Below are 72,089 nucleotides of genomic sequence, written 5' to 3' on the forward strand. Positions count from 1 at the left end.
ATATTGAAATGCAAGGCGTAGAAGGGACAAGGACGAGAACAGATGAGGATATAAAGGAGACCAGTGTGTTAGGAGACACAGATGGAACGGATGACAAAATGGAATACGAAGAAGTCGATCTTGAGAAAGGGCAAGCGGAGAATGAAACGGACAGCGATGACGAGGTGGAGGCCGAGGCTGAATCTGCCAGAGAGCGCTGTTTCTCTCTCCTGGGCCTGTCCCTCTTCACAGACGTCGGCTTCCTCATCCTCATGGTCGCCCAGTTCTGCGGCCGGTTCACCTACATGGGCTGGCTCATCTACCTCGTGCCCCACGCGCACGACAAAGGCGTTGAGCCCATGCAAGCAACTTTCATCGCGTCGGTCGCCGGTGTGTCGAACATTATCGCCCGCGCTGGCCACGGGCTTCTTGTTGACTACAAGCTACTTACCGCTGGGCAGTTGCTCACAATTGCTTCCTTTTTCTCGGCAGCGCCCATGATTCTGGACCCTTTTTTAAATACGTACGGGACGCTAATAGCCGGTTCTCTGGTCTACGGGCTGGCTAGCGGCGTCTTCTTTCCCATCGCAGTGGTGGTGGTCAAACAGACGATTGGAATGGAGCGCTTTCCCAACGCACTTGGTTGGTCCTACGGGTTTGCAGGAATAGGGAGAATGTCCGCCGGCTTTTTAACAGGTGAATGTCGCTTGACTTCATCAACACGGTTTTCATGAATATTCTTCATTACATTGAAGGAACAGAAGTCCTTGGTTTTAAGAAAACTCAAGGAAAAGTTGTCAAAAATTAACTGAATCAGAGAAAGGGTAGACGCTTCTTCTAAAAGAACCATGCAAGTAAAAAAAAAAAAAAAAACCTTAAAAAGGCACACCTCTGTTTTATCTTATCGTTTTGTTAGTGATCAACAGAAGCGGGTGCCTAAACAAGTGCAAACCTTAGGGAAACGTTGCAGATACTCTCCTTTTGTATGAAATTTTTGAGCACTTTTTACACTAAAAGTTAATCAGATTTTGGTGCCCGTCTGTTTCAGGTGTTGCCACGTGTCACATATCGATATGTCTCGAAGGAAACTCAGATGTTATTTGGGATAATTTTTACCAAGCGTTGTCGAGCAACCTGAAAATCTGGATTATCTATTCAAAAAGTCTACGAAAGGTCAATTCAAAAGGTAAAACCACAAAAATAGATAGTTGCTTAGAAATAAAAGAAGTAAACCAGAAGTCTGTAAACTTTGTGAAATATGGCATTAATGATAGGAAAAAACCAAGCATTCATGAATGTGTCTTCTGTTCCTTTTCTGCAGGGTGGCTCTACGATCAATTCGGGAGCTACAACGCGTCCTTCCTCATGCTAGGCGGGATACAACTTTTTGCTTCCGCCTTGCTCATTGTATTGCTTTGCATGTCCGCCAAGAAAACATGTACGTCTTCATGACAACTCCCCCGGGCTATCTTTCTTTCCCCACATCACTCCACTGATCTCTCTCTGACTCTTTCTCTCTTTCTGCGGCGGGTATTGGCGTGTCACCGATGCACGGATTGAGTCTACTCCAAACTCTGCTACAAAGTTCGAAGTTCTGCAAGAAGTGGCGAACGAGACAACGTGCGCAAGCATGGAACGAATGGACGCTCGAAAATCATCAGCTAGAACTGCCTGTTACACCGCAGATCGAATCAAACAGAAACAGATTTGCTCAATTCTGAACTGTGTACACTCTTCCTTGCTCTGTTTTTGTTTTTATTTTTTTATCTTACCAATTACAATGTGACATGCAATCGGTGTGAGCTGCATCAATTCAATAGCATTGGAGAATATGAAAGGACATTCAGTGATGATGTGTACCGAAGATTGTCTGCGTAGTACAAAGATGTGTATGTACTACATTGTTTTGAATGTAAAATGTTATCTGCATTTTATTGCCAGCAACAATCTCACTAGCCTAAAATTGGGCCAAGAGCTGCATACACGTCTGCAATGCTCTACTTGTCTGATCTATTCTTATAGAAAACATCATCTAAGTGCTTAACAAGCCAGTCCGTTTTCTGTCTTGAACACATAACCGCACACACATTGACACATAAAGAATATGACCACCAGTAGTCGTGAGAAATTGGTAGAAGGTCTGTTTTCGTCCAAATTCGTCCATTAACCTATCTCATTTTCCTCCCATGTCTGTTTTTTTTTTCCAGCATAATCGAATGTATTCGGACACCAGGCTGTCGTTGTAGGTGCGCTGTCTTTAATAATTTATAGGCTACGTCTCAGGAACATATATCTGATATTGCTCTTCAGTAGCCCTAACCATACCCACCCACAAACTTTCGTGAAAGAAATGCGTTTTTTTTTTGAAACTTCAACTACAACTTGGCAAGATTCGACGTGTGAAATAATCTACACGACACAGTTTTGAGGTATTTTTGATCTTCGAATATTGACATCTATTCGTCTCAAGGGGGTATTCTTTTCTTTACCTCTCCTAAAAATGTGCATGATATAAGATGCATTCTTCAAGAACATGGAAGGATTCTCTATCTCAGAAATTTGATAACTCTTTTACACATGTTATAAGTATGATTATGATAATTATCATCAATCAAAATAATGCTGTTATTATTATTATTGTGATCGATATTACTTTCGGTATTATCATCATTATCTCTTGCGCCATTAACTTATCTTTTTTGTGCTGGTCTCTCCATCTGGTACGCAAGACTACAATCACACAACTTTCATATTGAAGGCAAAGTATCAAAAAAGCAAAACAAATATAAAAACAAAACTAACCAACCCCACCCCAAACTCTAATTGAATTTCAATTGGTCCGCTCAGACCAATGATATCGTTCACTGTGCTTGCTGCTTCAACCTAATCACACAGATTCAGAACGTGATATATAGGTAGATCGACTCTTTTGCAAACATCAGGAATGGAAAGCCTATGATATACTTTTGTATCTTACGATAAATTTATGGTGATGGGTCTTTGTGATTATTCTGGAACAAACTATGTACCCCCTTCCTTGACCCCGTTTGACTCTCTTTGAATCCAGACTTCTCAAACGTACGAAAAGAGATTTTGGAGCTATCGACTTTACCATAATCGGGAAGTTCAGTGTATTCAGTCTGCAGTTTCTTCAGCCCCGTGTTAATTTGCTTTGTTTACTGATCCACGAGGGAATCTTTTTTTTTTTTTTTTTTTTGCTTAATATAAAAGATATCGTTTCTTCCACGACAGCTTCTACCATAGACCATTTTGCAATGTATTGCAATTTAAGGCTGTTTCTTTTTCATACAGCCTAGTAATTAAGAATCATCATTAATGTGGCTCCCTCCAATTAAGTTCCCAAGGCAGGAGTTCATTTATATGTTGCTGTAAGGGGCAAGCCTCCGGCAAGCGTTTTGGTTTGGAAGGGCATGTTTTGTGAATAAAATACATTTAACATAGAACTTGATACATTATCGAGCCGGTCTATTACTAGTAGACGAAATCTCGTGCAATCTGCAATGAATAGCAATATATCGTTGTTGTTATTGTTGTTGTAGTTTCGTTCTGTCGGTTTTTGATATGCTCGTTTCGGAGTTTCATATTGCACATGGGTATAGAGAAAGATCATTGTACCAACAGCCATTTTTTTTTTTTTAGTTCACCGAGATAAGCATCTATGTTATGATCATATTCATGTAATCTTTAGAGGCTCTTGTCAGCACATGCACGTAACAGCTAGCCTGTTATTTGGCAATATAGATATAATTAAACAAATGAAGGGGTCGGTGCAATAATAGTGCTAACCCACACAATGGTCATTTTGAGATAATCGCTGTTGAATGTTTTGAAAGTCCATACATTGTACATTAATAAAACATGAATGCGTGCATTTTTTGCAGTCTGATTGGTTGAATTCAAATATGATATTTTCACGGAGGTTAGAGTGAAGGATAAGGATCATGAAAATGCATGTAACTCAATTTTGACAAAAGTGTGGGTTAGCACTATATTGCACCGACCCCTTCAAATGTTAATGCATTTAAAAGATAATGATTAAATGCTGTTTCCCAACGTGTTAATTGGCGGACCATTCTGGTCACATGCCTATCACGCTTTGTTTGTAGCATTAGTGATGAATTCCATATTGTTACGTCAGACAAGCGTATTGCATTGTCTTGTTGAAAATCAATGAAGTGCCAAACCAACTCAGAAAAAAAAAATAAAGCAAAAAACAGAAATGTAATTTGTGCCAGACATAATGTACACACGAGCTGACTACAAACTGGCAAACTTCAGCGTATCTTAAATCGTCTAAAAACAACTACGTTTTAAATTATCGTCCGCTCGATGTGCGATCAGCGTATTACAACTGTTCCATGCCTAAGATAGAGTGGTAGGGGTTTTACTTTTCATTTAGACAGAAATTATGCAAAGTAATAGGATATAGAAATAAGCTGAGGGCGGGTCAATCTTAGCTGGCAAAGGAATGATCAACTTTCGAAGTATTTAAATGTAGCCGGGATGATTTATTAGTCTCATCACTTCAAGGTGGTGCCCCAAACCTATGGTGTAACTATGAAGGGTTTCACCAATCTCACATGTGCAAATACAGAGATCCTTCTTCGTCACTCACTCAACAACAACAGCAACATCGTCAACACTACCAACACCACCAACAACACCACCATCATCACCACCACCACCACCATCACCACCCACCATCACCATCACCACCAACACCAACACCAACACCAACACCACCACCACCACCACCAACAACAACAACAGCATCAACATCAACGAAAACAACAACAAACAACAACGATAATTTAATGGTATTGTTTGTAGAGGTAGACAAATTGAAGAAAATTCACACCTCAACCTTCACTCCTCTACTTTCAGGAATGATCTCTTGCTTTCAGTAATGTCTTGTCCGCCATGGACTACTTAACATAACAATGTCGGAATTTGGAGCTTAGGTATTTGTTCCAAGTTCATCGTGTCACTGCCAGCAACCAGGCCGGATAGCCTGGTGGTAGTGTCGATGCCCGGAAAGCAATAGATGGCAAGTGCGAGTCCCGTAGTTCCCCCCTTTCCCCCTGATATATCAGCAGTTGTTTATAGAGGGAGACAAATTGAAGAAAACTCACATCTCAAGTTAATGGTATGTTGTTGTTGTTGTTGTTGGTTTTTTTTTTAATAAGGTGCACACAACAAATGGAAGTGAGAAATATTGAAGGAACGTAGTTAGCACAATTGCTTTAAATGCAGTGATATTAGTAGGATTAGGTGTGACCACAAGAATGCATCGAATCGTTTAAATAGAAAATAGATCGTAACATTTACAGTCACGATGTAGGGTATTTATTCTGGAGTATAGAGAAGGTGACGTTTTAGCATGCTTTATGACGTCTTCGTATACAATGTAGGTAGGCTGCCAGTATAATGTGCAGGCAAGAGTTTTGATAAGAGCTCCAAAACATTCCCATAGTTTCATCCTGCGAAGAGTGCCATGATAATACTGTATGTCTAAAAGATATCGTGTTCACTTGGAAAGTGTGTTTCTTTATTTGTGTGTTTGGTGATTTTCTTTTTAATGTCTCTTCGCCGAACAGCTCTGAGTGCAATATATATACACCTTCTTGTTTCTGCTGTTGAAAATTTAAAGTGCCTCTCCGTCATATACCTTTCCATCGTTCTTAAAGTCACATTCTCGCCTTTGTCTCAGTAATTTGCTGTTATATATTTATAGTAGTTGTGCAAAACATGTCTCGCAGTGGGTGTATGACTTCTGTTACTGTTCTGCTCAGCGTGTTCCCAGCGTATTTGTGAAAAAGAAAAAGAAGAACAAGAACAAAAAAAAAAAAGAAGACGATGGATATACTCAGCACCATGTGCGGTGTGTATGTGTGTTGTGAGATCATTCAGGGTATAAAAAGAGTGAAAATAATGAATGCACAAATTGATTATTAAATTGGATGAAAGTAGCAGATGATGTTTTTGGTTTATATATATATATATATATATATATATATATATATATATATATATATATATATATTATACATACATGAAGAGTCTTATCGCAAAACGAGCTAACTTCATTCTTGGTAAGTTGAGATATTTGTTATTAAAGTTGCTAAAACACGCAGAAGATAATAAAAAAATGCAAGATATTTTCAGTCATAACTTCTAGAATAATCCTTGTTAGCTCATTTTGCAATAAAACTCTTCATGTTATATATATATATATACGTTTGTTTCTTTGTTTCTTTGATGCAACAGCGGGATCGAAAAAAAAAAACAACTGCTGTGCGCTGCGCTGTCACTTCCTTTAACAATGGTGGTTATTTCTATATGTTTCTAACTCTTCCGAAGTGTATTGTAACTTTTTTATCATTCGGAAGATTTTTGCATGGTTGTGTATGTAAGCTTTACTTTGTTTGTACAGGTCCTTTCAAGTGGGAATGTATTGTAGTGAAAACAAAATATTCTATCTAAGATATAATGTATTGATACATGATATAATATACTGGTATAATGTATAAATAGATGCAGTGATTGTTGATTGGGAATCTTGAAAAGAGAACGCATCAGTGATAATGATTACAGATACTTCTATGCAATGAAATAGAACTGTCGACTATATTAACTGCAATGCAGTTATGCGATCTAAAACTGCATTTTCCTTGTGGTAATGACTCGTCTAATCCCACCGTCGATTGTGGTTGTTTTCCTCTCTGTTTTGTCCTGATTTTGTAAGGTTTCTGTTTTAAGAGCTGTTTTATATATGATATGTCATCGTATGCGAAGAATCGAAAAAAGTCAGCCAGAGTAATGCTCGGGACGCGTCTTAAACAATTAAACAGATTATGTTCAAGGTGGCAGTCGATGCACGTCAAAACTGCATTCTAAGAATTCTGCATATTTCACCTCTTTGGAAATCGCCAGAATATTGCAAGCATTTGGATCAAATTTTGTGTTATCATATAGGAATTCAAGAGAGCTAGATTGCCCTGAGTATTTTTCAAGGCGCATACTGGATATTCTTGCCACAAAATGCTAGAGCTGTTATAATGGTGAAGACTGCTCTTTTTGTCTGCAGATTACGACCGCCACGAGACTTGCTCATATTGACGCAACCAAATTTTGAATAATCCATATACTAGATGAAACTGCCTTTGTGAGTTCACGAGGAAGAATCAACTGAAACATCGTTAGCCTTTATCTATTTTTGTTTTTGTTGCTGTTTTGCAAGACTCTAAGCAATGAGATACCTACGACCTCTATTTCGTTTGGGAAACACTGAGTACGCAGGGAAAACTCTCCGACTTGCATACGTTTTGTGATGTGACGTCCTGTTGCAACTTGTTTTGGCACTTTGATTCGCCGTCTGTATGTTATTGTGTTTAGAAATCATTCCATTTAAAATGTCTGTTAATATAATATGGAGAGAAGGTTTGTTGTTTCTGCATTAATATGTGTTCACCCCCCCCCCCCCCATGCTGTCATTCAGGGCATTAAATGCTGCTCAAATTTGATAAAATGGCTATGTAACTTGTTTGCTGCTGTGCTGATTGAACCGCAAGCACCTAAATAAGTTCACTATCTATGTTATGATGCAGGGTTGAAATTCTGAGTCGTATTGCCGATTTCGGAAAGCCTGAAAGAAAAGTTATATACAGTATACTGTTTCATGTTCATATTTATGTTTTAATTCTTTGCACGTTTCTTTTTTCTTTTTTTTTGTCTGAAAAGTCTCCTTACGATATTTTCTTTCAAGTATTCATGGAAGTATTTCATTCTATTTTTGTTCCATATTGTTTTCATATCACCGCCAAAAGAGCTATTTTTGTAGAAGTGTAAGTATTTTGCATGTTAATTAAGATGCATGAATGGAACGAAGAGGAGATGCTCTATCAAAAAAAAAAAGAGAATAAAAGGATAACATCACTATGTTGTCTACATTTCATGTTAGATAAAGACAAAACAAAAACAAAAACATCATTGCGCTATGATCAGATGACACTGTGCATGGAGTTCTGCAAAGACTATTTAAAATGATTCGATAATGAATCCTGAGTCCGAAACAGATGCTCGTCGACGGTATTTTTCACGTTGAGTTACGTGAAGATCATGTCAGACTCACAAAGATGTCGTCTGCGTTTACTTTTGCCAGTGACAAATCTTACAGTGTTCTTTCTTTTCCGTGCAATGTATATGTAGTATACACTTGGCGTTGCAATCTACTACACTGAACTTTGCACTATATTGTGCAATATTCGTAAAAGGTCAGAAAATGTGAAAATAACATCCACAAACGGTAAAACTGAATTTGCCTGTTATGCTCAAGATACAATCACATACGCTCACGGATGACAATACCAACTTTGTTTCTATATTCTCCACGTTTCGTGTGATTGGGGTGTTTCGTTTTATTTTGCTTTTTTTTAACACTGTTCTACTGGCTTGGGTGTAAAGATCACATTTGCCATAATATTATGCTTTTAATAGGCCTGCATCAAATGTTGTGGATTTAAAAAGGGAATGGCGATATGCACTAAGAAAAGTTAATGAGTGTCAATAATGTCGTTTCAAAATTAGCTGTGGGCATTTTTATACTACTGATGTTTAATGTAAAGTGTGGCGTGTTATCCTCTGGGGACTGAGTATTTCATTATTTAATGTTTACGACGTTGGGTTTGAAAGAAAGTGTTATCTAAGAGGTAACAACCGGTCATCAGCGATTTAAAATAAGCGAGCTGAAAAAGAAGAAGAAAAAGAAACTTCCTTGCACCATGGAACCTTTGAGAGATCATTTTATGTCTTCCTGACTCTTCGAACCTGGCTTCTAAATAATAATGTCAAAAAGAAAAGCAAACACGGAAGGTACATTGTGATGCATGGCGTTGTCAGTCCGCCTATAACATGTGTGGATTGTGGGCGTGGCGTATAACATGGGTGGATTGTGGGCGTATCCACACCCATCGATCTCTGAGTTAGGGTAATAATTTTTGTTGTGAAATGACGTAAGATTGATGACAATACGTAATCACGAGTTTCATGATCGCACGATTACTGCTTTTTGTTTTGGAACAGAATGATATTGGTGCTTGAAAGGTTCTTATTATCTTCAAGGGTTGTTCTGTGAGGTGTGTAAAGTCATAATGACAATGAACCCAATAATGTCTTTTAATACCTGTGTTTAAACAAATTCAGCTTTCAGTGTCAAAACAGTGTACCGGTCAGTACTTATCAACATCTAGTAACAAACTGTCCTGCATGAACTCGTTTTCCTATCAAATTTCTATCGCAAGCTTCAAAATTTCAGTCGGTTGACCTCTGTGATTGTGATTTATAACCCATGTGTGAGCGGCGTGGAGCATGCATACATGAGATTGTTGTACATCCTGGGGGAAAATAATAATAAAGTGTGTCTTTGACTCAACTACAAACTCGTAGTGTTTTCCTTCGTGATTCACATCCCGTTTGTCGGAACCGCTCATTGAAATAAGTGTGTGTGTGTGTGTGTGTGTGTGTGTGTGTGTGTGTGTGTGCGTGTATGATATTGTGTTCGATTAGGCAATCTTACGTTTCTTTTGAGTGCAATCAAGTTAGCGAAATACAGTGAATGATAAACTATAAAGTATTATCGTCATCCCCCCCCCCGCAAAGATCGGTGTCAAGTCCCAAGATTTTTCATATTCTGAATACATTGTCAAACTGCGATTCTTCCTATACCTGTATACCACTATAGGCTACCATAAAGGGAACGAAGGATGGGAGCTCAATTGTTTTTATTTCTGGTCATGTTTTTTTTTTTTCTTCTTCTGCTTTTTCTTCTACCCGGGCCTCGGCCCCTCCCTTTCATACTTGCAAGAGATGTAGAATGAACCAATACCATTTAATCTCCCAGTCCACGATTTTTCCATACACACGTTATTATTATAATTGTAATGATAATCATAAACTGTCTGAATGATATTCGAGGGTGTAAACATATATAACATTTTTTCCTATATTTTGCGGAAAACCCCATCCAATTTGGTTAAGTAGTCACAGAGAATGTGGATCGTTGTTTCATACCCTGAAATTGTATTTGGATCGATTCACTATTCCTAAAGTTATTATATATACAGAGCGTATATAAAAAAAGGTAATCCATCTTTGGAGGGCTGCCATTTCTTAATTGTCAGTTATGAAGAGCACAATGTTGGTTATAAGAAAAGAGAAACTCTTCTTCTTTCCATTGATACCTAATTATGTTGACAATTGTCATACATGACTGAGCACATTAACTTTAAAGACAACAATGACAAACTGCACTTTTTCCAAGTTTGCGTGTTATTGTTAAGGAACAATGCATGTTTGACTGCATGGATGAGAGCTGTCAATGAAAGTGGTCAAATCATCAGGCCAGCCTGCACAACTGTAGATTCGTGTTTTAGGGTTTCTTCTAACGTTTTATGGTTCATAACCATCAACATGGCCACGCTGTCGATATTTCGTCCTTCCCATTAAGGCGAAACCATTATGCATTTTAATCTCTTCATATTCAAGACATGGTTTGCCACTGGGTTGAATATGAACAGAGAAAATGAATTGTGTGCATGGGTTGGACTCTGTGGGAGCGACCAAGTTATCGGACAAAAGGCCATGTTAAAGGTTATGGACCATAAAATGTTAGGAGAAAACCTAAACACAAACCCTAAACACAAAACCTAAACACAAACCTGCATTCGTACAGGCTGGCCTATTTGGCAACTTTCATTGGCAGATCTCATCCAAGCAGTGAGACATGCATTGTTCCTTCACAATAATACGCAAACTTGGAAAAAGTGCAATTTGTCATTGTTGTCTTTAAAGTCCATGTGCTCGGTCATGCATGACAATTGTCAACATCATTAGGTATCAGTGGAAAGAGGAAGAGTTCCCACTTCCTTTCAACCAACATTGTGCTCTTCATAACTGACAATTAAGAAATGGCAGCCATCCAAAGTTGGATTACCCTTTTTTTTGATACGCTCTGTACATGTATATATATATATATATGTATATATGTATATATATATATGAGATTAAAACCTTAATGCCATTTTAGGTTTTAATCTCATATATATATACATATATACATATATATATATATATATATATATATATATATATATATATATATATGTATGTATATAACTATGTGCGTGTGTGCGTGCGTGTGTATGAGACCAAGAGAGAGAGAGAGAGAGAGAGAGAGAGAGGGATGTGGTATGCTCATAATCCCGCTAAAAGATATAGAAAATAATGATATTCACAGTGGGAACATTGAAAGTCTAATTTGAAATATTGCGAGGGCGAAATCAGTTTTTTTTTTTTCTCTCCCCAGTTGTCATTAATATAATTGAAATCAAAGTTAGTTCATTGGTTAAATAGGAAAAACCCTGGCATGGGTATAATGGAGCTACATATTTTCTTTGAAAGCATGTGATTTCTGCAATGGGATGATTAATGAGATTGAACTAACTATGGTAGAGTCTACCAAATTTCTTGGAATAATCATTGATGAGAATTTGTCTTGGAAGACATGCCTTGGCAAAGCTTTTGTCCAGGAACGCTGATAGGCCTATTATCCATATTCATGAATTTGAAAAACTAAAGTCTTTCATCCCATCCAGGTATTATGCTTTAATGGATTGCTAATGTCACACATTAAATTTGATCTGATTGCCTGGGGGTCAGCTCCAAGATTGCGTATTGATATGATTTTAAAAATACAAAAGAGGGCTCTTTGAACTGTAGTAATCTGAACTTCCGGTCACACACTTCAAATATTTTTGAAAATATAATCATTGAAAATTGTGACCTGCACCTTCTTCATCTTTGGATCATTTATGTTTCAAACCTACGTGAACTAGTATCCCTGTGCATTTTCAGTTTTAGTAGTAAGAAAAATGGTCATGTTCATAAATAGGTCTACTCCACTCGTCAGCAAAACTTGTTCCGTTTGATAGGACCATATACCTCATACACGCACCACATTTGCACAGAACAATGTTATTCTTCTGGCTCTGATATACCTCATATGAACACACACCACTTGTTATCTATTCTGGCCCTAACTTGCCCCTAAGCTTTGGAATAATTCGTCAATTTATGTTAAATCTTCCCCCAGTTTATCTGTGTATTCAAGTAAAGACTTGAAAAACACCTCCTTACATCTCATGTTGATTGATGATAATTATGTTACCTTTAATTAATGGTTAATATTAAATATAGGCCTATGCATTTTAGTACCCACAAACGTAAGTTCTATTTCCGCTGTTCAAAGTCAAATGTCTAGCATCTCAATAACGACAAACTTGCATGGTCCTCATATAATAGCCAATGTCACATCTCCCTTCAATTTTTCTTTCTCCCCACCTCCCTCTAATTTGGTTTGTTATCTCAGCCCTTCGTTCTGCAAATTTGATCATTTTCACTCATCTCTGCATTATAGTACTCTGTATTTTGGGGGACAAGAGTTACCTGGGGCCGTATTCTGAGAGCTAATTAAGTTTACGATTGCCGCTGCGTACCACATGTCATAGAGCTCTATACACTATCAGCTAGGGTGCGCGCGTACGTGCCAGTGCAGTACGTGCGAATCGTGTAACGGCAAACGGTTCAGTGCAGCTGCAGCAGAGAGAGAGAACGCGCACGCAAACGGCTCTCTGTTGTGATCTGTAGGGAAATTACAGAAAATTTATTGAAATCATGGATAAAAACATTGATATCAACTAATCAGTTATACCCATGTGATTGATCAGCGGCTGCAGTTTCAGAGACCCTTTACTTCGAGCGTCATGCGTCAAAGTGGACTATGCAAACTGTAACTTGCTGTGTGCTTTACGAAGCGGCGTCCTCGACGATCGTTGGTGAGTAACAGTTAGTCCCATAGATGTTATTTCATGTAGTAGATTGTAGTAAACAGCTATGTACGTACAATTGTACATTACTACACGTACAACGTAGGGTTGTACTAGCCCCGGAGACCGCGCCGCTATGCGGCTGGGTCCTGGCGGCTACCTCGCAGTTTCGCTAAAGTGAGAACCACGAACAACTCCCTATTGCCACATACGGCGACTTCACGAGTAAATCATGGGTAAATTTCTATCATAAACACAGTGACAATAAAAAATGAAATACACATTACCCCATTGCCTTGGTTCTTTTCACGAATTTATCTGGAAACTGCAAAATTTTCCACATTTTTTAGGAGTAAGCGGCCTGCCCTAGTGGGAGGGCCGTGCTACCATTTTGAACGTGTATATCCATTAGTAAGCATCTGCGCATGTAGCGAGTAATACGTAGCCTTTTGTCAAGGCCCTCTCGCTGCGTGGTGTAGAAGGCCCAGCCGAGTAACAACATTAAGGTAGCGCGACTCGCTTCGCTCGTCCGTTCGCTCGTCCGTTACAGCGAGAGGGCCTTGCCAAAGGCTAGCATGCAACGTTAGTGAGCATCGGCGAGCTGAAGACAATTCGCCTTATACATGTAAGACAACATTTTCTGCATCATAAGCAACGAAATGCATCAAAAAGTCGCCGATTTGAATCATTTAGGTTTAATCGACCCATGTAAGTATTCCTAGTAGTTTTTGTTGAAAAATTAAGGAAATATAGCGCCGCAACGGCACCCGTTTTATACAACATTAAGATCTGAATGCGAAAACGGCTGGTCGCAGTTAGGGTTGGACCTACTACTCATCGACCGCGTAATGTTTATTTGCTTGATAAGAATATCTAACACTGAAATCCACGTAAAAAACTTGACCTACGTGATTGAGAAAATCCAGCTCTATCAAATGCCGTTGTTCCCTTTTCGATTCGAAGTTTCAGTGCAAAAATGTCGCCGACGAACTTGCGTGGCCTTGTTTCAGCTCCCCGCGGTAAATCGCGTTATTAGGATCGACCGCTGTTTTTGCATTGACAATGCACGCAAACCGAGTTGTATTGAACACCGTGTTGTACGAAGCTTTTTAGAAGCCTTTTAGAAACTTCCATAGACATTACATTGTGCTGTCATTACGATTCGGTGAAAATATTCATTCAAAATTTTGTCCTTGAATTGATTGAAACCATTATGGAACAGTGAATTATCGCGTTTTCCCACATGCCACACCATCCTCATCTACATTCAAAGCCAATCCATTTTTATGTGCTTTGCGCGCAGAGAAGTGCGTACTAAGTGTTCAGTGCGCGAATTATACGCGGTCGGTTTAAAAGAAGGTGGTCGATATGTAGTAGGGCTACCATAAAATTTGAGGTATTTAAAACCAACCCATGCCCAAGCCCCAATCCTATCCTTTCTTTTAAACGTTATCTTGTACACGACAGTGGGGTAGTGGGCAGTGGAGTCAGCGTTGCAGAGTACACATGTACAAATAGAGCTACCCTTTATCATTTTATACACCTGGCTGATATTTGATATTTGTACTGACTGACCAAAGTTCTGCGGTCCAAAGTACTGATTCTCCATGGCCTGTTATGAACTTATGGATAGATTAAATCCTGAACATTTTTTTTTTTTTTTTTTCAAGAGAGCAGAGTACAATGTATCAACATACCCGTGGTCACTCTATGAAACTCTTAAGCACTCATTGCAGACTTCATCTTAGAAGCAGTGTTTTTTTTCAGCAAACTACATCAATACATGTACTAACATTAGATCCTATTATCAATGCTTGGAATAGTTTGCCAGAACAGTTGGTTACTGCTTCAAGTTTGAATATTTTCAAAAATGGTCTCGATAAATTTTGGGTAGATACAATGTAAGCAATTCAATTAGACCTCTATCAACTCTACAATTGTATGTCTGACATCCACGCACGCTGCTCACAAAGTTGAAGTTTTTTTTTTTTTTGAGATGACATCTGCATCGAAGGCATTCGACATACTTTGACCGGAAGAACTACTATGTACAGGACACCCTCAACTCCCGTACAGATGATGATGATGATGATGATGACTGGAGTCCACGATCCACTGCACTGGCCACAGTCATGAAAGTTTAATTTCCATTTGATTTAGACTAGATCTATATCTAGACTATTCAACGTTAGACTCTACTGCTGAATCTTGTGTGTAAATTTATAGACGTAGATACCGTCCACGTACTCTAAATTAATTTACAAAATCACCAACACAACTTACCAACATTTTCATTTGAGAAAGCGGCAGAATCCAGGATGCCTATGCGAGCAGCGCTACAGGTGTAGCTTGAATGCTAATGAAATCTTTCAAAAGCGGTAGTCTACCGCCAAATGCGGTAGAGTTGGCAAGTATGCCAACAGCATATTTCAAGCACTGTGTGTGTGTGTCTGTGCCGTGGTTTGTGGCTTGACTGGGTACACTGTACTGTACTGTATTTCCCTAGAGTAGGGCTTCTAAGGTTGTAGCCCTTGGCCTTTGCCTTGGAACAATGAATTGGATCATAAACAGGAGTAGTCGAGTCGTAGGTGGTACACACAATGAATGTACTGTAAATACCAAAATATCAGCGATCACCACAATGTCTGACTGTGTACTTAGACCTTCACACGATGCGTGATGTACTGTATATTTATGCGTGTTGCTGTGTCTTGTACATGTACTGTATTATCTAGGGCCTAAATTGTAGTTCATACACTGTAAGTTAAATTGTACATTATACAGTCTATCATATTTTTCTACAATTGTTGAACAGGAGAAGAAATATGTATCTTATTGATCTACATACACTGTATAATAAAGTACAGGTACATGTGGAAAACATTAACTGCGACCAGCCCGAATGCGAAGCAGTGTAGGGCCTATAACTGTGTGAAGGAGCGCCCAGGCTAAAAATATGAGCTTTTGTTTGTGTGTGTCTGTGTGTACCGAGGATGATACGTGATTTTCTTTTTCTGTCTTGATTTTGCGGTATCTGCGAGTTATTGTCACATTGTTGTGTGTTTTTTTCCCTCTCTATTGCTTCTACCAATTCCACATTATTTCCACATTATGATTAGGATGTACAATGTATTTTATTGTATGAGAAACAAAATGGCAATTTACACGGCAGAGTTATTCAAGTGTGAATAAAACCTGAAACCTGAGGGCTGAAGGCACGGGGTGGGGGGGGGGGGGGTGGGGAGTGCGTGTTGGCGTTGTGTGGGTGTGTGTGTGTGCATGTGTGTATGTTTTCTTGCAAATGGCCTCATTTTTTTCTCTTTTTTTTTCTTTCGAGAAGCAATGATATACATGTATGCCCCGTTTTGTGTTTTAAGCACATCACAAAATGTACGGTATGTACAATGTATGTTCCCGTTTTGCGAGAATATGTGTTTAAAAAAACAACACAAAGCGGATTTCGTTTCCTTGGTTAAAAGAGTTACAATGTAAGTTTGACATTATATTGCACAATGTTGGTGTTAAGTAGTGCATTTTGTCCCTATACAGGTGTATAGTGTAAGATTGACGTTATTTTGTACAATGTGTATAATGCAGTTTGTCTTTGTATGATGTTTTGTTTTTGTTTCTGTGAACGTTTCTGTTTCTGTGACATGAAATTGAACGAAATTCGAATAAAGAATAATCCCCAAAAAAAGTGTGTACACATACAATGTATATACAATTTGTACCTCTAGAACTTTGAGTGTGAATGAGACTTTTTATACATGAGTGCAATAGTATCCAATATTAAAGAAGGACCAAAACTTTTTTGTTCATTCCAGGTGAGAAAAATTGAGAGACTGCTCCAGGATGGTTGAGCCAAAAGAGAAGACTGCTAGAAAGCAGTCTGGTAGTGATGGACGCAACTCAGTGGACTTGACCTTTGAACCCTGCATATTTGGGAAAGCAAAAGTCTGGTTGCCAGTGGATCTCATTGAAGATGTGAGTGCCAAGCTCTTTGCCTTATTCAAAGGCATAATTTACCATTTGCAGATGAAACAAAAACCCAGCATTAGTGCTTTAAAATAATTCTAAAATATGAGTTGGGGATAGAAACAGCCACTGTAAAAATTTGAATCCGTTTAATCGATGTTAAGTATAGTAAAATACACAAAAAGTGAACAATAGTTATAATAAGAATGCTTCTTGACGAAACCGTCTACAGTTATGGTTTATTGAGAAAAATACTGATATTTCCCTATATTTTAGGCTTTATTGCGAAAAATGTATCTATGGTAGGATGTTTTGTGATACAACAGACCTACACATACAACTGTATGCATCAAATGTGATATCTTGAACATTTTTAAAATCACTGCTCCCAAAGGTAAACTGGGCCTTTAACGTGCTCTACTATTCCCCTGTGCTTAAGAGAAATGATAAAGATACATACAACTATACATGTACACATTACATTGTACTTATAGGTCAGGGCCCCATTTCATAAAAGATGATCTCTGTAAAGGATACAAAGTAGCAACTCTTGCTGGAATGGCAACTTAGCATCAGCCAATGAGGAAGTTGGATTCTTTTTCCATTACCATGACAATTGCCATCCCAGCAACAGTTACTATCATTTTAACAGCTTTTTTTTTTTTTTTTATGAAATGGGGCCCTGGACTATTGATAACCCTGATGGTGATGATGATTATGATGTCTGTGATGCTGAGACATGTATCTTTTTTGCAAGTGTATATGATGGTTGGCTATGACTTAAATCATGAATTTTAAAGAAGGTAAAAATTACCAGAAATCCCTTGATAAAGTAAAGCTACTGAATATTGATAACTGTTTGTATGCATGGTATTTACAATGTACATCGCAGAACTGGTGCTGCAAGAGACTGCCTGAAAGCTTTGACTGATCATTCTAGTATGGCCTCAAGAATTATCAATATTCTACAATTTAGTGTAGTACACAGACTCTATCCACCGAATATTTTGGGAGGTTTTTATTTTTGCAGTAATATTGACTGTGATCTGGACATGAATGTGAAGTTCAAGCATACATTTCGCCGTTCAGTAGTACTGTACTAAATGATCAAGAATCTAACCGCTCGTGAAATCGCTGGGAAGTCCCGACTAGTGAAACATTAGACTTGCTGAAATAAATGTTGTACAATGTATGCATGTTATATACAACCTATGTAGAGTAACCCATTTCCTTCAAGATTCGGTTCATTTGTATTTTCTTTCAACAGCCACTGATTTTCAAGGATGTCCTAAGCCAGAGAGTGTGGGACGCATCGCTGAGTGATGAAGAGAGGAAAAAGTTGCTTGAACTCATGCCGTCCTTCCCTGACAATGATGAAGAAGAAAAGAAAGAGACACTAAGGTAAATTATGAAATACTGTGCAAATCAGATGCCATCAGCATCGTATTTATTATGTCAGTGCTTGTTTTTATCTCTCTAATTTGACTGCCTGTCATACATATGTCATCTTGTGAATAACCAAGGACCATTTCATCGCTTTGTAATATGATTTTTTCTTTAAATGAAAGAAAGATATTACTTCAGAGGGAGACAAACTGAAGAAACTCACACCCAAATTTTTCTTTAGTTTCAATTTCAGACTTCATGCTACAGGCTGTACAGTGACTGTGTAGGTGCATGTGATGCATCTTTGTTACCTTACACTTGTAACTGCATGTGCTCTCTAATGAAGACCATATCATTTGTTTAACACACATCACAAGGCGATAGAAAACAAGTAATGACCCTCATTCGAGAGTTCTAGTCCTTCAATTGGCACATATTTATGTAGTGCCAACCAGATGTGACAGCCCTAAGCTTCAAAATGATATAATGTACAGTTGTACATGTACATGTATAACTCATCAAACTGGACCATCCAAACCCATTCCAAAAGTGACTGAAATGAGAGAGAGTTAGGAGATGCAGTGTCATAGAAAAGAGAGAGAAGAGGATGTAAAGATTAGGGTCACTCAGGCATTCTGTGCAAAGTACAGCGTATCAATAAAAATCCTAGCGTTTTAAGCCACCAAGACAAACTTATAAAAATTGAGTTGCTCAACCAAATGACATACTGTACATGTACTGTATGTTGGTCCCGCCTGGCAGTCACTTATGCCATGCTTTGTTCTTTTTGTTTTGACAAACCTCCACCTAATGGACGTAGGATGCTCTTTGATGGGGATAACTTCAAGTTCGGCAACCCCTTGGCGACATTCCAGGAGCGACTGAGGGCAGGCTTCATGAATCCAGAAATTGCCGAGCTGGAGCAGGCCCACCGGAGGGCCACGTACCAGGACTATCGGTTCACCCAGCAGAGGCGGCTGCACCGCCTGCTGAAGGAGGTCCTGATATCCAGACAGGTAATGGAATAGATAAACAATGCACCCTCTATTGCCCCTAAAAAAAAGATCCCAACAACCAACAAACAAATAGACAAAAACACTTAGAAACAAAAATGAATACAGACCATGCAATATGTAACTTAGGCAAAGCTCTAGATGAGTGAAGGCATGAATTGGCTCAGTTTTAAGAGACAGAACACTTCAGTTTTTGTAATGCATGCATGTACATGAGAGATGAAAAGAAGACTCCAAACTTAAGTTGCCATGAGCACAGCCAATTTTACTTGAAAAACAACAACAAACTTCATATTGTACTGGAGTACTCAAAGATATCAACATTTTTTTTTTTTTATTTCCCATCAAAAACATGCATTTCTGTTATTAGAAAAAAAAACAAGAAAACAAAAAACAAATAAACTAAAAACAATTTCAAAGGTGTTAAACATTTCAGTATGATTAATGTAACAGAAGAATGTTTTTACAGTGTGAATTGTTCTATTCGTGTAACTACTATATGTCATGACTATCTGAAAAGAATATCCTAGCAGAATTCTATTTATAGCACATACATGTATGATTCATTCAGATTACCATACATAAATTTCAATCATTCTTTGATGTTTTAACAGAAGCAAGAATTTTGTATGCATTGATTGTAAAGAACCATCACCATCTGATCATATTTTCCAGGAACTGTTGGAAGCAGTAATGTTCACATCACCATCAGCTCCAATCCCAGTCAAGCGGCGACTGTACCGAAACGACAAGGCAGTTGATGGGGTCGTGAATAAAAAGTACAAAAAGTAAGATGGCTACTCATAACCATGCACCACAAATTAATTGATCAAGATGCTATATAAAAGTGACAGTTGATTTTTTTAAAATTAAAAATTAGAAAACAAAAAATTATGGAAAGCAAGCTATGATTTTCAAAAGTTGTCTGTTGTTGTTTTTTTAAGTTTTGGCGCGTGGTTCCGAAGTTGCGCATAAATATGTATGTTCATGTCAGACCAAAAATTGCTAAAAAATGTGAAATCGTGTACAATCAATGCAAACTGTGCTTACAGGCAAATTTCATAAAAGCAGGATTATTTGGGGGTTTTATTGATTAAAATCAATCAATAACATATATTCTTGTTCGCAACAATGTGGCGGAGAAATTTCATTGAAAAACAATGAAAAACTTAAAGTTGAAAAAACAATGAAATTAATAAGAAATTAAAAAACAATAAAATACTTAAGAAATTTTTTTCAGATGGCACAATTTTTTTCTCTTATATTTGCTCAGGACACTGAAAAGAATATTTACACAAAATATGTGCCCATTTTGAGCTTTATTTAGTGATTTATACCAAATTGTCTGATTTTATACATTATTGTGCATAAATTAGAATAAATTAGCATAAATGATAATTTTTCAAAAATTTAACTTCATGGTACTTTGGATTACATCATAGGCAATGTGTGTGCCAATTTTCATCGCGATTGCGCGGTCGACGGCCGAGATCTGGAGGGGGGGAGCCTGGGATCTAGATTATTAGATGAAAGTGGTTGTGCTGAAGGGAATTTCTACTTCCATGTTGTTTATATTTTGATGAGATTTTTTTGTTGTTGCATTTTTTTTTTCTTACACCTTTTATCATTCACCTACAGTATTCATGAAAGCCTGTCTAAAGTGACCACCCAAAGGAAACAAAAAAAAGTGGTCGTTTCAGACAGGTGGCCGCTATAGACAGGTTTGACTGTATTTACATGGTGATATCCAAGGATTTCATGTTAATGTTCTCTTTTTATCTTGGTACAGGATGCTGGCTTCCTCCAAAGAGGATGAGACGGTAAGAATTGACAGATTTTCTTTTCTCGTTGTAGCATTTATTTCACTAAATTAACTGTTATTTTTCTCAATTTTTTTTTTTTGGCACAGACGTAATTTATCCCCTGAGGAGGAAATACACAAATGAGGTATTACTCTTATTATATACTACACCAAAAACAGTAATGAAGAAAATATCACTCAGGAGAAAACGGAAAAGTAGTGAAATTATGTGTACAAACTGAATGGAAAGCTACAGATGTAGATCAATCACACAAAGTTGCCAATTTGTCTTACTCTTTAAATTTCTACAGTTCATATTACTTGTGTGTGTGATTTTTTTTTTTCTCAAATTTACGCTGATCTACTTCAACTTTTCTGTTTACATACAAAGCAATATGATATCAAAATGGAATCCCAATTCAATCTCAGATGTCGTTTCCCTTATTATTCCACAATCTACAGCTGTCAGAATCGTCCGATGAAGATGAATTTGCTCCAGGTAGGTATTGCTGTAGCATATGATTTGTTTGTAAGATAGATAATGTCGGCAGGTGTAAGGGATGGAGGGACTTAAATGGCACTCATGTGAGGGAGATATTTATATAGATATTCTATCTCTCTCTCTCTCTGTTTTTGTAATGACAGTGACAAAATACATGCGCAGATCAATTGAATTTTATAGAGATTTGTAGACAAATATTTAGAACTGTGCAGCGGGTTGATTGTCAAATATTCATCCTGTATTTGTCTTGGTTTGCATATTTTGTATATTTCCATACTAGTTGATGTTTTCACAAAACGTTTAGTTTTATGGTACGTACATTTCAATATCTGCTTGTTCTTCAGAGGAATTTTTTTATTTTTTTTTTTTGCGAGGTAAATTAGTATTGCTCACCTTAGTCATTAGGGTAATGACATAATCCGGATAACACACACAAAAAGTCATACATATGATAAATACATTTAGTTTGTAGAGTTTTCAGAACCAACTTTGGAAGATAATATTTTTGGTGAATGCTATTAATAATGCACATTATGTAGAGAGTCCTATGTTATGTCTATGAGTTATCTCACATTTACCTGTTGAACATCATCGGTCCAAGTGGTAGCTGGTTCTTGGCTTGATTTCCTGCTATGTCCCTCTTAACTCGATTATGCTAATCCATGCTAACTGGTAACGGAATCATTGGTTGGGATTATTCTCACAGGAAACTCTAGAAGAACAGCAGATAGACTTCTCAGGTTATTGTGTACCATAGTATGGATACTATTCATGAATTGTATGCGATATTTTCTTCTGTGCATTGGTGAATGATGTGAAAAATATAGGCGATTTTCAGTGCAATGATGCAATACTCTGAAAAATGTGTGTTTCATTAAATATATTTCACAGAAATGAATGGTCATCAAAAGGGCCACATGGACATTCAGCAGATTGATGCCATGCTTGAGCCAAAGTGGACCGACTACTGGCCGGTGGAGCTGGACGGCCAGGAGGAAACCCACACACACTCGACCTTTGACCCCAAGCCGGCTTCCATCGGAGAAGGGGCGATAGCTGAGACAGGTACAAATTTTAAACTTGTACAAAACAACAACAAAGCAGTGCAAATTGTTTTCCTCATCTTCACATTGAACAGGAAATACCTGCCAAGTACCAATACCTATTCATTTTACTCGCCCAACGCATATGTGTAAGCAGGTTTATTGCATTCTGCTTGAGCTCCATTTTGCTGTGGAGAAGCTTGCGTTTGCTGAGCGTCATAGAAAAGTTTTAGATTTACACATTACCTTCGATGCATGAGGTATTCATATTTGAATGTGTCCAGTACTAATAAATGCTTATCACAAGTTATATATAGAGTTCCATCATGAAAACTAATTCAATTCTTGTCAATTATAGATACATACTGTATATCGTCGCTGGGGTGATAAGACCTTGTATCTGCAATTTTGGTGAAAATGAGTTTTTTAGATTAATGGTCAAATAATGGGTTAAGTGATGTCCTGTCCAAATCCCAACTGTCTTACTCCAAAAATGAAGCCACCACGGCATGTCAAAGGAAAGGCTATCCCATTCGCCACAGTGCTTTGGCCGCCATGTTTTTTGGCTCTCCTGAACATTTGACATTTTGTAGATACGAGGTCTTATCGCCCCAGCGACGATATGTGATTAAGCCTGCCAAAAACCAAAGAAAATATTATCAGAATAAGGAATATTCTTAATCGTAACTTCAAGAATATTCCTCGTTTTGCAACAAGTGAGGTATCGTTTGAAAGGTTTTGTTTTGTTCCATCTGATGATAGACTTACTGTAAAATCTTAAAAAAATGGCACTTAACCCATTTTTTGATCAAACTCTTCACATGTATACCAGGAGCGCCTGCATATAAATGTGTACTATGTTTCCATTTATTATTAGGATGCTGAGTTTATGGGTTAATACTGAGATGACAGTCAATATCAATGGCACAATTCTTCACTCTGCATGACAAAACCGTCTAGAGGGAGTGCTGTTTATTCTATTTTTGAAGTACAAATCTTCTGTACATAAAAGTTTCTGGCCAACTCGGTTTTGTGCCTATGAGTTTTGAAGCCTGCGATTGGTCAATATCTGACATTGTGGCATACCGGGAGCCATGCTGTTACTGTACCAAAGAGAGGGCATACACAATGCCTATTGTTAACTACGCTCTACTTAGCTGGCTTTGATTGTGACGTCGTAATGTACACGCTAACCCTCTAACGCATAAAGATTAATACAATGAGTATTAAACGAACGACATAGCACGCAATTTAGCAGTTGGCCAGACTCTCTTCATATACGGCACTTTGGCTTTGGTTGTCGATGTCTTATTCAGACAAGATTTTTTAGTCACATCTACTGCCACATCAAGTTGTATCTTGCGTGTGTGGGAAACTTAATACATACTGTTAAAGCAAACAATGAAGTTATTTCTGAGCGTCCTCTCTCCCCCCTCTCTCTCTTCCCCCTTCCACCCATGCACCTAGTCAAAGGAGCGGGGTCACCAGCCACCCCTGCCCAGCCAATCAGAATCAACCAGCAGCAGTACATCAAGATGCTAGAGGACTACCAGGACAGAATGGAGGATGAGCATCTCCAGGTGGATGATTTATTTCTCCTGTTTCCGTGGCAACCTTGCAACCTTCTTAAATTAGATTTTAAAGTGCAATTCCACTTCTCATTGTAGTAAATTCAGTGAAATTAGATACACAACATGGTAAGGGTTTCAGTGAAATGGAAGTATAAATTGGAAAGTTGTGGAATGCTGAAGCTTAACTTGTGTAAAGAAAATCCTAGAAACTCCTAGACATGGTACTCAACCTTTTCTTGTAAGAATGGAAGTTACCTTTGAAAATGGAACGTGGAAAGTATGATAGATTTTCATGAGGGGCATGTTTGATCATGCCCCTCATGACTGGGACTGATTTATAAAGCTAAATCTGGATACCTCTTATAATTTTATGATTCTGAATGCTGTGATTGAGTTACACATTGGATTAGAAATTTCCTTTGTACTATTTTGCATGTAAAGAAGTGATATTTCAATGAGAATATGTATTTCGTAGGAAGAGGTTGTGAGTTTTGCATGCATTGCCTCCTACTTTTGTGCAGAAACACCCGGATCTCAACACCAAGAACATCACTTTAATGGACATCGTCACACGGGCATTTCCAAAGCCACTGCAGAAACTGTGTCCACCAGGTAGGCCATGTACATCATTCACCCTATGTGTATTTAGGCACTCAGCTTAACTTACATGTACCAAGCTTTTCCAGAAGCATCCAGTAATATAATGTACCTGTCCAAATCTGAACTTGCTCAGAAAGTAGAAAGCTCACTTAGGTGTAGCACTTTGCCTTGGTACAACAGGAGAGCCAGGATGACACAGTAGGGATCTGTGTGATTAAAGTCATTTATATATATTGACAGGTAGTTCCCAGCATCTACACCAGTAGGTTGGCGAAAAGAGCACCTCTCCAGCATGTGTCAACAAAGCGCACTATGAAGGGTCGAACTAAGCAAGTCAGTCCTTCTTGACAGAAGTCAGCATTAAAGGGCAATCAGTCAGGATCGCAAAACACATCATTCCTGCCTGCTAAGCATGAGAAGGAAAAGGCTATTTGGGCCCTTTCTCCTGGTCAATCCTGCTGAATGTATCTCCTTACTCTCTAGCCTATCAAACTGAAATGAAAAATTCTTGCCATGAGCTTTATGTAAGTGGGATTAGTTGCATAATGCCCACTGCACATGGTATTGTTTTATGTCAATGCTGAAATAAAGTGGATGGGTGATGTACTGTTTGAACCGTATAATGCATTGCCATACCTCGGAGTTGATACATGATAACACAGTGCAAGGCAATAGATTTCGAAATACAGCCTGCTCATGCACTCAGCCAGTGAATGCCTATCAACAGCAAGAATTTTGTTAGGTGGAAGGAAGCAGGAAGCTGTAAGGACTAAGGGAATTTCTTGCTTTGCGACAGGTGTACCCCCTGCATCGGAGGAGACTCCCCCGAAGCAGGCCAAGAAGCGAAAGGACAAGGAGCGCGACAAGAAGAAGCGGAAGAAGAAGAAAATGCTGGCTGCGGCTGCTGCAACAGCAGCAGCTGCTACAGCAGTGGCGGTGGCCCCGCCCAAACCGACCACGCCCATCTCCACCGGTTCCCTGGAGGGAGTCTCGCCTGTGGACGTCCTGAGCACCCCGGAGTCTCGCCTGTCCACCAGGGATGACCTCTCCATCTCGCCTGCTACCTGCTCACCAGCCTCTGCCGGGTCAATGTAAGTCCAGCTGCTAGATCTCAAATAACCTGTGGCTTGGACATCATTGCTAGCATTCTGTAAAACCTGTTATGTTTTTTGTGAGCTTTTGATTTTCATGAATCACTATTTGACCATGAGTTTAACAGACAGTCTTTCCTCCATTCATAGTTTATTGACTCTCTCAACCACACCAAGACTTCATATGAAATCGTACATTCTCCTGTATTAAATTTAGAATATCAACAAGGACCTCTACACTGTAAGGCTGCCTTGATTGGTCTGTCTATCCTGCTCTTTTATGACGAATGGTGTATTCATGTCGTGGTTACTATGTGACGGTGAGGCATAGGTCTAGCATTTTGTAGCCACCTTTGATAGTTTTCTGTAGCATAACAGGTGGACATCTTTCACAGGAAGAATTCAACTTGGCATTAATGTTCTTGTGTTCATCAGGATAAAAAAAATGCACCACACACATCGGCTCCAGCCAACCCATTATTTTACGCCATATGCATGTGCTTGTTGCATATCATTTTCATGTATATAGTGAGAAATAATAATCACATTATATATTTTTGTTTATTTGTGATGTGCTCTATGACATTAAAAAAGTCATGCTATTTTCATAATCTCATGCATGTGATGATTATTTGGTTATCGTCTTTCTTTTTATGATTCTTTTTTTTTTTGCTGCCAAGATACACCCATGGGCACATACACTTGTAACTGCACCCCACCATGTGCATATCACCTTCTTGTTGTTTTTCTGGTATTAATCTTTGTTTTCACTCATACACAGACAGCCCTCTGCCTTGAAAAAAAAAATGATAATAATAATAATTAAAAAAAAATTATCGGCAGCATCCTACATTTTTTTTTTTTTTTGATTTGTGATTGTCCTGTTTTGTTCCCTCCCTGATGTATGCCTAGGGGCTTTTGTGGGACCCTCAGTGACGCCCCTAGCTCTCCAGACTCCAGGTATAATGCAGCCCATGATTACCTCCTCCCCTCATCCGCCCCACCCTCACCCGCTTCCTCAGTTTCCTCCACATGGTCTCTGTAAGCCTTCTGCAATTTCCCTCTCAATTTTTTATGTTCACTTTATGCGTTACATCAGCAACCCATCAAGTCCCTTTAGGGAATTTTTGCCGCACATCATTATCATATGTGTGACCATGCATCACAAAAGCAACAAAAAGTTACCGCACATGGATTTTTAGTTAGGGGAAGATTCTGAAAGAGTAGACTTTAAGCTTTAAATGATGTATAACTTAATTCAAATCGATGCTCCTAACCTATCTTAATATCAAAAAGAAAGCGCACATTCTGGAAAAGTGTGAACTGAGAAAAAAAGTTCCAAAGTGTAGGGTCTGTTCAATCGCTTAATCTTCATCAAGCCGTGCTAGCTGTGCAATGTCTGGGACAAAAAAAAAGAAAAAAAAAAGATGTAAACCACCCTAGCAACAACAATGAAGGGATTATCAGATTAAAGGGTGTGTACAGTTCTGGTTTAGGTGAGGATTTAGCTTTTAACATTTTGCAAGATATTCAGAAACCACTCTATGAGATGTCAAAGAGCATGCAATTCTAAGGGGTATCAAAAGTTTATTTGATGGAAATCGGTTTTGAAATGGCTGAGATATCCAAAAACAAGGGGAAACAAAGAGATCCTAATAAAGTTGTGGCATGTCGCCTTTTATTATTTATCATTTGAAAACCAATTTTCATCAAATAAACGTTGAATCCTTCTTAAAATTACATGCTCTTTCATATTTCATAAGAAGTTTCTCATTATCTCACTTAAGAATGTTCAAAACATGAATTCCCACCTCAACCAGTACTGTACAGTCCCTTTAAGCTGAAATTGAGCAGGTTCTATTAGCACACTCTACTCATGATTAATACCATCTTTCAACTTTCAAAAGTTAATAGAGTTGAGAGTGAAGAGTGCATTGAAAGGACTTTTAGGAATGAAAAGGGGCCTGTTAGACATACCTAATCACACCATTCTACCCAAAAAGAGAAAAGTGTTCTTGAAAAACGGCTAAAACACACTTTTCCATTTCCATTTCTATCCCAAACTTAAAGACAATGTAGAAGAAGAACAGTTCTTTCAGAATATATGTAAATCTCAAGATTGACTATGTTGACCCATTTCACCCTTTTAGAGTCCTTATGGAAAATCAACTGGTGTGATTTTTTGTTGGTTTTGTGATGCACGGTCACATATTATTAAATTGACAACCCCAATTTGTAGAAAATTTTGCCACAGATCATCATCTTGCCCATCAGTAAATTGGCTACTCTGAATTTCACAACACACCTCATATCTTAGAAAGAAAGAACATGAAATTTGTTTAATTCATTTGTTCCTCACAAAATCAGAAAGTATTAACCAGAGATTACAGAGAAACACAAACTCTAGTATTCATAAAATACGTTGCCAAATTGAATCTGTGTTGACTCTAGCAAGCAAAAGACACAAGAAAATCTTGCAACTAAAAACAATTATATAAACAATATAGGACTGAGCAAGAGGTAAGTGTTAACGCAGTCTATTTTATGCAACTCATAAACACGAATAAAAGATGTTTGTGGGACTTGATAGGTTGCTTTCTCTCTTTTCACTTTCCTTGTTTTTCCCCCTCTTATTCTGATTCCATTTGATTTGGCATGTTTTTAGTTTAGTTTAGCATTTGGTTCACTAATCATTTGCTGTAATATTTGGTTTATCTTTATGTTTTCTTTACTTTTTCTTGCTCTCAATATTTTGCTGCCATTTGGCATATCGTTTAAGAATCAGGTCAGCTTTATTCAAATTCATGAAATTCTTCCGTAGAGATGTTTTCATTGCAACTGTTGCAATGAAAACATCTCGACGGAAGAATTTCATGAATTTGAATAACAAAGCAGTACCCGCTGCATGCTATAAGGATTAGAACCAACACTTGCTGTCGGGCGAAAGCTCGGTGGTCTAGTGGAGATGACGCCTGTCCGGTGATCAGGAGGTCGTAGGTTCGAATCCTGCTCGAGTATGTACGCCCATGATTTTTTATCATGGCTACTACTAAAACACTGATCAATTCAGTGCTTATTTACGTCGATGTAGGGCAATTTGTCAATCAAAAAGTTGCAAGGTCAGCTTTAGTTGTGACATTTGCTGCAGTATTTGAGTTTGCGTCTCAGGAACATGTCACATAACGTTTTCCCTTGCCTGTATTCACCAGTGTAGTGTTTGGTTGAAGAAATTTGCGGAGTATACCGTAAAACCAAAAATGTTTGCTTGCATTTTAATTTTGCGAATATCCCAATAGTGAAGATTCGTGAAATTTAAATGCACATGTATGAAAGTTCTTGTCTATGCTTTATGCAATTCACAAAAATTTCATGCCGTGAAAGAGGCCGTCAACTTCAAATGGAAAAAAGTTCATGCCACAAAAATTTCTTGCTTTACAGTATGGTTTAGTAGAATAGCACTTGGTTTAGCAAGTGTTATGTCATAACATAACATAACATAACATAACATAACATAACATAACATAACATAACATAACATAATATAACATAACATAACATTTGATTAACATTTTGTGTAACATTTTCCGTAGTCTTTGAGACATTATTTGGTTAATATTATCACTTTAGCAGTCCGTCTAGCATTAGATTGCAATGACTTTCCCCAATAGCAGTCATCTAACCTTTATGGATGGAATGGATGGATGTCTTCAACATCCACTGTGGAATGGTAGTTTGTAACTATTGCTATATTTAACATTTGCCCTAAAGCTTGCCTTCCAGTTGTTTGTCTTTTTATCCCCAATTCTATTTATTCACTTCCATTCAAACAATATAAAGAAACACTTATCAATTTGGTATTGCTGTACATCGTAACAAACAAACAAAAAACCTTTATATTATGTAGTATTTCCGCACTTCAAATTCAAAAATTAACATCTTAATGACTGAAAACACACATTTCATTTTTTCATTGAAACAAATGAAATGAAAATAGTACAGCAAAATTACCATCATAAAAAAGGAAAAATGGTAGTATGTCATATATAAACTGTCAATCTATATCCCTATTTAAGTTCCTTTTCTATACCTTTACTACTATCCTACAGCAAAAACCATCCATACTTGTACATATCCCTTCCGTCCTTTAATCTGCCCTTTGCCACAGTCTTTTGCTTCAAGAATTGACAATGAAACTTTTTTTTTCTTGTCGTAGCATTACTTCCTTATGCTCTGCTGTGCTCTGTTTTTTTTTATTAACTGCTGCTTTGCTATTTGTTACAAAATAAGCATGCTGATATTGAAGTGAAGCAGCTTTCCTCTTTAATACTATAATCAAATTTTGTTTTTATTACTTTGCTATTTGCTTTTAATTTAGGTTAATTTTCAGACTTGCATGTACTGTAAAACCAGGAATGTTCGCGTGCATTTTAATTTTGCGTATTTCGCATGAGTTAAGATTCACGAAATTAAAATGCACGCTAAAGATCTTGTCTACACTATATGCATTGAATGCCAGAGGTACTTCACGAAAATTTCATGTCATGAAAAAGGCCATCAGCTGCAATTCATGAAAATTTTGTGCCACTAAAATTTGATGTTTTACAGTACATATTTTTCCCCCTTTTTTTTTTCTTTTGCCTCTGTAATTCTATTCTGAACCAAAGTCCAAATTTCCAAAGTTGGGCATATTGTGTTGGTTAGAAATCTTTTCCCTTGTATCATGTAGGGATCAATTTCTATTAATAATTACATGAAAGGTTTACCATTATTGTCATTGTTAATCATTGTCTGTGATGATGGTAATAATAATGATGAAAACAGTGTTGTTGTGACTAACATGTTTATGTGTGTGTGTGTGTGTGTGTGTGTGTGTGTGTCTGTGTCTGTGTCTGTGTGTGTTTGTTTTAGTATGTGTATGTGGAATCTTAAACAGTGCTCCTTCTCAGACAACTACATTGTAGCATGTTGGTCTGGAAGCATTTTCCACAAAGTCATTTTAACTACTTTATGAGGCAGTTTTTTTGAATATCATGAAGATGACATGGCCATCCCTCTCTGCTTTGCCGTTTACTCCATACTATCAAAAACACATATCATCGCTTTCCTTCGTCAAGCTTGCTGGCTAGTATGTTAAGCAGGGTTTTTTCTTTGTGGCGGGCTGGTGAGGTTTTTAACTTAAATTGAAAGTATCCCCCTGCACTAATCCTTTTCTACCTCCCCTGCCTCCTCTCCAGCAAGCCTAAGCAAAGTGGGGGCTCACCCAGAATGCTGGCATACAATGTACCTCCTCTAGTAGATGGTTTTAATATAGTACAATGTAGATGCAGCAGTGTACCCACAGTTGACTGCCGTCATTCCATGGGAAGTTGATGGCCTCTAGTTGCTTTTCAGGAGCTGAAAAATGATAGGACATCCTGTTGGCAGATACTCTATATTGTATCATTGTTACTTATTGTTATGCAGTTGTGTTTATAAGCTCTGTATCGAACAAAATTGGGAAAAAAAGTTGGAATAAATCAAATCAACTGTGAATGCAAGATTTATATTTACTTATCTTATAAATGACCTTGGGATTTGTTTGTTTTGTTTTAATTGTAAAACTCTTGACAGTCAAGATGATGGTCGTGAAGTGATACTGTTTGATGTGATTCATAGCAGACATGAAAGATACCTGGCAGAAAAATCCTGTCATTGGAGGACTAGGGGAGTTGTGATACACTGAACATGAAATATAATGAAATTGTATTTCTTGTGTCTGTTTGTTATTATCTTTGTGTGTGTGTGTGTGTGTGGGGGGGGGGGGGTGATAATTTTGAATTCTCTGTATACAAATTGTACTAGTAGCTCTAACGTCACTTGTCACCTCATTGTGAGTTGTTGTTGTTGTTTTGAAAGGGAGGGTTGAGGTTTTGAACATATAGTGCAATTTTTGTGGACAGATGCCCTAAAACTCACACTTGTGTGTATAATGTTTGTTGGGTCTGCTCCAGGTTGGTTTTTAGTGATAGGACAAGTAAAAGAATTCAGTGTATTATCTTCGCGTCATGGAAAAAACATTTGCAAGAGAAAGGAGGCAGCTGCTGGGAAAAATCTCTGTGTATGACAGAAATTGTCTTTGCCTTTACCAAGAAAATAGAGAAAATGTTTAGGGTAGTGTGTAGCTGGGGCAGAGGTTTCAACTGGAAAACAGCTTCATTCTGTGTTATATATGACAGTCATCTAAAACAATTGATTATCTGAAAAATTGAAGTGCTTTCTGAAAAGCTGAAATGTCTGTCAAGTTGGTAGCTTTGTAAGCCTTCTCAGATACTAATGGATTTCATGGTCTGCCACGACAGCTTTCCACCAGAATCTTACTGTTTATGACATTATAAAGGATCATTTATCTTTCGTGTGTTTGTTCAAGGTCCAGTGACATCAAACCCCCACTCAGGGTCCATCCGTCATTCTTCAGTCTCGTGCGGGACATCTTCAGCGCCGCGCCCAACCACCGGCTGACGCTCAGCAAGCTGCGCGAGAGCCTGGCGAACTGGCAGCGCTCTCCTGTCAGCATGCTCAGCAACTGGGCTGTCCTGCAGCCGAGCTGGGCCAAGGTCGTCGACGGCGCCATGAAGTTCCTCAACGGCGAGATCAGCGTCGTGCCTGAGGTCATCCCCCGGGTTCGCTACGACGAGGAGAGGCACATGTGGCAGTGGCGAAGTGAGAAGTGATCTCCTTTACTTCCGTGATCTTAGCTGTGATGTTACCACTTGCGACGTGTTTGTGTATACATTGTAATGTCAATGCTGTTTTTGAGAGTGTGGTCCTAAATGGGTAAAATGCTTTGTGCTTCACTAATGATCCAATATATTGCACTTTGATACTTCCATTGCTGTACATAAAGAGTTTCATCACAAAATGGGCTACTTGTCATTTTTAAACATTTCAAAGTACATGTAGTCCATCATCAAATAGAGCCTATTATGGTAATAAAACCTCAGTGATGTAACAAAAAATATATGTAAAGTTAAGATTGAAAATATCCTGTATTAGCTGTGACTACAATGATATGGCAGAAACAGTAGCATATCATTTCTCGATGTAATCAAGTGTAAGTTGCCTTTAGTGTGATGACAAGCAAAGTGAATCACTTAGGAATTGTACCATATGCAGTGATCCCTTTTTCGCAAAAACAGTGAACTACGTATCCTATTGCGCAAAAGGGTCTGTGAAGTATGACATGGACATTTTCACCGTCACTTTGTAAGCAATTTAACGGATGTATTACATTTTAGAAGCATTTCTTTCTTGAAGCTAATCCTTGAATATCTTCCGGTTGGGTGTAGGTTTAGATGAAGCTACAAGTAGTGACATTTGTTACTCATGTTTCAGTTGTGAAAGATGGACCTGAAAGAAGAAGAAATGAATGATATATCACAGGGCATCTGGGAATTAAAACTATTTATAATGATATGTGTGTTGCCCAGTGAGATGAACCACATTCTAAGGCAAATCTTCAAGATGAAGTGCTCCTCCCATCAAAGCACATGCAGTTTTATAGCCATCATGTCATCTTTATTATTCTCTCTCAAGGCGAGCTACCTCCGGACTCTGAAGAAGAGCTGGTGACCCTCTTTAAGCAGTGGCTCGACACCTTGCCCGGCATGAGGGCCGTACCACCGCAGCCCAAAGAAAGTAGCACCAGCACCACTACCGCATCTTTAGAGTAAGAGAGTCCACTTGCTCTTCGAAAAAGATAATGTCGTATGTACTTGACTGGAACTCAGACCTTGATTTACCATTATTACAAGATGATTGGATGTAAATGGTGATGTCTTTTATGTTATACATGTACAGTATGTCCTGCCCAGTAATGACAACAACAAAAACTTTTTGCTCTGTTAAAGGTCATGAAAGGAGTCTGAAATATTGTGTAGAGTATTGTTTGCCCACTTACAAATATGTGCACTTGCCAATCCAAATGTCCAATGATCCAAATTTTTTGTATCAGAATTTTATCAAACTTGGTATAAAAAGTTCTGACAATATGTACTTCTGTAATGTGTACATATTCCATCATAATTGTGACAGACAACATCAAAAACAACAACAACTAAACCAGATCTTGTAAAGCATATGTGACCCGCTACAACAAAAGGATCCTAAAGTCGCTGACGGCTGAGTCGAGAAAATCGAGTTTGTGGTCAGATCATCAAAATTGGACAAAACTATCCGTTTTCTTTTTTTTTGCATAATTTTGTAGTCTAATGCATCATCTATCATCTGCCGAAATTTCGAAGCTAAATGGTCAAAGGAAAGGCAAGAAAATAGCGTTTTACTGGGCCATGATTTTCTGACTTAATCAACATGTTCAACGGAACCCAAACGTGTCCAAAGATTTGGATTTAGCGCCACAGCAAGACTCCGCCCCTAGCAACGAGGGTGTGATCTTATTGGTCAGTGCGTGGCATCTTGGTTACTGATTGGTCATGCGTAGACCGTTGGCACTAGGCTTGAATGAACATTGTGGAGGTTGCTAGGAGCATACCTTCTATTTTCAAGCGGTGAAGACCGTCTTGCCTCTGATCATGATAGCGTCGGAAGGAAAACTTCAAAGGCGGTTTTCTCGAAACGCTGATTTCCTAAACCACTCGATATGCGCAAATAAAATCATCAATATCTCCGCAACAGAGTACTTTCATGAGTCATGTTATATATGAAATTAAAGTGGAAGAGCAAGGGAATAATGTCATGTCGTTTTCAGAAAATTGTCTTCTCCCGACTTTCGGATCCTTTTGTTGTAGCGGGTCACATATAATGGAGCATGTCCTTTGACGATGTGGTAAGATGCTGTATGGCCTGGCATAATGCATAATGTGATATTTACCAGGCTTTGTCATTATTCATCTTTTATTATCAGCTCAAGTAAGTCTGCTGCAGTGAATATCAAGACAAGCTTCGCTGAACAGGTGAGAAGCAATGGGCCGAATGCATAAACGCTAGCAATTGCTTGTGCTAGCCTTTTACTCGTATCCGTATGCATAAAAACAAGCAATTGCTTGCAAGCAGAAGCTTTTGCTAGCAAGCACAAGCTATTGCTTGCTGCCCGCAAGCAATTGCTTAGTGACCAAGCATTCGCTGAAAAACATATGTATAAATCATACCATTTGCTAGTTCTTGCTAGCAATTGCTTACGATTTTCCAAGCTCTGTAAAATGAGCTTGAGCTTTTGCTTAACCGGAACGTTCGCTTTTCAGTATCATTTTCATATTTATGAAAGAAAGACCACACTTGTGAAAGAGTGGTATAAATCTACAAGAAATTACTCATAAGTAGTGTAAGAAACTTTTTCATTTCAACAACGGGAATGTCCAGTGGTTAGCACGCAAAATGTGGTGTAAAACAGGTAGGATATCTGACTTCGGTGGAGAGCGAGGAGACCTCTCTCCACGTGCGATCTGGCAGATCCAGGCTGCTGTAAGCTGCAGTGATGGGAATCAGCCAGTAATACGTGTGTGTGTATAGATGTGTGTGTATGTGTCTGTGTGTGCATTTCATAGCTCTTCTGCTATGTCAGGAAATGTTTCCACACACACTTGCCCTTTCAAATACATGCTGCCACACTCGCCTTTGTTCTTGTGTTCGCACAGGCGTGACATCCCTTTTGTTGAAAACGCAAGCAATTGCTTGTGCGGGACAAGCAAAAGGTATTGGCATATGCAAAAGGTTATACATATGGATTTAAGTAATTACTTGAGCTAGACCTTTTGCTAGACGAGCTTGTGCTTTTGCTTGAAGCAATTGCTTGTTTTATGCATTCAGCCCAATGATTGCACATGTACGCCGCTTATGTAGTTCTGTTTCTCCAAACAACATGTGTGTCGCTACCAGTTTAGTTATGCACATGTGGTTATCTCCTTCTAAGCCGTGGTTATTGATTGTCATATCCTGATAGATATAGAGCAATGTTGCTGACAGCACACCAATGCACATTTTTTTGGCCCTTTTTGAAGACTGTTTTTGTCATGCCCATTCTTATCTTCTATCTTTCCTTCTTTTTTCTTTTTTTTTTTAATGTAAGGATTGATTTCCAGTCCTAAAAAGTTGATTGAAACAATTATTACTTAAATAACACACTGATAACTCACACCTCAATCATTTGCCATTTCTACACACATAATAACTCACACCTGAATTATTACTTTGTGATTTTTTTTTCTTTCAATGTATAATTTTCTGTCCTTTTTCTGTATATTTGTATATTGTTTGTTTATTTGTAGCAAAGTCAGCAGCCCTGCAAAGAGTAATGTAGTCTCTCTTCACAAAGGAGTTTGAAATTTTCATGGTCATGTACATCTACTTTTACTTTTTTTTTTTCCCCCTAAAAATGTGTTTCTCTGCTACTTCTTAAAGGAGAGGGAGAGGTACAGCCAGCCTCATAAGGCATTCGTCTATCGGATGCCGGGTTACAGCGCCATCGTTGGGCCGGTCAAGGGCGTGTTCGGCAAGGAGACCACCCAGAACAAGGCGCGAGAGCATGCCCTCCTCGTTTCGGACAGACCGCCCTACGTCACCATCCTGTCTCTTGGTAGGTATATTACGTATGATGTCACTCTATGCCGTGTAGGGAGGCATTTGCTAAGTGTTTGAAACATCATGAGGGCAGCAGCCATTATGATTATCCCTGCTTGTAAGAGAGCACTTTGACATAAGGGTCTTGGTTAATGAAGTCTCCTGTTGTTAAGCAATACCTCTTTATTACACAAAGAGTGAACCAGGTCTTGGTTAATGAAGCCTCCTGTTGTTAAAGGGGATGGCTAGTAACTGATCAGTGGGAATCAGTGGGAATAATGGGGGATGATTGTTCCAATCCTTGTGGGATTCATTTAAGAGTACATTATGTATCTATTCTTGTGTTGAAATTATTTGCTTCAGAATGGTCTCATATTCAAGTACACTGTAATGTGCAATTTATGCGCGTACGATCACCCCGTCACTGTAAAGGCGTACTAACCTGGAAACATGAAACTTCACATTACTACATACTACAGCGTGTGGACATGTTTAGCTATCTCCATACAAATGTGTCTGTTAGAATTGAGTTCAGTGTTATTTGCTGAGGTATCACTGGGTTTGTTAAATATTTGTACACCAGTACGAGATGCAGTTGCCCGATTACCGAACGGAGAAGGAACCCGGGCAGCGGTTTGCGAACTCCTGAAAGATTCGCAGTACCTCGCCGAGTCCAGTGATGTACAAATCAACAACGTCGTGAGCGGCGCCCTCGATCGGCTTCACTACGAGAAGGACCCGTGCATCAAGTACGACGTCAACAGAAAGCTCTGGATCTACCTCCATCGTGACCGAACGAAGGAAGAGTTTGGTGAGACAGGATGCGTTTTTGATAGCAAATTAGGCATGCAGTGGTAAACGTCACAGCAGTGCCTATATTTTTGAGTCTGCAAATGGAAGAGGTTTTTTTTTTTTTATGTCCTAGTGTCCATATTTCAGTGGAGCACATGCCAAGGATACCTTACCTTTGGATGTGCACTTCCACTTGTATATCTTTTAAATGAAACACAAATCATAATCTTGCTGCTATAAAAAATCTTGCTTTTGTGAAATAAAAATAGTAGTAGTAGTATTAGTTGTAACATTAAAAATACAAACAACATTTTCCTTTCCTTTCATTTATTCTTTTCCAGTTCTAATAAAAAATATATACAACAAATACAAAGCATGCAATACACTTAATCATCTCTTTCTTACAATCTGAAATTAAGCCTTTGTTTGAAATTAATGTGAAATGTAAAATAAACAGAAAACTTTGCAAAACAGGCTCAGAGGCATCATGGGAGAACGAGTCCTTTAGACATTAGCATTATATGCAGTAGGCACAATCAACAAATACAGTGTAACATTAATACATGTGCAATGATACAGAACACATCATATCACACACACGACTCTGAGAGATGGTGAAAACATCAGACAAAGCAAGAGAGTATTTGTGAAAGATTTTTTGAATAACCTTAAGTTTGAACATCAGCAAATCTCACTTATGGAATTCCAAACAGTGATAAAGCAGAAGCGAAGAGTTCTTTTTGTGTAAACCGCATTAACCGTGAACAAATGAAAATCATTACATATGGAGAAGTTGTAATAAGTGGTGAACACTACTGTGTATACTAAAGACGAGTTTTTGGGTGTGAAGGATATGTAAATGAAGTCATGAATCTCCGAAGTACACCTTTTTTTTTTTTTTTTTTTAAACAGTGGTGTAAAGTGACCAAGATTGTGACTACCTGTACATGTGCGCACTCCTTTCTTTTGTGGTTTCAGTATGAATTCATCTTTGACTGACTGACATGACAAAACCGAGTTATTATGCAGCAGTACAGTCGTCCATGCCTAAGTCGAATTTATTTAGACTGAAGAAATCGTTTCGACTTAGAGAAAATTCCACTTATGAGGGATTAAAATCAGTAAAACTTAAAGGGGAGAAGACTTGAAAAGACCTTCGACTTAGGTGATTATTTGACTTATGCAAGGTCGGCTTATTAAAGCAATGTTGACTGTACTTTTGTTTGCTCTGTCTGACCTCTAGAACGGTTGCACCAGGAGCAAGCAGCTGAAGTGAAGGCAAGGAAGTCCATCGCACGGCAGACAAAACTCCTTCCCAAGATGGTGGTAAGATGGTTAAACCTTGTAGCTTTGTGATAATACTGACCCTGCTCTGTCTTCATTCAAGGGGCGTATTACTAGTATGGAGTTGGTGGTAAAAAGGAAATATAGTGTCAACTCCAGAAGTGAACTGTTTATCAGTCAGTGTTCAGCTTGTTGTGATCCACTCCGCGTGGACTTTATAGAGTAACCATGGAAAAGAGAGTAAAGATTATTTTATGATTATAGTACTGTACCTATAATAATGATGCTGAATGCTGACACAGAAAATGTGTTCACCAGAGACTTTTTTTTAGCCATTTGTTGCTTGACCATACTAGCAGATGATATGATAAAATGTCTTCCTAATCGTTAATCAGGCAGCATTTGTACTTTTTTTTTTTAATTGATGAGAGATGTTTAATTGTTTATTTATTCATGCATTTAAAGACAGGTCTGAATAGTGAATAGTCGCTTACTTTTTTTACATACATACTTGTCGTAGAATGTGGTTCTTAAGGATTTCTATGCTCATTTACTTCCAGACTGGTATGAGGGACTCTCCCATCAGTTTCCCGACGTCCAGACCTGGTTCTGCTCTGAGCGACACAAGCAGCGAGAGCCTCAGCATAGAGGTGGTCAGTCCCAAGGCATCACCCGGCAGAGCGGCCAGCCCAAAGCAGAGTCGGAAGAGTCCAGCATTCATGAAGACGAATCCGGTGGGTGGCTTCCTCACTGGAGGAGACAGTGGGGCTGGGAGCTTGGTCACTTCTGGCGGGAAGAGTGACCCACAAGGTGCGAGCAGCTCGTTCGCGTCCACGGTTAGCGGAGGAAAGGTGCTACCAGGAACCGTTTTCAGCCAGGCCCCGTTCCTTATCAGCCCTCAGAAGATGGGCTCCTTGCAGTCTGCTCTCCGAGGTTTGCACCAGACTCCTGCATCGGTGTCTGGTGCCAGCAGTGACAGCTTTATCAAGGCACAGCTATTAGCGACCAAGAGCTCCCCAGGCATCGGTGAGGGCGGCCTGCTGCACACAGCTTTGCCTCCACATTCACTGGGTGGAGCTTCGCAAGGGCCGACGGGAGGCTCTGGTGATGTTGTTTCTAAAGTTCTTGGAGCCAGCAAGGATTCCAATTCCGAGGTGCTCCGCAGCACCCTGATGAAAAGTATGTCAGTTCCCTGTACACTCCCGGACGGAAAGGTAGTCATGATTACTCCATCAGGTGCAAAGACAAAAAAGAGAGCAAGGAGTGGAAGTGGCGGGCGAAAGAGAGTTAACTCTCCACAGATTGGAGACCTTGCTGCTTCTTTCGGTGGACTGTCGGAGGCTGCCAAAAGTGGAGCTACCATTGCCGTTACTCCGAGTGCAGTGACCGTTAGCCAAGGCGTGGTGAAGCAACCTCGTAAAGGTGCCATGGCTACTCCAAGTCCATTGACGATTGGTGCTACCAAGCTCACAACAGTCAGTGAAGCTCTAGCTCTTAAGAGAGCAGAGGCAGCACTGCAGAGTGGCAGGCAACAGGCGAGGGGGCACTCTACCATTACTCTGCCCCACGGCGCCCTCAAGGGTCAAACAGTGAAGAGCATTTTGGCAAGTGTCGGAATGTCCCTGTCAAATGCTTCTGTTACTGTCTCAAAGATGGACACCCCAGGAACTCTGACACCTGGCAAGCAGAGTAATGCCAAGATGAAAGACAACAGGAAGTCATCTGTCTTCTCCATGGTAAATCTGTTGACAAACTCTCAAGCTCAGAAGGGCAGGCCGGCCTCAGCTCCTACCGTCAGTGGCACTAAATCACCCGTTCCGAGTATGCAGCACACCTTCGGCCATCAGACAATTGGCTTAACAACTGTCACAAAGGGCGGTCAAATTGTAGTCCAGCCAGTCGCTCTGGGAATAGACCGACCAAGATCTGCATCATCACCAGCTTCTTCTGTGGCCTCCACCAGCCAAGCATCCCAGTCCCTTACAATAAAGGCAATGCCAGTCGGAGTTGCGAAGCAGCAAGTAGGCTACGGTGGAACAGCAGCGGAAGATCTGAGTAAAATGCAAGCAGGCGATATTAAAGTGTTGACTTCCCAAGCTGGAGTCGATGAACAGGATGGTTCCGGGAAGAGCAAGCCTTCAAAGAAAAGTGGGTCAAAGCGAGCATTCACACAAGGGCAGGCCGCGGCTGCACTGGCTCAGGCGAAAAAGGCTGCAGCAGCTAATGAACTGAAAGACTTTACCTCAGTCCCGCTGTCAGTGTTGTTACCTGGGGCACGTCCAGGAGGACTGGCTGGTATACAAAAGGGGGCTCTGCCATTCTTAACGAGTCCCTTTCTCCCTGGAGGCCAAATCCCTCTCTCGAGCTTGACAGATGGAAAGGGGGTCATTTTCCAAATGCCACCAGGCTCCAACATTATGTCGTTGCCCATGTCGGGTGTACCCAACGAGCCGCCAAGGTCAGGAGTCACAGTGGCCAAAAGTTCTGCATCCACAGAAGCTTCTGTAGTGGCAGCTGCCGCCACCTCCCAGCCCATGGGCCATCGTCTCCAGCCTGTGCAAATACAACTCACTGCCGTCTCACAATCACCGACGCGCACCACATTGACAACTGCTGCTCCTGCAAGGGGAGGATCACCGGCACTCCCTCCGAACATCGTGACAGCAACTATACGGAGTGCTCTTGCCGCAGCACAGTCCAGGAGCGCCACACCTCCTGCCACACAGCACAAAGGCATGTCATCATTGGCACTGGGTAACACCGTCCCTTCGATTATAGAGCAGCTACCCGGAACTTCTCAAACGGGTTCTGGCACATCAGTGACCAAGCACACAGTACCTCCCCAAAGTATTGCTGCACCCATCCCTGCCTCAGTGTTTGTGGCATCCCACATGGGAACAGCGGGTGGGCCTCTACCTCCAGTTGCCCAGTCAACGCAATCCCCTGCCCTGTCCAGACCTCCTATGACCCTCACTACTGATGCCAAGACCACACCCTTGTCAGCATCATCAATAGCTAGTATAATAGCGAATCTGAAACAGAACCCCATGGCTGCTATATCCTTCCCGCCTTTCCCGACCCCCGGGGCTCCTCCTCCGCCCACACCACCGCCTCCGCCTCCTCATCCTCCACCAAGCTTTGTCCGACCACCTCCACAGACATCATCAGCTCCCAAGACTCCTCCTCGATCCCAGGCAGGGAAGGTACAGACCCGGCCCACCTTTGTGCCCCCCACGCCTGAGACTACCACCGTGCTGCCCACAGCTGCCCCTCTGCCAACTTCCACAACCGTCTCCTCTGCTCTCCTCGCCCCTCCCTCTGAAGCTGTGACTCCTACTCCGACAGTGACAGCTTCTGCGACCCCTGTGACACCTGCCCCTGTGTCTGAGTCCGGCATTTCTGTTTCAACTGCTGAGCGGGTGATCCCACCCATTGAGGCCAGAATCACGAGAGGGAAGACCAAGGGGAAGGACAAGTCTGCCAAGAAAGACACCTAAGTTGTGTTGGGATTTTGTTTTGTCTTGTTTGTTGCGTGTTTTTCTGTTTTTACTCATGTATCTGCTTAACTGGAAAAATACAGCACTTGCTCACATACTAGAATCTTCAGCACCGTTCAGGTGCCTTGCTACTGTTCACACACAAGAGCATCTAGCAGTTCTATGGATATTTCGATGTTACTGAGGTGATATTGAGGAGATTTTGTGGGAATATAAAATATTTATCTTATTACATATTTCACTGGCAAATTGATATGTATGTAAATTTTAGTCTTTTCAGCAAAATACTTTTCCTGTGAAGGGAAATGCCTTTTATGTGCATGTCAATTTAATATCTCGAAATTGAACATGTGTGGCTCTGTGGAAGTCCACAGGGCACTTTGTATCAAATATTGCAGCCGAAACTTTCATTGTGCATTAAGGTTCATTAATGTGTTTTTGTTTGTTATCAAGGCCGACATCACTCATATTAATGATGGTTTCATATTTGTCAATAGTCAATTAATACATAAATGTAATGTGGGAGGAATTTCAAACTGTAATCAAATTTCAGAATGAGTTAAAGGACAATTCACCTTCATTAACATAAGGATTGAGAGAATGTAGCAATATTTGTATAACACATCATTGAAAGTTTGAGGAAAATTGGACAATCTGTGCAAAAGTTATGAATTTTTGAAGTTTTTGTGCAGTCACCGCTGGACGAGAAGATTACTGCAGTGTATGATGTCACATGCGTACAATAATATAGGAAAATATAAAGAGAATTTCACAAAATTTCATCTTTTGAAAAAAGTACACATTCCCTTGACTCGTTACTGACATATGTTATGGGTAATATTATTCCCATTGCCTTTAGAAAAAGGCAAGTCATGTGCTCTTTTATTATGCGAAAAAAGTGAAAATATGTTGAATTTTCTTTACATTTTTTTTATCCTGTTGTACTCATATGACATCAGGAGCCTTAGAATTCTCCTCATCCAGCAGTTGCAACACAAAAATTTAAAAAATTCATAACTTTTGCATCAATTGTCCAATTTTCCTCAAACTTTCACTAATGTGTTCTACTAATATTGCTGCATTCTCTCAATCCTATGTTTATGAAGGTGAACTTGTCCTTTAATTGGTTTCAGCCAGAAGTCATTGACAGGCCTACATGAATATGAGAGAGATGCTGTAGAAATTCTCTGAGTAGTCTCTTTACCAGTCTTTTACTTCTTATTGGTTGTACACTGTGTGCAAACAGGAAAAAAATACTGATTCCGAAGTGGATGTTGGTGTCTTGAAGATAATCATTATAGTTTTACTTGACATAGTTGGAAGGGTGTGGGTATGTGGGAAAAGCAGAGTTCAGTGATATTAGATATGTATTGTCTAATACCTCTACAAGGCATGTCATCAACTTAAAGTTCTTTTTTCCTTTCTGTAACTTCCTGACATATCTCTTTGAAAAGAACTTTTCCATGGATGCGGAAATGAATGACTCTGCACTGGAGACCTGTCAATGAAAACGTCAAAGTGATGGCTATATCCACAGTGTCGTTAGAATCTAGAGAATGTGGTATGTTGTGAAATTCAACACAAATATTGGATTGATGATGTCACCGCCTTTCAAGATAAATATAACCAACGAATCACACATGGTCAGAAAGAAAATGCATGAGAATGCTCACTCGAATAAAGTCTGCACCCGTGGAAGAAGGGTAGCTTGCTGAGTTGAGAATATTAGATGTGACATGTATGTAAATTGTACTGTGCTCTTGTTTGTGTGATATTCGGTATTCAAAGCCTTGACTTCATGAAGCAGAAAATATGCTGTACATGTAATTAATTTGTGAATATCGTACATAGCAGCAGTGTGTTTATAGCATAACGGCATGTATATTTAGAGTACAGTGTACTGTACGCTTACGATTGTATCAGCCATATACATGTACATACGTATACATGTACTTTGTGACATAATAAAAAAGTTACCTATGTATTTTGTAAACACTGTCTCAATTGAAGGTATCGTTTTCATTGTCATTCAGTTTTATTTCCATTCTTCTGACATCTTACATATATCCTGTGGTCTACAAGACCTAATACACGTACATGTAAAAGCAAATTTCATTAGTCCACAATCAAAAACCTATGTATTTACCTTGTGTGAACTTTCGCCTACTGTATTTTGCAGGCTTCTTTAGACTGGCATTGACTCGCCGTAGATGGGGTATCAGCTATCCGAGAAGCTATTCCCATCCAGCTGGGGGCGTGAACACAATGATGAATCGTGATGTGGGGCAGTACAAATTATCTTCAGCGTACATTCCCCTTCTCTCGGACTGTAAGACTGCCGATACCCCATCTACGGCAAGTCAATGCCAGTCTGAAGTAGCCTGCAGAAAACAGTAGGAGATACATGTAGCTCACACAAGGTAAATACAATGTAGGTTTTTGATTGTGGACTAATGAAATGAAGAGTTTGTTTGCAAAAACCGATACGTCCATTTTTGGAAATTTTGAAGTACGGTCTCTGTCATAAAGTACAAAATGATACCTTTTAAATGATATATTGGTCACTACATATAAAGGTACATTTTTGAAGTTATGGTCAAGAGAAGCCAAAATTTTCTTATTAATTTCTTTATTTTTCTTGACCTTTAATCGCAAATATCTCCATTCGGCAAATATGGACTTATCGGTTTTTGCAAACAAACACTTCAAATTCTCTTTTATTAGAGATCTACCAATCAGATGAACCTCTTTGAAGGTCGAAGGTCTACAAGACCATTGTGGCACCACTAAAGACTTCACAGTCAGTTCCTTCCATCCATTACTTCACTTTAAAAACAAAAAAATGAGAAGTTGTTTTGTGTGGAGAGTTGATGAGGTAGGGCAAAGAATGAGAGAAAAAAGTTCAGTGGAAAATGTAATGAAATTTCATATTCATGTCATATTCATGAATACAAGTGTATGTCTTGCCTTGCTTTCGCAAGTTTGCATGCAATTCAATTTGATACGAAAATTCTTTAAATTTGCTTACTTTTCATAGTACATGTACATATGAATGAATGACATGAATCACAAATCTCTGTCTTTCTTTGAATATCGATTGTATATATATGTATATATATATATGTATATATACATGTGTGTATATATATATATATATATATATATATATAGATATATATGTATATATATATATGTGTGTGTGTATATATATATATAATATATACGAGAGTTTGTTTGCAAAAACGATAAGTCCATTTTTGTCAAATGGAGATATTTGCGATTAAAGGTCAAGAAAAATAAAGAATAATAAGAAAATTTTTGCTTTTTTTGACCATAACTTAAAGAAATATACCATTATATGTAGTGACCAATATATCACTTAAAAGGTATTATTTTGAACTTTATGACAGAGATCGCACTTCAAAATCTTCAAACATGGAGTTACCGGTTTTTGCAAACAAACCCTTCATATATATATGAAGAGTTTGTTTGCAAAAACCGATAAATCCATATTTGCCAAATGGAGATATTTGCGATTGAAGGTCATGAAAAATAAAGAGAATAATAAGAAAATTTTTGCTTCTTTTGACCATAACTTCAAAAATGTACCTCTATGTGTAGTGACCAATATATCGTTTAAAAGGTATTATTTTGTACTTTATCACAGCGACCGTACTTCAAAATCTTCAAAAATGGACTTATGGGTTTTTGCGAACATTACTCTTCATATATATATATAGATATATTCATATTGTATAATTTCATAACATTCACACAGATTTCGGGAGGGGGGGGGGGGGGGGGCAGAAACAAGATGTTATGTAGACAATGTGTCCACTAATTCAAAATGGACTGACCTACTTCACACAAATTATGCAAAAACCATTGTAAATATTGAGAACGAAGTGCTGTAAGGTGTAAAAAGTTTGTAAAACTTACACATTTCAGATATACAATGTACATACTCTGAATATCACATGATACGAATGAGTATGCTCTCAATCTTGAGATAGTACATGTATGAGACGTTTATACGTTGTACAAGTTCAATGGAGTTCTATATCTAAGTAACGCTATTTCCATAGCGTAAACAACTTTATTAAAATTTGCCTCTTAAATTGCCAATTGGACACTTGATATACGGATATACGTGTGGATATAGAAAAGTATGAGACAAAATTTATCATTTACATGGAGAGAGAGATGGAGAAAAAGATTTACCGTGTTTGTTACATTCCCCCAAAGAGTAATCTTCAGATTTCTGAGAATCGTTCAAACGTTTTCACAAGTAAAACGCAGAAGGAGCAGACGAAAGATGAATGCAGTGTTGTATGTTTGGATGTTTGCCAGATACGCGTACTTGAACACCTGATTGATGACTACAGTAGTTTATTTGCTGACATGTAGACCGACATCAGAGGGTCTAATAAACATCATCTGCAGATGCCAGATAATGGTCACGTGATGACACAGAAGCAAGACTTTGTGATGACATTTCAAACAAATGATACAAGTGTACAATTGATCGAAAAATAGGGAACTTTTGAAGCACGAGGCGGCCGATAGTCGTGTGTGACGTGTGCAAAATTCGCTTCTGCGCATGCTAAAATCCGAAAAACCTCCCGTCCTTGGGGAAAACGAGAACGGTTCTCAACCAAAACAGCGTCCGGTCCCGATTTTGGACGATTGAGCAGACATCCGATCAGCGATCTTCTCGCTACGGCTCCGTTCACACAGAAAAGCGAAAGTGCTTGGAAATGGGGACGGGAGTCCGAATGCGGGGACTGTCACAGCTGCTGATTGCTTCCACGTCCTCTCGGTCTTCCCGTCGTGTAGCGAAAGTTCCGTAATTTCCCAGGTAGGCAGGATAGCTGAATTCACATGTACTGCTGTAATGGCGATTTAACCCCCCCCCCCCATCCCCAATACAATATGATTATTATAATATCCTACCTTCGTTTTGTTCGCCTCCCCCCCCCCCCCCCCCCCCCCCGTCCTGGAAATCAGGAAAGACATTATGGGACGTCGTGCAGTATAATAGATCATTGATAACTTACAGTATTATACTCGAGTCACTCGAGTTGTGCCGTGTGCAAAAGGCGTCATACCTTCGCTGAAATTAACGCCGTAAATTTCCGCTTCCCGCGATATGGATACAAATAATGCCCGGCTAAGATAAACAAACGACCTCACTCATCATTAGCTTGAGTCCATCAACGCTCTGCTCATATGATTTGATTGTACATGCTCTCTAGTGGCACTTCGTTAATTTCATATCATCGGGTTTCTCTACCTTGTCTACAAACCACATCCTGTCCTCATTGCAATTCCGCAACCCCTTAGATTTTTTTTTTTTTCACTAGAAATGAGTTTAAAAATGCACTAGTATATCACGGTGATTGACTCGCATGGTGAATATGTTGTATACAACGACAATAACAACATGAATGCGTGGCAGAATTCTCGAATGAGAAAAAGGAAAATAAAGCGGAACAGACAAAATGCACAAATAGACTGAATTACGAAGAGACACGAAATCGGAGATGCCAACTGCTACTTTTGTAGTATTTTGCACTGTTATATATCTGCCAAAATACTGCAGATTTCATTTAAATGCTGTTCTCCCAAAATGTACTACATGTACAGTAGGACCTACTGCACATGTGTCTTGCGTGAAAAGTAAAGATACTGTCCCCCCCCCCCCCGCAAAAAAAAAAAAAAAAAATCCAAAACAAATATCCCTTTACAGCCCTCAGTACTGCAATGCTGTGAACAAGGCTGGCATCCCCAGGATCCCTGCAAAATGTCAAGATGTAATCAAGGAGACTATACCCCGATGGTATAACATCTGAACATGATGTTTTCAGAACACCCCTGACATGTCCTTTCTTTTTCACTCTATACAATACCGTGATATCACTTGACAATAATGTTCCTCAAAATGAACAAACAAAATAGATTTTAAAGCTTGATGGATGTAGGTTCTTTACTCTTCATATACCTATAATTTCCTTGAAATTAACAATGAAATTTGTCGCTGATGAACTCGTTTTTTCAACACATTAATTTGTTCAATGAATACTCAGATTCCAAAGCGTGGCACTTTTTCATACGTTCTTTGAAGACCATTGTCATTCCATTCGAATAACACTGTTTTTTATTCCTTAATTCACTAAATTTTTCTGCTGATATCTATAATAAATTTCGCCAAGATTCGAACACTAGTTACAGCATTTCATTTCACCATTCTCTTTTCTAATATCATTAAACTTCGATTTACATCTTCAACATATCTCGTTTAAAGAAATAAAAAAAAGGGACGCAGTTCCTTGTCAAACCATTCTTGTCCAGCATGCCCACTTTATATTCTTACAACATGACAATGGTCTTTCTAGATAAACTTTTGGGCCAGCGTAACTGGAAAATCCAACAGCATTTAATAATGTACTTGTTGGATTTCAATGATTACAACAACTGCGAAGGTGTTTTCGTCGAGAAATGATGATTTGTTTCTTTAGTCATTCGTTCTTCGTGCAGTAAAGTGTACAGTATTACCGACTCTAAGAAACAGTCGACAAAATAATCACTGACATTACTGAGATATCCAAAAACAAAGTAAAACAAAGTGACCCTTGTAAAAGGTGGGTCTCCCCTTTTATTATAACCTCTTTGTTTTGTTTTGTTTTTATATTTCAGCAATTTCAAAAACTATTTTCATCAAATAAACTTTGCATTCCTCTTAGATTTGTAAGCTCTTTAATATTTAATATAAGCTAAGCGGTTTTTTGTTTCTCACAAAAACTTAAAACCTTAATCCCATCTCAACCAAAACTATACGATCCCTTTAAGTGTACGTTCCTTCATCATACCTAAATAAAGTATTATGTACGTAAATGTATGCATGATACTATACATGCTTACATACATAAGGAGAGAAAGAGTCACATAGAGAGATAAAGAGATAAATAGATATGCAAATAATAGATATAGGTATATATATATATATATATATATATATATAATAGGTAGATATAGATACAGATGGATAGATAGATAAATGAATATACAAAATCTAATAGATAGGTAGATAGATAGATATAGATGGATAGATAGATAAATATATACAGTGTAGATAGATGAGTGAGAAAGAGAGAGAGAGAGAGAGAGAGAGAGAAGTAGAGGGAGAGATATGCACGGAAGAGGTAGATAGTAGGCAACGAAGATAGCATGGTCACGCCACTGCCTTTCACAGACTTCCGACGCTGTCTCCATCTCCCGGCTCGCCCTGATGCGCTCTTTGATATGCATGGTGGCTCCTCCGACGTCCTCTATGCGCCAGGTGGAGAAAGCTGTCCTAAAGTTGCCACTTCGAAGGGCGCAAGACCCAGCTCTAGTTCCCCAGACGCGGGCGTACAGCTTTCAGCTGGCTGTTGTCGTTGTTGTTGGTAGTAAGCTGTATTTTGTTCGCTCTATATTCTGTATTATCAACACTCGGAGAGCGCATGCTGAGTAAAGGCAGATGTGTTCCTCAAGGCATTGTCGGATGGGTTTTCAAGGCATTTTCTGCAGTGAGACGATGGTAATGAGGTTGCCGTTGTATGTAATGAGCGATCTACCTTTAGAATAACAGAACAAGCTTTGCTGACTGAACGCTTACACTCAAATAGATATAAAGGGTCTTACAGCAAAACGAGCTAATCCCATCTTTGTTAAGTTGAGATATTTGCCACTGAAGGTGTTAAAAATCAAACAAAATAATAAGCAAATATGGAATGTCTTTAATCAAAACTTCAAGATTATATTTTGTTATATTAGAAGTGATATATTACTGGAAAGTGAATACTCTTTATAAAGATGGACTTTAAAGACAATAAAGATGGCGCTAAATCCACTTTGGTATCAATGTTGTTACATACACATAGCCTATACATACAAAACGCATAACAATAACACAAAAATAGGTTCTCAAAGCGCTCTATCCCAGAAACAAAAATAAATTCTCTCTGCTTTTTACTGCTTTTGTATTCGATTCAGTCAAATAGAGCATTGTGTAATTCTTTTTTTTTCTCATCTTTTTGTTTCATTGTAATCATATATTGTGTAGGCTATGTATTCCTTCCTACGTAGATTGTATCACCTTTTTTTTTCTGTTCATCATAAGCAACACAATCGAAAAGATCTTATCAGCAATATTATCATTTTTTGGTTTGTCATAAGAATTACTGTTCCCAGTGGAGTTATTGTTATTTTCTGTCATCACGGTCATTGTTATGCCAAATGATATTTTCTATATTGTTTTAATCGATTCTTTATCAGGTTTCATTCACATTTCACATTTCACATCAAATTTCAATATGATCTGTGCCCCACTGAATACCACATTAGTTGAGATAAGGGCACAGGATAAACAAATGAATACGTTTTAATATAGCCCTAACTAATTCGGAAATTAGTTAGACTTTTTCATGCAAACCCCCTCGCCCCAAACAACAACAACAACAACAACAACAACAACAACAACAACAACAACAACAACAACAACAACAACAACAACAACAACAACAACAACAACAACAAACAAACAAACAAACAAACAAGTACGACGACTCGGAGAGCAGCATCAGCTTGGTGTCACATGCGACATTTCTTGCTTTTGGTTTTGATTCTTTTTTATTTCCCTTTTAATTTGCTATAGTGGAGATGACGCCTGTCCAGTGATCAGGAGGTCGTAGGTTCGAATCCTGCTCGAGTATGTACGCCCATGATTTTTTTTTTATATTTTTTATCATGGCTACTACTAAAACAGTGATCAATTCATTGCTTATTTACGTCGATGTAGGGCAATTTGTCAATCAGTTGCAATATATACCAGATGTTTGTTTGTTTGTTTGTTTTGTTTGTTTGTTTCATTTCCATCTGAGAAGATGGCTGGATAGCCCATATTCAGCTGCAATAGCTGGTCTTCCATGGGGTCCAAAGAAGCTACCCAAGAAGAGAGCATTGCTTTTAATTTACGAAGTAACATATAAGAACAACATTACACTGATGATATCACCGTGAATTGATGTAATGACGAGCTTGCAAATGAAACGTGATGTCTCCGAGTCGTTTTCCATGCCTCTGATATAGGCCTAATACGTAAAATAGTCGTCGCACAATCGACGTGTGTTTGCAAGTATTTTAACATCTGTTGTATGAACACTGTGTACAAAAAGACAATAAAGTCGAAGTAGTATGTATAGTCTTATGTCTGTCTTTACGCGATGAAATATCCTTCGTCCTAAATAGCGTATACAACAATGATATATTTTTGGTCAGTCGTGTCAAGAGCCTCGAACAGTGATAAGGTTCTTTCATTCGATATAATATGACATTATATACATCATTAATTCTACTTTGTGGTTGTATGATTATAAAGCACTCTCACAGTGACGTCACAGCTATGTGACTAAGACGGTTGTATCTTGCGTACACCACCAATCGTCGGGCTTTGAAAGTGGCTCATGAACTTAAAGTGCACTTTTGAAGAGTTAATTCATTTCTCTAAAAATCTTCACTCAGTCGGTGCTTTCTCCAGTTGCTTTGTGGATACTGAAATAACCTTCTTCCTAGAAGAACGCTGTTTTCTTTCTTGTCAGAATGGATAAAAAGGCTTAGAGTTTCCGTGTCAGTTATATCAGTGCCGCAGGACTATTTTTTGCAATGACTTATGCACGTCTTGAGAAATCCAGGAATGAGTGTGGACGCGACAAGCGCGGTATCATCGGGGAACGTGCCTCAGAAAGCATGTCGCGCATTGATGTAGTTCCGGCAGCGGTGATTTACATCCCATGGCCTTGTCGCACGAGGGGAAGCATTTCCACGTAACAATTACACAGGTCTCTACAACGAGGCGCGGGTTATTTAAAACACAGAGCTGCTTAATGTCACCGTTCATTATTACTAATTATCATCATGTGATTTTATCACTATCTTAACTGCAATTCTTTTATCGCCATGTTATATAGTTTTTATTACTTTCGGTTCTTTATCATTATCTATTTGGAAAAAAAAAGATCAGCAAGCAGACTAGTTTATCAATATTAAGTTATGAGTAATTCCGTGGCTATTCTGGGAACGCATTATTTCTTATGTTACCGTGCCCATTCTTAAATGAAAAGTCAATCCTGATATAATAATGTTTCGTATGAACTTTAAAAAAAAAAAAAAAAAAAACCACCACAAACAATTCTAAGAAGTTGATCAGTGATAATTTTTTGGAAAGAAGTCAAACACACAAAAAGTTATCAACTGATAAAGTTTACGGAGTAAGACAATTGACATCTCTGTGTGACGTAGACGTTAAGCAGCTCTTCGTTTGTTTAATCTATAGATACAAAATTTCAAGAATATTCATTTTTCTCAAAAAAAGGCACATCAGCAGACAGACATATCCGCTGACGAGGACATACAAATACGTAGTAGTCTTATTATATGCCGAAAACAGATATGAATATTTTTATTTCTCGTGAGAAAAAAAAAATTGTCACTTTTGTTTACAAACGGAATGCAGTGAAATTTGTCTTGATGCTCTCTAAACTTAAATATTGATAGAGTTTTTGTGTGTTTAATTCTTGCACAAATTTTCACTGCTCTACATTTTTTGATTTTACTGTTTTCATGCAAAGCAATGTTACATCAGGATGGAATTTCCCTGTTATGTTCATTTATGATTAGGATTTCGATTCAAAGAAATAATTCCACTTTGAAGGCATAACAATTCCATCTCCTGAAAAAAAAAAAAAAAAAAAAAAACCTTCGTTATTTGTGATTGCGAACAATGAAAATAAAACGACGGTGTTTTCGTGATTTTAAATAGCATTCTCATCCAATCCAATACCGTAGTCAGTCCGCCAGATGCTCGCCTAGATATGAGCCTTGCGAGAAACATAAGCCCCTTAACCTACAAACAATACCTCAAAGAATAATGTACAAGGACCCAAGAGTTGCGACGGGCAAAAAATCCAATAACTCTGTGAAAACAAAACATTCAAGATGCCTCACCTATTTTGGTGAACTGCGCGATTTTTTTCTTTTCCTCAAGTGAGCAGAGAGCCCGACGCCGCATCGCATATCGGAGACATTGTACGAAATATATAGATCAAGATGGTCTCGCATGATTTCGTATTGTATATCACCAGACACACATGGGCAACACCGCCATGCGATTGGTCAGACACATTCAAATTTGAAGCTCTTCGCCAGGTGTACTTCAAAATGACCCCTGGCTCTATTTAATGGCCACTGCTTTCTTCCTTCCTATGCATAAACATGATATTGGACAACAGATGTATGCGACGGGGAATACTCGAAGTGCAACGGCCTTTAAATGGAAATATTTTTGAGTTTTTTTTTTTTTTTCAGTACAACGTCATATCGATTTAGTTAACGAGAATTTTCATATAAGAGGTGTAATGGAACGAATGGCTTATTCTGGTGTGAGAACTGTATATCAGAGCTCGACTTTTTTTTTTTTTTTTTTTGCCTGGTACCCATTTGGGCCAGTAAAATCTTTAAATCTTACAATTTGGTGGCCGAAAAGATATGTAGTGGCCCAAAATAATTTTGATTATTACTTACCCAATTGGGCTACCAATACATAAATTTGGTCGCCCGAAATTACTTTTTAGTTTCCCCGTGCCAACTTCAATGTCGAATCCAGAATGTATGAAATATGTAGATATATAATGTAAATATATAATGGTATGTGTATATAATATTATTGTATATGTATACCTGTATGTATATATTTATTTATCTATGTGTGTGTGTGTGTGTGTGTGCGTGTGTGTGTGCAGAGATATACATGTAGGTAGAGGAATTGATATGAAGTTGAAATGAATACATAAAGGAAAAGATATCTTGTTTTTGTTTGTTTGTTGGCTTGTTTGCTTGCTTGTTTTGTTTTCCTGGATTGTTCTTCCCCAGATAGTAATTCGGCACATGCTCTTTAATAGCCAGCGAACATAAATGATTGATTATGGAGAGATTTTAGCAATCATTTTGTTCTATACCTTAAAATTACGTAAATGCCCGAGTAAGAGGATGCATCCCAAGCAGTCCGTGCTGTTACCATGATAACTATATTTAGCACGTAAACGGAACCGTCGAGATATCATTAATTATAACATATATTCGTGTTCACACTAAAGGATTTTGAAAACAGAGTTGAAAATTAACGCCAAACTGCCTTCAAAAGGCTAAAGAATTCCAAACAAGATCATCCCTGAAAAGATACCATTAAAAAAACAAAAACAAAAAACAAACAAACAAACAAACAAACATTGACTCCCTACGCTTGTGGAAAAGCCCTTGCACGAAGCATTTGAACCCTATTCTTTGAATTTTTATGACAGGATGCCGTGGGCCTCGTATCAAAATGTCATAATTATCCATCCCCCCTTTTTTCCCCCAAATTCTAACAACTGCCTAAATGCCGAGAAAAGCATCAGGAGAGGATAATATCTTTTGCCGAAGCTCCTGGTATTTAATGATGAGCATGCACGCCCCAGTGGAGACTGAGGAAAATGTGTGTATCGTACCGATGAACAGGGCTAAGTAGGTTCATTAATTACGCAGCTAATGGTGCATTGCTGTCCATGGATGCGGATCAGATGAGGTTGAACTGTCAAAATATTGGTCCCCCTTTCATCGAAAGGTCGCCGTTCATCCAAGATACAATCGAAGTCGTTGACTTTAGGTGGATATTTGCCTCAGCTCCTGCGTAATAAAGTCATCGTTACCTGATTGGTCTACATTTCTTTCTATTTGAATATTTTTCATCTTAGAAGAGATGTATTTTTATGATAATCGAAGGCCTTTAAAGAGATATTGCATATTTCGACCAATATTGGAATGCACTGTTTTGATCTAATGGACAGTGGTTTTATCTTTGTTGAATTCAGCGAAAGTCGTCGCTTTCAAACTGGTCTTCATTTCCACAGTGCATATGTCGAAAGAGATCGAAATGCATTGTTTTCATTTTGTCTGTTGGAAAGTGGTTTTATGCTTCATCGCAACAATGTTCTTTTTGGTCGGGTTAAATTTTAAGCTGATTATGACTTTAACGTTCTTTTCTTGTCACGCCGAACTTACTGATTTCAAGTGCTCTGGATAGCAATATTATTCTCTTCTAACTCAATTACATTAGCTCCTATACCAAAGATTAACTTTTTGTTATTCTACCCATTAGCTATGATGACATGACTCGGTATGTGCGAAAGATGAAATATTCATCCCTCAGTGCCGGACCTTCTCACTTTGCTTTAGGAAGTATTATAATCAACATTCTTTCATTTTTCTCAACAACGTGGCGGTCCAAGGGGATTGGAAAGGTAATACAAAACCTGAGACGAACTTTTCTTGGCACCTTGATAGTGTCTCCTAATCTATAAAATGAGGATTTAGTTCAAGAGCTAGGAAATCAGTCTCCCTTACCTGTCCCTCCACACACCTCTTTGGGATCAGCTTTGAGGTAGCAATGCGTGTCAAACTGCTTAATGTTAAGGTATAGTGACAGCGTTCAATTATTTATAGTGTCTCTTTGTATGTGTAATAGATCAATGTAGCGCAACAGAGAGCATTGTACCCAGAAAAAAGCATTCACACTTTTGCAGCTGTTTACATCTTACTATCCGTCTTTATATATCTATATATATATATATATATATATATATATATATATATATATATATATATATACATACATACATATGTATACTTAATGCAATCCACAACTTATGATCACATATGATAGCTTGTCCTATAGCCACTGATTAATTTTTTTTTTTTACAGGAATTTATTATGCCTTTGAAGTTTTGATTCAAGTTACATGATTTCAATTAACAAAATGTATTTTTTTTTAATTAGAAAAGTATGATTATGTTTACATGATTACGTATCATATATATATATATATATATTGTATATGATGAATATATTTATATTTCACGACTAAGATAGTAGTAAAAGCAAGTTACAGATGAGGGTAGGATATGCTCAGCACAACTTCATAGTCAAGAGCACATGCAGAAGTTTGCTCTTATAAAAGAAGTACCGTTCACATGATTCAATCAACCCCATCAATTCGCAACATCAGTCAACGATACATGAGAAACATAAATACACACTGTGGGTTCGTTGACACTGAAGACCTTTCATGATAGACACGTTTCAGGATAAGTAACACATCGATTTTCTTTTCTTTGTTATGTCATCTGTATCGTGTACAGGCCGGGGTCTATACACTCCTGTGAAAAGCGAAAGATACAATCGCGTAACCGCAGTACAATCGTCATGCAAGCTATAGGAACAAAGGAAAATATAAATGAAACTGCACTCCATGTTCAATTGCAATTACAAGAAATCAACCTAACAGAACACTCGGATGTATTACTGGAAACCTGCCAAAAGGGGAAAAATATCGAGGGCCCTCTCGAAAAAATACTAGAGGCTAACCTTGGCAATGAAGGACCACATTACGACCCTGGACGTTTTTATTCAATTCGCACTGAAATAAGAAAGTTCAGAGAATTCTAAATTTTTCACACCTTTCAGTGAAAGATTGGCATCGATAATAATTCATAAAGGATGACTTTACGGTACTTGCATGTGCCAACCTCTTGAAGAGTTGTGAAGAATAGACGCACCAAAACTTGTTTTACTTCGCTTTCTGACTGAAACGAAATATCTACTGTTGTTACGTGCGAATTCAAATCATTTTGAACATGGAAGGGAGTTCACATTAAACTGCTAGTCATGACAACATAATTTGACAAGTAGAAGTCATTACGCATTATTATTATTATTTTTTTTTTGAAATCACATTTATTTTTCCAAATAAGAAGCAAGAGACCAAACAATGAAACCACGAATACTATGCAGTCTGGTTTACACAACAAAATCCACGACTCTATTAGTTTTTTTTTTTTTTTTTTTTTTTTTTAGTTTTTAAACGTAGGTAAAGATAGAAACTACAGACATTAGTTTATTCATCAGATTGACAACAGAGAAATCCTACTTATGTAAAGATTAAAGACCCAGAACTGTGCATTCTACTTGAGGATGGATAGCTGTGACGTAATCAAAGTCATTCAATATACTATCAAAGACTCGAGCTTATTGCAGCGACACGTGAGATGAGAAAACGGGAAAATAAATAAGTAAATATCGAATATTATGAAAAGAAAATGAAATGAAAGATGCATTCTCCTAAATATTTACTGTGCCAACAAAACAAGCTATGTGTGATGCTCTACATAAAAGTGCATTAAAATAGTCCAAATTACTATTTCTCGAAGTGGAATGTTGTATATGAATGTTTTTTGTACAACAATGTCAATGCGCAATTAAACAACAACAATGAAACTATACTGCAGTTTGGAATTCATACACACACTGAAGTAGTAAGCAAATATCATTGAATTCCCAAATAACGCTAATTACCTTTGTTATTTCATTTGAAGTTGCTTATGCAGACTGACATGACTGTAAAGAAGATCTTTGGGCAGTTTCTTGGCACGCAAGATGTGCTTTGAAAACGTACGTGAATCAAGTGCATTTGATATGTCAACAGTTTTTGAACAGATATTCATGTAGAAAGTGTCTTGCTTTAACACACGCAACTGCTGTTAAGGTGGTTTTGAATACCGAACCAAATGCAAAGGGCAATGCCCAGAAGAATATGATCGTGACGAAACAGCTCATCGTAACAATATGGGTTGCTTTGTTTTACACGTACATACCCTAAAACGGTTTTATCTTTCATACACGCACTATCTGTATTTACACGTTGTCTTAAACCGAACTACTGTATTCTGCAGGGCAGTCTGGAAATCAAAGTTACATGGAATTATTTTCCAGAAAAATACTTTTATCAAACTTGAATATAGGAAACATTCAGATGATATCTTTAAAGCTGTAGATGAAATATGTATGCAACTTTGGGGCCATTACAAAACGTCATATTGATTTTGTTGTTGTTGTTGTCTTTTTTCTTTGCATGACGGTGTTTTAAACTCCATATAGCGTGTCGTATGATAAAGAAACTTAGCATGTAAAAACAACAGCAACCCATACCTCCTATCTATTATATTATCAGATCTAAGGAATGTGTCCATAACATAAATGATTTATACAATGAGATATATGCAACATAATCATACCATACAAGTACACCAAAATATTAGGCAAAATCTGAAGGAATCAAAGTTAGCACTTCAATAGCACATCTTAAATTAAATATAGAGGCTTTGTTATCAATAGTTAGCGAGCAGAGCAGTTGAACGTACAATAACATTTGAAATGAAATACACAGCCTCCTCATATATATCCTTAAATAAGTATAAATATCATATAGACAATGTAACATAACACGACTCCATCAACTATTTACACAAACCGAATGATCCAAGTTTACTCTAAATTTGTTCTATTTTTCCCCTCTTCTTTTCCTCCCCAACCCCCCAAATCTGGATGTAAGCATGCAGTGTTGACATTAATTTGTTATTGTTGTCGATGATGAGGATTAATGATTTATTTCAATTTCGAGGGGTTAGGAGAAGAAAAAAAAAACAACTTCGGACTCCTACATCCATAAGAAAAATGGTAACTTTGTGTAATTGTGAGTTTTCTATGCTATAGCATTAAACATTTCAAGCTAACCTTGCGATTCTGTTTGTGGTTTGTGTCCCCTGAGTGTGAAAACGCATAAGAGAGGGAAAAATTAGAGTGCACGTTACAGTCTATAGATATCACTTAAAAATTATCGCGAAAAGATGAAAAAGAAAATGGATATCCGCCATCCGAAAGTAGGTGGGTGTTTAAACAATCCGGTTGATAACCGAATCATAGTCGCTGAAAGATAAAAGACAGAAGTAAATACATAAAATCATTCATGCTGCATGCACTCTAAATCATGGTAATGAATGCAAAAATAAACAAGGCAGGATAACCCAGAACTGAAGCAAATCAAATTTACAGACAAATAGAAAATAGGCAGAATATTTTGCAAAGTGAATTAGTAACAGTCGTTCCGAAAGAGATAGACGTTATATCGTCACCAATGAATTTTCATTGAAACAGCATTTAAGTTGGGTATACACCTCCTAAATAAGGAAAATAAAGGGAAAGAGAATCAAGTTTGCAAAGCTTAAATTATACTTGGTATAAGCGACACATTAAAATTTATGCAAAACATACCACCCTGTACAATTACTACACCCAGTTAAGATGACATTTTTTAAAAGCAAACATGAAAATAAATTCTTGACAATAATAAGAGTAATAATGATAGCAGTTATGATAATCGTAATGATATTTATTGCATAGCGAGGTATGGAACAATAAAATATCTTACATTACGCTAACTTTAATGGGGCTTGCTTTTTCTTTTCTTTTTGATTTTATCTTAATCTTGTATGTTTCCTGGGACAGGGAGAACTAAACCAAGTCTTCACGAGAGTATATTCAATTCGTGTCTATCTTCATTAAAGTCCAATACAGAATGTGGAGGCTTCTCACAGGCAAATCTTCGCGAGGAAGAAGATGAGGAAGAAAAAGAAGAAGAAGAAGAAGAAGAAGAAGAAGAAGAAGAAGAAGAAGAAGAAGAAGAAGAAGTAGAAGAAGAAACCCCACGCCTAATCGAGTTTGATGTGGAAGCGAGGCAGATTTACATACGATATTAGATTTTGAGTTGGATGACCCGAACGAGATAGATGACTAAAACGAATTGCACCCGTTTTCCAGTCCCTACAATTCAGTGTCCCCTTATATCCTTCGCGTAAGTGTATGTGTAACAAACGTCTCTATACTTTGGTTTTTCTTTTAATAATAAACCTTATATGCACTCGCTCGTTACATCACGACGGCTTTGCCCCTGGCTCCCTATCCTTGCGGGGCACTCCGCCTCCCAAAAGGATTTTTTTCTATGTTTCAATGGCATACTTTTCCAACTCAAGTATTAAAGACTGAGACGTTGAATCTGCTACTCATGCATGCCAGCCGAATTAATCAAAAACTGTCCAAAAAAAAAAATCGATGTGACTGTTGATATACCCACAATGAAAAGTTCTCCTAACTATTGATAGGAAGCATTTGAACAGACACGTTTGTAATTTTTACTCAAGTGTGTAAATAAATAGTTCCGATTATAACATTTTTTCTTATTCTGCAGACCATTGCATTCTGATGCTCGCAGGATATGCACTATTTAGAAATCATACCTCACGTATTTGACCAGGAACGTAATAGAAAATAGTTAATTTGATAAACTCTGGGCAAAGCGACAAAGCGGGAAAAATGTTATTATTATTACTAGTAGTAGTATTACTATTATTAACAATTACTTTACCTGAATTACAAAAATAATGGTAACTGTCCTTAATTGGTTGGCGCATTCTCAATGAATTTTACTGATTGCAAATATCACTGATAGATTCCAAAGATTGCCGTTTCGGTCGTTTTAATAAGTCTCCGTTTTGTTGTAGTTGGCGAACCACTATTTCATGATAATATAATATAATATAATATAATATAATATAATATAATATAATATAATATAATATAACATAGAACATAATAATAATAAAAAAACATAGAAAATAATAATAATACAAAATATTATTAATAATAATAACTATTATTATTATTATTCTTATCATTATTATTATAGAAACAAATTATGAACGGGCAGACAATTAATAGTCATAGGAGGAGGCAACAAACCCGAAAGAAAAGTGATTTGAAAAATTCCACTTCGAGACAACATTGCGTTGATTCTTACTAAAATAATACTGGTTTATTAAACTGTTTATCTGATAGCGCTATATTTGCAAGATTGATTTCTTTCCCCGCTGGAAAGAACACAGTGTCTCACAATGTGAAACACAGTGTGAAACACAGTACGTGTGAACACATTGTGAACACAATGCTGATTCGAGCGTTTTAACAGTGTGAGCACATTGTGCATCATCAATTTACAGTGTGAAACAGATCATTACTATGTGACTACCTTGTGAAAATCACACCACAGTGTGAAATATCTTCACACTGTTAAATTCAAGTGTTTTCACATAGTCGACTATGTAAATACAATGTGAACACTCTGTGGGGACATTGTGTTCTATCCAGCAGGGTAAAAAAGGGATCGTTCATATAATTCTATAAATTCATCGATTTCGAAGCCTTTCGTTTGATTGGACATCTATAGGTAGGTGAGTTACACATAATCCGCGACGGAAGATGCGTTTGAAAAATAGTTCTTATTGATTTTATAATCAATAAATATTGCTACATACACCACTACCTTATAGATAAGTAGCGAATAGTATTAACTGCACTCTACAATCTATGCTCCCATACTCTTATATACTTAATCATATTCACACTTTTTTGTTCAGTAATGTACAAAGGCTTCAGGTGTTTTTTTTTCAATGAGTTTATAATACATCAATAGACATGATAGAAACTGAATACTTAAGATTTTCTATATTCCATGTTACAATAAAGCAACGCACGTTCCATTCAACGATGGATGCAATACCTAAAGGTCGAAATAGTGTGTGGAATGAGAGTTTTTAACTTGAGGAGACAAGATTCGTACATCGAATATTGTAGTAGAAAACTTCAGGCATGTCAGGCAGATATTTTAATAATTATGATCTGCAATCTCCTTAAAAGATTCGTTTACTGAGATGAGCAGTCGAATCTATGCTCTTTGTCCAAAAACACCGATATAACAGCACCATAGATCGAATCTTGTTGTCATCGGGAACATATTCACTAATTAACAGCGACTTTTCAGTGTCACCCAACCAAACAATGATATAAGATAATGTCGCTGAAAGCCCTGATGCTACTATGTGCCTGTTAGTACAAGTTCCGATGATGGTAATCGTGAAAAGAGTAACAGTAAAATGATAGTCATATTTACCATTAATGATGTGAACTGGAACACTATTAATAATATTTTCAGAACAATAACAATAAGAACATGAAAAAAATGTAATTGCTATGTGTGTTTCTGTCAGTCCTAGGCATACGTTTGTGTGTAGGCATTCCCGGACAAAGCGGTCGTACCCTCATTAAACGCCTCTCGACCAAATGATGCGTCTTGTGTACCTTGTTGACTCATGGGGCATGCAGAGGAAGGCCCCATCGTCGGGCGAGTAGCCGCACCTGAAGTCCTTGGGACACTCACAGACCCATCGCCGTCTACGTCCCCTCCCGCCTGAGCACTGCGAGTACTCTTTCACTTTGCACTACAAATGCAGAAAAACAAAACAAAACAAAGAAACAAAGATACTTATTAGAGTAGAAGATCAGTCTGTACTGGTACCATTAGAAATTGGTGTTAAACTTTTGATCTCAATACAAACTATACCTCCGAAATTTTCTGCCATCAACGCTACAGCCTACCAACCTTCTCTCACCAGAGAAGGGGGGGGGGGGGGCGTTATAAATTTCCGAAAGTCTGTAACCCGCCAGGCTTTTGCCAAGGCCCTCTCGCTGTATGGTGGTGAGCGAATGGGGGAACGAAGCGACCGTTATAGCCATCATACAGCGAGAGGGCCTTGACAAAAGGCTAGTAACCCGATTATTGACCGTCACTTGATTAAGACGAAGACCGGTCATTCGGCTAATAAGCAGAAAATCCCGGAGGTAAATTGTGAGTGCATGTAGAGATCAAAAGTTGTGCACCAATTTCAAACAAAGATCCTCATTTGAATGCTAATTTCTTCGCAGAAGGTACACGTACATTGGAACGGTAACTTGGTACCCCTGATGAAGAGAAACGTGAGCAGAATAGATGAGCATAAAGGTTATAATAAAGTAAATGAAATACTAGAATGAGGTGTGTATGTGTTGGTCAACAAGCTCGATGATAATGAAGACTACAGTCTTGACGGTGACATTAATTGTATACTATGTTGCTCTATCAGTCGCACTGTTGGTGAATACTGACCTATTGTCTAATAATTGTGTTAGAAGATTTTGATTATCATGATTACAGTTCCATGCAATCTGGTCAGACACAAATCATGAATGTTTACTTTATATACACAAGGAAGGAGATAAAGGCAAAGCACGTAGCTTGGTCACACTTACTCACAACAAGCACAAACACACACACACACACACACACACACACACACACACACACATGAAGCTTGAATATGTTTTAACATAATTATTTCATACTGTATAACATCATGTCATATTTAAATTCATACATAATTTTGGCAGGTGTGTTTTTGTTTTCTTTGGGTTTTTTTTTTAACGGTTTTCTGTACTATTTTCGTTTCCACAAAAACAAAACAAAACACACAACGTCTGTTCCACATTCGGAAGGCAATTCATTAAATGGAGTGGGCCTTGTCTTATTATTTCAAAAAGAAAAATCTTAACCATGTTTATGTACAAGTTAATAATGCAGTCACATGGGCGATTCGTGACACCAGAGTATAACAGTATAGCTTTCCCATGAGGGAGAATACAAATTCTACCCTCTCTATATACAAACTAATGAAGACTTTTAGAGTGAAAATAACAAACGCTGCAGAAACATAATACAGTAGTGACATATTGAGCTGCCCACTTCCTCCCTTGCAATGCATCATATACAATATACCCAGTGCCCATTTTCAGACTAGTGTAATCTCTCCACTTTAATGAAAACTGACCAACTATAAAGCCATTACAAAGTCTGCGACCTCATTATTATAAAAGCAACGCCACAGGGAGTTTCATTAAAAATAGATATGTTATATAAATCGCTGCGAAATGGATCACACGAACCTCATGGGCATGATTTATAGCATGTGATCTGGTTTGGATGGTCTTTTTTTTTTTTTTTGATCGCGTTTGATCGTCATGAACACAATGCATAAACAATAGTGACATCACCTCACCGATCACAGGGCAGTCACAGGATACGCTGTGGCGCCGGTAATACTCTTCTGTATTAATATCACAGCACTGACCTACATAATTATAATGTATTTTTATAAGCCGATAAACACTTTGATTAGTGTAATAACACAAACGGACTTAGTGCGCTTGTATAGAGATAGCAATTAACAAGGTTGATCTAAAACAACTCTCAAACTTGGCTGTGTAACTCGGCTACCAGCATGACATAGCTTAAATGAATAAGCGTGTGCAGCATCACGCATTTATTTATTTATTTATTTATTTATTTATTTATTTATTTATTTATTTATTTTAGACACTGGTCCAGGGTGGAAGAGAACAGTGGGAAACATGATGTGTGTAGCTTCATCAAGAGTGGGAAACAGGTACCTATGATTATTCTAGCAAAACAGACGAACAAACAAACCGACACACAAACGAAGGAACAAAATTATCTTTCAACGATACCTTTGGTATTGCATATTTCCCCTCGAAATAAGAATTAATTAACACATCTCATATTCTGCGCGTAATGTAAGTACATACACTATGTGCATATCAAATATCATAAATATATGCTTGTTTGTTTATGCCAACAATTTACTTTGTAGATCAATAGGTTGAATGACAACAAGAAGGAAATAGCAGCCTTGCATACGATGAAGATAACTCTCCCAAAATTAAAACCATTATCCTTACGTGATTCCCTCCCCATGTATCTCTATGACCAAGAAGATGGCGTGGTGGTTGTTTGTAAATGTTAAGACGTTTAACATACGATAAGGAACTTGCCATTAATCAGCATTGCAAAAAAAGTAGAAAACCCTGATTATAATTATGTATTTCATTACAGCTTAAAGGGAGGTTTACTCTAGAAGTATTTGTGTTTTCATTAGCGCAGAAAATTTAGTAGTACGAATCAGTGACGTTTGGGGGGAAATCAGAAATCCATTAAAGCACTGAATAATAAAGTTTCAAATTTTGGTAGATCCATGTGCCATCATCGCTGGAAATAAAGAAATTGTCAGCTTTTCCTCAAACTTCATGTGATGTGTAATACTAATATTCCTGCATAATCTGAATCCACACGTATATTTGACGAATATTACCCTTTAACCCTCTTCATGACACAATAGTTACCTTTTCATAGGTTTGTACGTGAGTACATTTGACTCATTGGCACAGAAATGTTTAAGAATCCAACAGTCTTGCCAGGCTGATTTGATTTACAGTAACAAATCAGGAAAAGTCTCAACATCTGTTAGACTTTGGAGAATCGACAAAATGATGATTGTATGGACAGTTATATCGACAGACGTTGAGATGGGAAAGGTATAAACATGGTAAAGGGAGTATGTGATGAATGGATGCTCATTGTGAAATATGAAAGTTCCCCCTTAGTAACCTGTTTCTCTCATTCAAACAAATTTCCACAGCAAATACGCCGCGCGCCGGTGCTTTGATAGGGGAACTACTGTCACAAAGACAAACCGTAATGTAAACAGATTGGGGAGTTTGCTACAGCTGCGCTCATGAAATGAAGACGCGAGAGAAATCCTTAATAAGCGTTAATTATGTTAGAGTATGATCATCCATTCTGAGAGATCATTGGCTAGAAAAATTCCACCGCTGCCACGGGTTATGACTAAGACTTCTGAAAGATATAACAAGTGACAAGTGATAAAGCCCTGACATTATTTAAGTCATAATATGAGCGAAACGCCATGAATTAACACGGAGTAATGTCATCGAAATTTGACATAATTTTCTCCAAAAAGCAAACAAACAACAACAAAACCCCGGAAGACTGCAGACTTCATTAACGAAATAAGCAGATCATCTCTGCCCCACCTCTCTCTCACTCTCTTTCTCTATCTTTCTCATTAATGTATAATACATATGAAGAGTTTGTTCGCAAAAACCGATAAGTCCATTTTTGAAGATTTTGAGGTACGGTCTCTGTCATAAAGTACAAATGAAGAGTTTGTTTGCAAAAACCGATAAGTCCATATTTGCCAAACGGAGATATTTGCGATTAAAGTTCAAGAAAAATAAAGAGAATAATAAGAAAATTTTTGCTTCTTTTGACCATAACTTCAAAAATGTGGTTTTATATGTAGTGACCAATATATCATTTAAAAGGTATTATTTTGTACTTTATGACAGAGACCGTACTTCAAATCTTCAAAAATGGACTTATCGGTTTTTGCAAACAAACTCTTCAAATTAATACCTTTTAAATGATATATTGGTCACTACATATAAATGTAAATTTTTGAAGTTATGGTCAAAAGAAGCAAAAATTTTCTTATTATTCTCTTCATTTTTCTTGATCTTTAATCGCAAATATCTCCATTTGGCAAATATGGACTTATCGGTTTTTGCAAACAAACTCTTCATATATCTTTGTGTGACCATCGAAGCATTTTTTTTTCTTGTGTGAAGAGGAGTGCAATCTTTATTGGTTCTCTTTTATTTCTGTCTTAAATAATGTTTATTAACCATGAGTTCTCAATTCCTTACGAATGATGATACTTGATAGTACATTATAGTAAATATAGAGAAAATGAAGAGCCTACCAAGATTACAATCATTGGCAGGCTAGTTCTTAGCGTAACGTTTTAGTTTCAAATGTTGCACTATTCAACGGTAGTAAACGAATGTGCTTTCTGAAAATATAGTTCTATGGGAGTGGGTAAGGTCAACACGCCCACACTAACAAATTCAACCACAGCAAATATTCAAATAAACACGAGCTACTCTGATAAGTAAAGGCATTTTGAGAAAATCAAACCGTGGCTCTGTCGATGTCCGACACGTGTTAATTGGGCGCTCAGGTTAAGGTACAAATTCATTTAGTTGATGCCACACCGTCAAAAGACCTTCTGTTAAGCATGTCACGCAATCCGCGGAGCGCGCTCGGTGCCAGCTAATTTCGACTAGTATTACAGAAATATTGACGCATGCTGTCTGAGGTAGGAACATAAGTCGACTGAAAGAGAGAAAGAGAGTGAGAGAGAGAGAGAGAGAGAGAGAGAGAGAGGGGATGGAAAGAGGGTGGGAAAGATAAAAAGGAAGGGTAAGGTTGATGTTTGGAGTTCTCTGTGATGAAGTAGAGGCTGTTGGTGAGGGTTCTAAAGTCGATGGCATGAAATATCAAGCCAAAACAAGTAACACGGGACGCGCACAGACATTCACATATATAGTAACATACAAAACCCAATCATGCACTCGCGCCAGGACACACAGGGATGTGATACGCAGGACCTCCGAGCCATACGAGATAAAGGAAACCATTGACGAGGTCTATTTTGGAGAAGTTGATCAATGACGTATGCCCCGCCCTGAAGGTTTGCAGCTATGAGCTATGTGTGTCGATGTCACGTCCCGCAGACGGAAAAGATTGCTTGAGATACCAGGGGGTTGTTATCGGAAGACGTGTCTCGAGGGAGAAAGGTAATCAATGTTAATTAGGGAACCAATCGGGGAAAACATTTCCCGACTGTTTGTTCCGAAGGTGACGAGTAAGTTAGACGGTAGGATTGATATAAAAGCCTTAATGGATTGGAAATTTAGAAAGAAAAAATCAACAACAGTTAGATCTTTTTAAAAGATATTTCTATACAAAAAGTTCTTGGTAAAATGTGGGATGCAGAGCATATTCTACAAATCAGTATCAGATCTCTATTCCGGTTATGCAGTCCATGTTTCTCTTCCCTTCACGTTATCGTGACTTTAGCGAAAAACTCCTGTTTGTTTGCAATCGTATTATTCATGTTATGCATACGTATTTATGTAAATTAGTGTGATGAGTCTCGCTTGGGGTGCCAGAGGTCCCGCGTTCAGTTCCCGGACAAGCCCCCAATTGTTATGGAGGAGAGGAAAGAATGGTGGCAACTGAACAACACGTCACACATATCCTCAGTGACACGAAACAGGTCACCACCAAAATTTCTTCCTCAACTGAACTTTGTTCCTCCCCTCAATCGAGCGTCAGTCCGAAAAAGCCTCGAAACCTCCTCTGCTCAATGTGGGCTGACCACGATACACTAATTTACATGAATACATATTCATAACAATTTATTAATTTTCGTATTAAGTATCACATGATTATTCTGTAGGTTCAATACACCATGAATCATATTATTATTGATTTCAATCAATGTAGAAATAAATTTTCTTTCACGGGCACAATCTACGAAAAAATGTCATGATGCTGACTCTTTTAAAACGCACACGGCAGGTAAACGCTTTTTCTACTTCAAAATCTGTATTGGTAGAAAGGAGTAGGGCGTTCGGAATACCAAATTTGTCTTTAAAAGATGGGCTTCCACGGTTCTGACTCCTTTCGTTGGATGTCGCAAAGTGGTCATAATTAAAAAAAGATAAAGGAAAAAATAGAAAAATAAAAACAACGCAACAAGAACACAGAAAAAAACCCCTACCCAATTCTCCATCGCCCATGGTACGGGATGACTCTGTCTGAGAGCGTAACCAGAACCACTCTGGCAGCGCTCACCCGGACACTGCTGGGCTCAAATATCACTAATATTGACTTTGGTCGGATGGTATCCCACCAATAGATCGGCATCGCCTCGACCAGTGGATGACTCTCGCAGCGACAGAGGGATATACGCTAAAGACAGAGGAGCACGCAGAAGGAAGGTGAATAGCATGCGTGACATGGTGCAGGCTGGAATCGTGAACGCCACGCTTTATTGCGTTCCTATATGAATAGCACCGAAGTCTATACTCTGTCGAGGACACTTGTGATATTTGCTAGAATATCAAAAAAAAAAATGATAATTTCTTAACAATAGTCCCATATAAGGAATCTAGTGCCTAAGCCCACTCCCCTTTTATGTCGTTTTAGATAAAATGTGCAGATAAGTGGAATGAGAGGCCTTAAAAGTATAAAAAGGAGTATGCCGTGAAAGCCAATTGATTGGGAAGAATGGGAAAACAACAATGAAATAATCATTATGTTATTTGACAAAAATCAAAAGTGAAAGATTTTGACAGGGACAGATCCAAGGAAAGGATCTAAAAAATATAAAAAAATAGATGGATGGATATCAACAAATACATAGCTACAGAGGTGAAGGGTATTTGTTATCAGGTGACGAATACCGGGACGAATACTCCCTTTACTCTGATGGTATATGAACGTCGTCAGGCATGGAGCAAAGAACATGTCACAATATTCATGGCAAATTCTCAATCAGGGGAAAAAGAAAACCAAAATGATAAAAATGAAGCTCCACAGAGCTCATACACCAGCTAGACTGAGAGCATGATGACCAGGCGTCCTGGAGCTCCTATATACTCCGTCTCTTTTAGTCCCTGCTATTTTTATAAACCGAAACCGATATGTTTCGAGGGGCTCTTGAGAAGGCGGCTAGCTATTTGGTATCCCGACGGCGCTTTTCTCCGGATGGCGCGCACACATTCTATATATGTTTGTTTGTTGTTGGTATGTTTTTCTTTCCAGAGCAATTCATATGCCAAGTGCGTGCTATTCAGATGGATGCACATGAGTTCTCACACAATTCGCACACACTCTGGAAAGTGTGAACTGAGAAAAGAGGCTCTGAAGTACATGGTCTGTTCAGGCGCTTAAGCTTTTACCAAGCTGTGCTAGCTGTAAGATGAACGGAACAAAAAACATGAAGTTACCAGAGCAACAACAATGAAGGGATTATCAGTTTTAGCTGAAATTGAGCATGCTTTATTAACACATTCTGTAGGTGACTGAGTAATGCCAACTTACGAAGCAGTAGCATCATCCTTTTTGAATTTATTAGAGTTGAAAGTGAACAGTATTGACAGGGTTTTTAAGAAATGATAAGGGGACACATATAAGACACACCTAATCATACGATTCCATCAAAATATGTTTGGAAAAAAAAGACCTACTAAAACACAATTTTCCTGTTCGTTTTATGATCCCAAACTTTTCCATAATGTAGAAGAAGACTTGGTCTGTTAGAAAATATGAAAAAAAAAAATCAAGATTGGCTGGGTTGACCCATTTGCAAGATCACACATTATAATGTTAAATATCAGTACAGTTAGTTAGTAGATTCTTAATGATAGCCTATCCATTCATCGAACCACCCAGTTTTGACAAAGCGATTGACCCCATAACACCAAAACGCATAAACCATGCTCACAGATGCTCTCATTATGAATGACAGCATCTGTATGAGTAGTGCACGTGGGACTATGGGGTTAGTCTAAAACGACTTGTAGGCAATCCCTACTGTGCATAATTTGAATGTTTTTTTTTTCCTATACAATTTCACCCATTTGGATCGCTTGGGAATGTTCAACCCAGTTCTAGATATTGATGCCGGATTAAGTGTTTAACTACACAAGGAGATCCATAAACTCTATAATTCTGAATGATATTTGATGACCCGTTGGCTTGGCTTCTTGGCTGCATATGACTGCAGTTGCTGTGTATAGTCCCGAACGTGAGACTTTATCTGTGTTAGAATCTTGCAACTTAATGGCACCGCACACTATAAAACTGTCGGTCGCACGACTGACCGACTTTGGATCTGAAATAAACAAGCGTGTTTATTCAGGGGCTGTTGTAATTATTTCGGATCAAAAGTCAATCGTGCGAACGAAAGTCATATAGTGTGCGGCGGGGTTAAGACTATATCAGTGGCCACAGCGAGCGGACTTAATTGTGTCATCGTGTTCTTTGAAATCTGATGCCCTAATCATAGCCCAAACAATAATTAGGCCTACTCGCCAAACAACTGTATTGTTGAACAAAGTTCTTGAAGGTAATTGTATATATTTTATTGATATTCTATTGTGCGAAACACAATTTGTATCGAACGCATATCCGTCAGCAGCGTGCGAATAGAATATTTACCAATTCAAAGTCCCTTTTTATCTTTTCATTTATTACAGAATGCAATTTTGCTAACTATTATGCTTTTAATAAGTATGTCGCTGGCACAACCATGCTTTCGTAAATATATAATGTACCTCTATTTTTCGGCAATAGTTTAAATAACAACTGTAGAAGTGTATACAACGTCATTCAGGCAAAATAGAACTCTCTATAGGCCTACTGATAGCTATGAATGAACTATTTCAAAATGCAAAGTAGAATACTAATTTCTCTTTTATCGAACATCTTGTATGTACTACCAGTCTTTCGTCTTTTACAAATAATTAAATTTGAGCTTCGTCTCTTCATCAGATAACTTTTAGAGTTTATGAAGAAAGAACATTTGTCTTGCTTCTATATTACTATTTTATGAAATGTTCATCGTCTTCTGTAATGTTTCAGTGTTGCTTTCCAATGTGTAAGACCTGTATGATTCTTTCTTGACTACATCACTCTCTGAGATGTTTACTAAGGACATGATTGTTGGCCATCACATGACCATTACTTCATCAATATGTTTTTCAGGTGTTTTTTCGTATATCGTATGTTATCCTTTGATGGAAATGACTAACATGAACGTTGAATAAATAGATACTTTCTATTAAAAGGGGTTAAGTGTGTGAGGTCTTCTTATCGTCCCATTGTTGGTCAAAGCTTGATTTCCTTTTCAGTATTATCTACATGAAATATGTAGGACGTTTGAGAATAATAAACATTTTTGTTCTTATTTGCTTTTTAGATAAATATATCTAGCTGCTGTTCCTTTATGGTGATATCACTGTGGGCTAATATTGGTAATTAATATGAAATAACAATGATGATTAAAGTAAATATATCATTTTGTTTGACAGATACTTTATTTTCTGCAAATCAACATACATAAGTTACATAATCATGAACATGTAAGAAATATACAAAGTAAATTCAACACAGAGTCGTTTGACTTGCGTAAACAACGATATACATAAGTTACATAATCATGAACATGTAGGAAATATACAAAGTAAATTCAACACAGAGTCGTTTGACTTGCATAAACAACGATATGAAAGGAAATTAATGATATAATATACAGTATGCATGTCTATGCAGCAGTGATTACAATAACAATTGTAGTCAAGAAACGATTATGCAGAAGACCGCCATTATAAGCATTGCTTGCAAAGATTTCATATTCCAGATTTCATATTCAAGTAATTTCATAGTCAAGAAATAAACCTTGTTGATAGCTTTTAACATGTGT

At 38.1% G+C, this 72,089-nt stretch overlaps 2 protein-coding genes across 2 annotated transcripts in view; both read left to right on the forward strand.

Moving 5' to 3' along the window:
• Window positions 1–1,431, forward strand: part of LOC140229616 (monocarboxylate transporter 13-like) — an 8,917-nt gene extending 7,486 nt beyond the window's left edge. Inside the window, exons 5-6 of the mRNA XM_072309863.1 lie at window positions 1–675; window positions 1,301–1,431. The exon at window positions 1–675 is cut by the window's left edge and continues 408 nt beyond it. Coding sequence (XP_072165964.1) covers window positions 1–675; window positions 1,301–1,431 — 806 coding nt within the window. The remainder of the gene's footprint in view (window positions 676–1,300) is intronic.
• Window positions 1,432–16,733: 15,302 nt separating this feature from the next.
• Window positions 16,734–42,547, forward strand: LOC140229617 (uncharacterized). The gene is made up of 18 exons (XM_072309865.1): window positions 16,734–16,865; window positions 18,124–18,257; window positions 19,063–19,258; window positions 19,931–20,043; window positions 21,045–21,075; window positions 21,519–21,555; window positions 22,450–22,623; window positions 24,069–24,181; window positions 24,694–24,784; window positions 25,569–25,863; window positions 26,776–26,904; window positions 32,270–32,562; window positions 33,436–33,568; window positions 34,763–34,811; window positions 36,256–36,430; window positions 36,998–37,225; window positions 38,450–38,532; window positions 39,051–42,547. The coding sequence occupies exons 1-18, from the start codon at window positions 16,734–16,736 to the stop codon at window positions 41,985–41,987; spliced, it is 5,343 nt and encodes a 1,780-aa protein (XP_072165966.1). The 3' UTR covers window positions 41,988–42,547.
• The last annotated feature ends 29,542 nt before the right edge of the window (window positions 42,548–72,089 follow it).

This window comes from Diadema setosum, chromosome 6 (assembly GCF_964275005.1).
Source record: "Diadema setosum chromosome 6, eeDiaSeto1, whole genome shotgun sequence".
NCBI classification, from domain to species: Eukaryota; Metazoa; Echinodermata; class Echinoidea; order Diadematoida; family Diadematidae; genus Diadema; species Diadema setosum.

Bases quoted from the DNA above. Each gene is read 5' to 3' on its own strand.
- LOC140229617 (XM_072309865.1), top strand. From the start codon at position 16,734: ATGGTTGAGCCAAAAGAGAAGACTGCTAGAAAGCAGTCTGGTAGTGAT. The intron at 22,624-24,068 runs GTACAAATTTTA...CCATGCACCTAG, and splicing joins AGGGGCGATAGCTGAGACAG to TCAAAGGAGCGGGGTCACCA. The intron at 24,182-24,693 runs GTGGATGATTTA...ACTTTTGTGCAG, and splicing joins TGGAGGATGAGCATCTCCAG to AAACACCCGGATCTCAACAC.